Genomic DNA, 72,089 nt, shown 5'->3' with positions numbered 1-72,089 from the left:
GTTTGAACTTTGAATGATTATGAGTGAACTTTCTCTTTATACTTACACTATACTTCATATGATGCAATGTTATAGTATATGATTTCCGTATAACATAAACCAATATATTCTATTAAAATCCCTCTAAATTTTTTGTCACGCATGAATCTTGATAAAACCAATTATTTTGTCCCACAACTTATTCATTTAAGCAGATGATTTCTGTTTATAACTTCTCTCAACCGAAAAAAGTCAAAAGCACATAACTAACCCATGCGAGGCATAAACAATGGTCCACGTAATCAATGGTTCTCCTTGCTTGCAAATTTTATTTCTCATCATAGTGCTGCGTGTACCTTTTGGTACATGGTGATTAATTATATCGTGGGGACAAAAGTGTAAATTACGTGGAATAGAATTGTTAGCCAGCCGCAAGCACACAGGCGTGGGGCTTTGCCATCATGGGAGTCACCTTGTTTGCCCGATTGCATGGGAACACTATATATATTGGGCCAAAAGGTTTAATTTTTAAGGGCTCAAAACATTAAAATATTAGTTTTACTTACATGTTTGAATAATATTGGATTTAATATTTTAAAAATAATATACTAAACCTTTATTATATTATTTGAAGGGAAAACTTTTATTATATACTAGGACAACCTTTATAATATGTTTGAACTTTTTTTTTTTATAAACACATTGAACTTTTTTTAATAACTAATTTATAGGACAACTTTTTATGCTAAGTATAAGTTGTTTAAAATATCATACGACACAAAAAATTATTCAATAGTTTAAAAGTTTGTCATTTATTATTCTGTCATGTTTATTTTTCTGGTACCAATGTTTTGCAAATCAAACAGGTCATATGTATCCGAAAAGGAGAGTTTATTATATACTATATTTACTTTTATATATTTATGTAGATCAACTGAATGACTTAATAGAATATTGAGCAATATAAGTTAAAATATAAAATCTTGATGATTGGGTGAATGTTAATTTAGAGTAAAAACCTTTTTTTTGTATACAATGATGAAGTCACTGAGATTTGAATCTAAGAACTCTACCTATAGTGCCAAAGTTCCTTATATCATTGTACTATTTTATTTCTAATGGTTTTGTTTTTCATTAAACTTGATATAAATTCACAAAATTTCAAACAGAATGAAAACACCAAAAATTCAACATCAATTTAAAACAATCATTATTCAATCTCTTAAATATCATTCGGTCAAACTCTAATCTATAAACAACCTTTACATACCCTGAAATTAGATAGTTATACAGTGAATATATATTTTTTTGGCAAAATGTGAGGTATACATAGTTTGACTAAAATGAGTCATTTTAGTCGTATCCCTGAGCTTAATCAGTGGTTGAAAGGAATACTAAAAAAGTCTACGTAAATTCTGAATTTGTGAATATATCACATGTGCCATAGATGCATTCACATGTTACACATTATATTTCTATCCTTCATTTTGCTCATTTTAGTTAAGAGGTTGGTAAGTTTCAGTCTTTGACTGCCAGAACCTAATCTTAAGAAAAAGATAATAAGGAAGATATATTTGAGCAGAGATATGGCATCAATTGTGGCATGATTTGGTTTTGTATGAGAATTTGGACATTGTTATATTTGTTTTGTTTTATTCCTTAAAAAAAAAGCTTTATGTCACAATATTTAAACATGTTTGTAGTTAAATTAGTGTTTATTTGAAACCACGGCAGAGATGAGTCAAACACGTCAAATATTGCATTAATTTGACCGCAATTTAATAGAAGTACTATGGATTGAGACCCATTTTCTCTGTAGAGAGATCTCAATCGTTCATCTTGATTACCACTTGCGGTTAGTTACATTTTAGAAAGATTTAAATGAATTTACACCGAAATGAATCCAATTTAATTCAACGGGGAGGATCGCCTCTCCTCTAATCTCCAATTCTAAGCTTATGAGGCAACAATGTTTTTAAGTACTTCTATCAATTTATAAGTACTTCTATCACTTTTTTTTTCAGCTTAATTTGAGGTTCGCTTTATCGATCCTAGTGAACAATGAGATATTTTTTTTTGGGTACAAAGTGAACAATGAGATTTAATTCACCAAAACTTTACTTCTCATAATTTTATTGTATTATTAATAACATAAACGTAAACGTCTACATGGACCAACAGATTGAGCTATAAAAAAAATTAAGATGATGAATGGAAATCTAGCTGCAACGCAAAAAAATAATGGAAAACTTTTCAATCCCCTTTACATAAAAAATCGTCATTTGGAAAGTTATATCTTCAAGCCCCACATTAGTAGCACAATCTCTAAAGTTATTAATAAAATCCTACAACTGATTCTCCTCATAAAAGGGATCAAATCTCATGCTAGATATCATTAAATGTATATTAATAGAAAAGAACATTATTTCGATAAACTATATATCCTCTCAATTCAATTGAAATATATTGCTTAGGAATGCATTTTTACCACTTTCAACCGGTGATCCAATTGTTTGACCATTTACCCTGTGATCTTGTTAGGTCGATGATTAGAACGGTTTTTAAAATATTACTTTGAATATTACATAATGTAAACTTATAAGTTATGCTATGTTAAATTGACTCTTCAATTTTTATTTTGACTAATCTTAAAAAGAAAAATTATCACGTTGAAATTTCGGTATTTAATTGTACATTGTAACCATTCTCTAAGAACTAGGACATAACACGGAGAATGACCTTACTTGGACAGATCGGTTTTATAGGATCGTACTACCGTTTTGTTGATTTCTAAGGACATAACGTAGACAAAACAAAACAAGGATGAAGATATATAAATATGAAATAGAGTTTTTTTTTTTTTTACACAAATGTACTATTAATTAAAGATACACATATAAAAGCATGCACCATGCACAAAAGTTATTTTTCCCCCTAAAAATAGAAAACTGATCATGATCTTCTACTCTCTTCTTGTATTTACAACTACCCTAGCTTTGACATTAATAACCCCCCTAAAACAATTTTTCAATCTCACTAGAAACTTAAGACTTTCTATAAAGAGAAGTATTGTTAGTTCTAGAATCAATTTTAAACTTAAGTAACTATTCACAATATGAATTCATAAAACTTAAGTAACTATTTACAAGAAGCTAATCAAACACATGGAGACATGATAGTTTTTTCATTTTTGGGCCAGTTAAAATTCATGTTAGTTGAGTAGGTAACATAAAATTAAACAAGATGTAACTTTTGTTGGTAAGAGTTGAAATGATGAATAAAAAATAAAAACTAGTATAGTGGATGATGAAATTGAAAAGGAATAATAGTCTTCAAAACTCATTAAACTTAAAAAGAAAGTCACTGGCCGTGATTATCGCGCATCTATCTTGGACGTACGTTTCCGCGGAATCAATTTCAATAATAACCAATCAACCAAACAAAAACTATTTATTAATTCCATTTTTTCTTTTTCTTTTTCTTTCTTTTTTTATTCTTTTAATTATAAAAAATTGTTATTGGTTGTTGTCTTTATTCTTACGCGTTGTTTGTTCCTTAGCGTGAAATCAGCAGTAAACTGTGAAATTTGTGTTTTTTCTGTTTATCCAAATGAAGAGTGTTTACACAAAATTGCATGAGTGTTATCAATTGTTATTTGATCTAATAGTGAGTGGTACTGGACATGGTAGGGATGATTATGGTTCGATCCTTCGCAATTACGATCGATAGACAATAATCACTTGATGTCAGAATTGACTATCGAACTAGATTAGACGGTCCAGTGGAACGGATACCGATGGTGAAAACTAAAAAAAATGAAAAATAATTGTTGGTGTTATTTTTTGTTATTAATCCTCTGCTTTTTAGAGGTTCAATCATGAGTTTAGAAAACTGTCAAGAATTATTTTCCTTAGAAATCGTACTCAGGTTTTCTCGAACGATACGTTTTAGGGGAAGTTTATTAATCACTTGAGTCTAATATCTTGATTTTGCTTGAGTGTTTTTTGACTTAACCAATATATCTCTTAAATTTAATCTCGAATTTAAACATGCAACAACGTTAAACAATTTTTTTTTTTGGGAAAAAAAAACTTTTTTTTTAAACACTCTTAATTTACGCAAAAAAGGAAAAAATATTGTACGGTCCCAACTCCCGGGATCTCTTTAATCTGTCCACCATACCACCTCCTCCTCACGTGGTCCCCTTCTTTACACACCCACCACTTTAATACTATATCATCTATTATTATTCTCTTTTTTTTTTTGAGGTTAACATCTATTATTATTCTCTGTTGTGCTACATAGGATATATAATATTTGAGGTTAATCAATTGTTTTTGTTTTTATTTTTATCGTATTGCATGTGATTTCATTTTATTCCAATGACACACTTTTATTATGGTTTATTTTCCTGTAATCAATCATATGATGTGCTTCAACTATAGTTTTTGAGTAATGTGCTGTCGTTATATTATTTGTATTTATTGTATAAAATGGAATTTCTTGGTTTGATTTTGGATTTTCAGTCTTTATTATAGGCTTATTAACTATGTATTAATCTCGTAAGTATAACTTAATTGGTAAAACAATATCGTATTTAGTTTTTTAAAACATGCATAATATAAGAATGTTAATCAAGTCTTTGTGCCATTTTTTTCTAACTCTCTCCGTTGAGGTTTTTGACATGTTTTTACATGTCTTTCCTCTATTTTAATGTGTTTTTTTTTTCTAGTTTTTGTCTTTCTTCGACCACTTCTAAATCTCGCCGTTATGGTTGCAACCTTACATGCAGAATTAGCCTCCAAACGCCTCCCTGAAAACCACCACGACGTCTTTGTGTTTTTTGGTCACTCCATCATTGTCTGATTTGGGATCCAATGTCTCATGTGTTTTTACGTGTTTTCTTGTTATGTTTTTTGCTAGTGTTATGTTGTTATTTTTAGTTTGTTTTGACTTTGTATACTCTGTGTTTGTTGAAATTTCTGAGATGACTCCTTTTGTTGGTATCATATTTTGAGTAAAGAGGTTAATTGTGACTATCACCAAATTCAGTATCCTCTCAGTCTTATCACTTACAAATGATATATGTTGATATTTGATTAGATCGGTCATTTTAGACACCATCAATAGTCCACTTGAGAAAATTAAACACCAGCAAAAGTAAAGACTATGAGTCTTTTAATATTCTTGATCGTCGGTCATATGTAAAAGAAATTAGTTTAGTTCTTAGCATTAAGATTTTGGTTTGTTAATGTCCTTTTGACTTTTAAAAATTATGTGTGTCGCTAGTACTATAAAAATGATTAAATAGGGACTAACTAATTCAAATTTTAGAAACTCAAGATATCAACTTAAAACTTTTAAAGCATAAGAGACTAACTTGAACAAAATAAACATAAGAGACAAACTTAAAACTTAAATGATTTAATTGATGTGCACCAACGGTATAAAATAATTTTACACTTTCAACCAATATCAACCATGTTTTCCGCCACATCACCCCACTTCACTCTACTTTCTTGATATGACATGACAAAAAAGTGGTTGTTTATTGAACGATTGTGTAAAACTATTTTACACCGTCGGTGCATATCAATTAAACTCAAACTTAAAATAAACATAAAGGACAAAATGTACAATTAAGTCTAACTCAAAAGATAAAAAAAATTATAATTTAACATAGATTTTATCTAAAGTACACAAGTAAATAAGTCTCTACTTTTTTAACCAAAAAAATAAAATAAATAAGTCTCTACTATGTATAAATTTATTTTTGAAAATTAAATCAACATGTCTCATGATATTTCATTTGATTCGATAATAAAATTTATTAATCTAATAATTAGTGCAAAATTTGTTTCATTTATTGATCATAAACTTTAGTGTGATTTCGAATCATTACATAATTTTATCTATGCAAAGTAGACATTTTGTAATTTTCTACTTTAGTTAAGCAGACTTTGTGCTTAACTCTATTTTATCTATTTAAGCCAATTTTAATATGAACAAGTCCTTCAAATTGTGCATGGTGCACAAGTAACGATTTGTATTATAATGAATACTCCCTCCGGTCCTTTTTATAAGAAACAATTTGGAGAAAAAAAATTAGTCCTTTTTATAAGAAACAATCATTAAATTTATTCTTACAATTCCATTTTTACCCTTATTAAATTGTATCCATTCCAAAGTTATGCATTAATTAGAGTGATATATTCCCTAAGGATAAATTAATACACCAAGGTTAGTTTTGGAATAGATTGTAAAATTTTAGAATTTTTATTAAGAAAGATAAGGTTTCTTGGTATGTGTGTTTTTTTCAAATTGTTCCTTATAATAAGGACCGGAGGGAGTATTAATTTTATAAAATCTATCGTTGAATTGATAATTTATATCATATAGATCATTTATAAAAATTTTGAAATTTTTTGTATATCATTTGATATGTTATTGAGACTATCAAAATTAATGGTATTCAATAAAAACCCATAAACCGTTAATTTTGACGAGTCTCAATAACATAGCAAATGATTTTCAAAAAATTTCAAATTTTTTATAGATGATCTATATGATATAAACTTTCAATCTAATGGTGGATTTTGTAAAATTCGTATTTGTTATAATATAAATCTCTACTTGTGCATCATGCACAACTTGGAGGACTTGTTCATGTTAGACAAAGCCATCTATTTATATTATGTTGGCTTCTTTATAAATTTTTTTTATCACAAAATAGTCCTAAGTATCACAAGAGTCAGGATCCGTTGACACCAACTAGTTTGACACCAAATGTTACACTTCTCAATAATGTTTTAACCGATATAAATATTATAAGATCCACTGTTGGATTGAACGTTTATATCATATAGATCATTTATGTAAAATTTCAAATAAATCCAAAATCATTTGATATGTTATTGAGATCTATCAAAATTAACGGTTTTTCTTTTAAATGCCATTAATCTTTATATGTCGAAATAACATATCAAATGATTTTGGATTTGTCTGAAATTTTACACAAATGATCTATGTGATGTAAACATTCAATCAAATGGTAGATTTTATAAAACTTACATGGTTAAAATGTTATTGAGAGATGTGATATTTGATGTCAAACTAATTGGTCTCAATGGATCAATATGAACTTTAGTGTTTTTTAGTCCTAATTAATTAACTTTACTGTTTTTTTTTGTTTTGGAAATTTTAACTTTCTGTTAACATACCTAGGCTATATATCCATATCCATCCTTATACAGCTAGAGATGTGAATCGGGTCACTCGTCCAGCCCATTCCATTAGGCTAAATTACAAAAATAGGTCCGATACTTTACATTTGCTGTCACTACTAATTTTTTTAAAAAAAAATTAAAGACAAAATTTAGTAACGAAAAAAGTGAATTCTCTCACTAATTTTTCTCTCTACTAAATTTAAGTAGTGTATTTTTTAAACAACCAAAGTGACACATATATTAAATTAAAAGACATTTCCCATTAGTACAAGGTGTGTACAATGAAGAGGTCAGACAAAAGTCAAATTATAAAGAAAAAATCCAAAAAAAAAAAAGGAAGTGAGACAGTGCCTTAAGAGAAACACGTCATGTTGCCCCTAAACAAATTAAAGGTTCATATCTCACGTGTAAAAAAAACTTAAAAATCTTGTTAAAAATTGCTAATGTATGCACAAATGTCCCATTCATCCAATTTTGTTAAGAAAGTTGTGTTTGTTTTAAATATTAATATTTTTAATGTAAATCGGATATCCTCTGCATGCAACTGCAGAGACTAATATCTCGAATTTTGTGGGATCCAAATGGGTGGCAAACTCGCCCTAAGAGTTTTAAGACTACTGCAAACATGTTATGATAAAACCCGTGGAAATCACTAAAATAAAATTATGTTAGATATGTGTTGATCAAAAGTAATCTAGTTAGTTGCAAGGCTCATGAGCAAGCTTGCTAAGCCTGTGAGCAGGCCTGCTGCTAAGACACGCGCGCGCACCAGCTGTAGCTTAAGGCCCAAGTTAACCGTTTAGTGTTTGTTAAGTTTGTTGTAACTAACTTGTATCTTGTACATTGGCTATATAAGGCCTTGCTATGATCAATGAAAGACTAGAGGTTCCATTTGCCTTATCAATTGGTATCAGTTTACCTTCTAAAAGATCCAGTCTTTGAAATAACCGTAGTTAGTTACAAAGTCCCTTCATCGTGTTCTTGCTTGAAGCTTCCATGGCGGAATCAAGCAACTACCTGCAACCATCAATTCCCAAGTTTGATGGACACTATGATCACTGGTCAATGTTAATGGAGAATCTCTTGAGATCCAAAGAGTATTTGAGTCTCATCGAGGATGGAGTTATTGAGGCTCCTGCAGGAGCAACTCAAGATCAAATTCAAGCTGCAAGAGAGAGCAAGTTGAAAGATCTGAAAGCAAAGAACTATTTGTTTCAAGCAATATAAAGATCCATTCTTGAAACAATCCTCACTCGAGGCACTGCAAAAGAGATATGGGATTCAATGCTCCAGAAGTATTGCGGATCCACCAAGGTCAAGAGAGCTCAGCTACAAGCTCTGAGTAAAGAATTTGAGGTGCTGAACATGCGAATTGGTGAATCCATTGATGACTATTTTTCAAGAACACTGAGTATTGCAAACAAAATGACAAGTCATGGTGACACCATCACTCAGAACACAATAGTTGAAAAGATCTTGAGATCTTTAACCTCAAGATTCAACTATGTGGTGTGTTCAATTGAAGAGTCTAATGATACCACCACAATGACAGTGGATCAGCTGCAAAGTAGTTTGCTTGTTCAAGAACAAAGAATGAAGCATCAGAGAGATGAACAAGAGCAAATTCTGAAGGTTTCTAATGGTGGAAGAGGCTCAGGGGGTAGAGGAGATAACTCTAATGCAAGGGGTCGTGGTAGAGGCCGTGCTAGAGGTGGAAGAGGAGCAAAATTCAACAAAGAATTGGTTGAATGCTATAAATGTCATAAGTTAGGTCACTTTCAATCAGAGTGTCCTAATTGGGAGGAAGACAATGCAAACTATGCTGAGTATGCTGAGTTTGATGACAAGGGAGAGATCTTGCTAATGGTTCAAGAAACAAAACTTAATGAGATTCAAGATTCAACTATCTCTGATGCTAAGAATGAGCTGTGGTTCTTGGATTCTGGATGCAGCAATCATATGGTGGGAAATAAGAATTGGCTCTTTGAATATGATAGCACTTTCAAAGATTCAGTTAAGCTTAGTGATGATTCAAAGATGGCAGTTGAAGGAAAAGGTAACTTGAAATTGCATATTGAAGGTTTTACCCAAGTACTTACAAATGTTTACTATTTGCCTGGCCTGAAGAATAATTTGTTAAGCATAGGCCAATTACAGCAAAAGAACTTAACTGTTATCTTTAAGAATGATACTTGCAAAGTTTTTCATGAGGAAAAAGGGTTAATCATGGCCACACATATGACATTGAATAGAATGTTTGTTATTAAAGCACCAGTTATAGTCCCTCACTGCATGAACACATCAAGTAATAGCAATGACAATGCCAACTTGTGGCATCAGAGATATGGCCATCTCAGTTTCAAGGGTATGAATGTGCTGGCTCAGAAGGAAATGGTGATTGGTTTGCCAAAATTGAAACAGCCAAATGAGGAATGTTCCAATTGTATGAAGGGTAAACAACATAGGAAGAATGTGCCAAAGAAAAGTTCATGGAGAGCTAGTACCAAACTTGAACTTGTTCACTCAGATATATGTGGACCTATCAACCCTGAGTCAAATGGAAAGAAGAGGTATTTCATTACTTTCACAGATGATCTAAGCAGAAGAACATGGATCTACTTCATGAATGAAAAGTCAGAAGCTCTAGCAATGTTCAAAAAATTCAAAGTGATGGTTGAAAATGAAGCAAAAGAGTCCATTCAGTGCTTAAGAACAGACAGAGGTGGTGAATATACCTCAAATGAGTTCAGTGAATTCTGTGATCTTCATGGAATTAAGAGGCAACTCACAGCTGCTTATACTCCTCATCAAAATGGAGTATCTGAAAGGAAGAATAGAACCATAATGAATATGGTCAGGTGTATGCTTAGTGAAAGAAATGTACCAAAGACTTTTTGGCCTGAAGCAGTGAATTGGTCTGTGCATCTGCTTAACAGATCCCCTACCTTTGCAGTGAAAGATGTCACACCTGAAGAAGCTTGGAGTGGGATCAAGCCATCTGTAAGCCACTTCAAAAATTTTGGCTGCATTGCTTATGTGCATATACCAGACAATCTGAGGAAAAAGCTAGATGACAAAAGCATAATATGTGTTCACTTAGGTATAAGTGAAGAATCAAAAGCATACAAGCTGTTTGATCCTGTAAAGAAAAGAATTCTTGTTAGCAAAGATGTCAGATTTGATGAGAAAAAGCAGTGGAATTGGGAGAACAAAGTAACTGAGAAATCAAATTCAAGTTAGCAAGTGATTGACTGTGAAGTTGATGCAGAAACTTGTTCAACAAGTAGTCATCATGATCATTCAAATGATGCACAAGTTCATGCACCTGATGATGCTAGTAATGCCAGCAATGCCCTCAGTGAAGAAATGGATCTAACTGTATCTGATTCAGAAGAAGAGGGAAACAATGAGGTAAATGAACTAGGCAAAAGAGTTTCAAGGAAACCTGGTTATTTGAATGACTATGAGATTGGAGATTATGAAACAAGAGAAAGTAGTGACAGTCAAGCCTTTTTTAGCCCTAGTGAGGATCCAATGACATACAATGATGCAGCTAAACATGAAGTATGGAAAAAGGCTATGGACACAGAAATAGCAGCAATTGAAAGCAATGACACCTGGGAACTAACACATTTACCTGCTGGAGCAAAGAAAATTGGTGTTAAATGGGTGTATAAGACTAAGTACAATGAGGAAGGAAAGATTGAGAAACATAAGGCTAGATTAGTTGCAAAAGGGTATTCTCAGCAACATGGCATTGATTACAATGAGGTATTTGCACCTGTGGCCAGATGGGATACCATAAGGACAATACTAGCTATAGCTGCAACAAACCACTGGTATGTGTTTCAGCTTGATGTGAAAAGTGCCTTTTTACATGGTGAATTAGATGAAACTGTATATGTGGAGCAACCATTAGGCTATCGGAAGGAAGGAAAAGAGATGGTGTATAGACTGAAGAAGTCTCTCTATGGTTTGAAGCAGGCTCCAAGAGCTTGGTATAGCAAGATTGAAGCCTACTTCTGCAAAGAAGGTTTTGTCAAGTGTACTCATGAACACACATTGTTTGTAAAGAAAGAATCAGATGGGAGAATCATTATTGTGAGCTTGTATGTAGATGATCTCATCTTTACAGGCAATGATCAAACCCTATTTGATAAATTCAAAGCATCAATGGAAAGAAACTTTGCTATGACTGACTTGGGAAAGATGAGGTACTTCCTTGGGATTGAAGTAAAACAGACAAAAGGAGGTATCTTCATGTTTCAGCAGAAATATGCTTGTGAAATTCTGAAAAGGTTCAATATGGAAAACTGCAACAGTGTATGCAACCCTATTGTGCTTGGAAACAAATTGAAGAAGGATGAAGATGTAATAGCTTGTGATTCAACCAGCTATAAACAAATGGTAGGTTGTCTGATGTATCTGCTTGCCACTAGACCTGATTTAGCATTTTCAGTATGTTTGGTAGCTAGATTTATGGAGAGGCCTACAGAAATACATGTTGCAGCAGTGAAAAGAATACTTAGGTATGTGAAAGGGACTATGAGCTATGGACTGTGGTTTGAAAAGGGAAAGGATGATGAGTGGTTGGGTGGTCAGATTCAGATTATGCTGGAGACCTTGATGATAGAAAGAGTACATCAGGGTATGTGTTCATGATTGGTTCAAAAGCTGTATCCTGGTCCTCCAAAAAGCAGCCAATTGTGACCCTATCAACAACTGAAGCTGAATTCATAGCAGCAGCCAATTGTGCTTGTCAGGCCATTTGGTTGAGTAGAGTACTTGATCACATCAGCAGCAGGAAAAAGGATTACATTACCTTGTATTGTGACAACAGCTCCACAATCAAATTGTCAAAGAATCCAGTGATGCATGGAAGGAGTAAGCATATTGATGTTAGGTTTCATTTTCTCAGAGATTTGACCAAAGATGGAAAGATACAGCTGCTACATTGCTCATCCTTTGAGCAAACTGCAGATATTATGACCAAAGCCTTATCCCTTGAGAGTTTTTGCAAGTTCAGAGATATGCTTGGATTGTGTAAGCTTGAAGACATAAACTGAAGCCTTGACATGGTTCAGTTTAGGAGAGGCAATGTTAGATATGTGTTGATCAAAAGTAATCTAGTTAGTTGCAAGGCTCATGAGCAAGCTTGCCAAGCCTGTGAGCAGGCCTGCTGCTAAGACACGCGCACGCACCAACTGTAGCTTAAGGCCCACGTTAACTGTTTAGTGTTTGTTAAGTTTGTTGTAACTAACTTGTATCTTGTACATTGGCTATATAAGGCCTTGCTATGATCAATGAAAGACTAGAGGTTCCATTTGCCTTATCAAATTAATGACAAAGTTTAAATGGAAAAAATAACACAATAAAAAAAAAGCAATTTTTTTACAAACATTTATGACTCGTTTGGTTTAGTTTTTCAAAAGTTTATATAAACAGATTATACAAATTTTATATATTATTATTATTATAAGTGGTCAAACTAACCCTTATAATAAAGCCAAAATACGATCATCATAATGTAAAAAAGGAAACATTAAACAAACCTTTATTTACTAAAAACATCAACATTAAACCAACTTGTTAAACTCTAAAAACAAGGACAAGAAGCAAATGACTCAAAAAAGAAGTAAACTAAAATAACAAGAAACATTAAATTGCAATTTTATTATATGTTATATACACAATTAAGATGTGTACCCACAAATTAAAAACCGTTTTAGTTAGTTGGAGAAGGGCAATAACTAATGGATAAAGTAAAAAAAAAAGGTCAAAAAGTAAAAAAGAGAAAAAAGTTGTGTATATGGATGAACCATATCAGATCTAATCTTAGCAATAGTGGTAGTAACTAGACCCTGCTATGGCACGTGATTAGTCACTGAACCCACGTGCAAGGTAGAATGAAGAAACGGTTAATATATGCATGAGAAATTAAAAAGTGAAAGTTAAAAAGGTTAAATAAAATCCCCAAATTATCTCCACAACTAGTAAAAATATCAAAATTGATAAACCGAATGTCAGAGTTTAAACTTCGACTCTCTCATTTATGTGTGAATTTATAATTGTTTTGTCATTTCATGTATCTAAAAAAAACACAAATCATGATCTTGATCGGTAAAAATATAACTTGTTGTTGGAATTATAACTACATTCTTCATATTTTATTTGTTAGTAATTTTATAGATTATTGACCAACAAAGAACAAGTTCGGAAAGTAAATTGACTAGGCAAAAACATAATAAAGGATCAAAAGAACTAATAAATTAGACATTTATAAACACATTTGTAATTTTAAAATATTCAAAAAACTAATTTAACATCAAGTTATACAATTGATGACTAAAATGATAATTTATTTATCATGTTGTCTAGTGGTTAAAAACTTCACCTTAAGGTAAATACGCGAGATGTTAGAGTTCGAACATCAACCCCTACATATAAATATAACGTTGCTACCGGCTGAATTAAACTCACAGAAAAAATAAATTAATGGTATAATTTAATTTTTTTGGACAAAAAAATGATAGTATAATGGAGAAAGAAAAAATGGTAATTTAATCGTTAAAAAAAAAAGAAGTGGTTAAGATAAAAAAAAAAAAGTTAGTTAACGACGTTAAGTGAAGAAAAGAGAATCCAAACAAGAAAAACGATCAGTTAGTTAACGACGTGAATTGTTGGACGTTAATACTCCAAGGCTATATAATGGCCGTTATGTTGGAACCTGTTCTCTTGAATCCACTCACCAATTTATCTCTCTCTCTCTACCGACCCTTTTTCCCTTTCTTTCTCTTTCTTCATCTTCCACATTCTTTTCTTCTACAATACTATTGAAAACAAAGAGAGAGAAAATTTGAGTGAGATTTTCACAACAATGGTGGTTTCTACTAAATTCATTCTCAATGTTTGTTTCATGCTGTTGCTTTTTGTGTTGCTTGTTCAAGAACATACCATGGCTTCACCACAGATCTCTCAGCTTAGGTATTTCAGTATTTCTATGTTTTTGTTTTGTTTGTTTTGATTTTTTTTTCTTTTTTTTCCTCTGTTTTTTTGTTTGAAACAAAACCACTCTGTTTTTTTTAGTTGAGTTTGTTGTTATGAGCTACATTGTGTACTTTTTTTTTTTTGTTGCTGAAATTCCAAATTCCTTGAAACCCAGTTTTCCCCTTTTGAAGAAAATTCTTCACGAAAATTACTTTGAAGCGTTTAATGTTAGAATTAGAAAAGAAACAAATAACATGTTCTAACACATTTTCATAATTTTTTTTCTGTTATTATTGTAGCAATGTTGAAATTGAGACACACAGGTTACCAAGCTTTAACGATTCATCAATGGCGGCAAGGTTAGTGTTCTGTTTTTCATTTTCATTACTTTTTTTTCCCTCTTACAACGTTAAAACAAGCTTATTAATCTCCACCGTTGGATTATACTTTTATATCACAATCTTAAACCGTTAGATCTAGTATCAACAACTAACAATCACAACCGTTGAGAATTCGTTGTATCTTTCGATCTGGATCGTTTATTCTGTTATGTTCATTCTTTGGATTCCTTTGCATTTTGCCTCTGTTGTGTAACGTGTGTTGTCTCAGTGACATACGCGAAAAACCTTACTCACACTAGTAAACCGTCAACAAACTTTTTTACATTTCCAAAATTACCCTCCAAAATGTACTTGTACTTGTTAGTTGATAGTGGTATTTTGGTCTTTGCAATTAGTTAGATAAATTCCTTCTAACGGTTTTTGTATTTATTTTACCGTACCTTTGTAGTAGTAGTATTTATTTTTTGATGAGGTGTAATATAGTGTAGTATTTATTTATTATTTTATTTTATTTTATATTAAAAATATAAATAAATAGTACATAGTGCAGTTGCTCTTTCCTACCGACATGTGTCCTTTATTTAATTATTGTCTTTATTTACCATATAATAATTTTATAATTTTTTAGTCAAAAAGAAAACAATTTATAATTCCATGTAGATTTTTGTCTAATATTTCACATTTTTGTCCGGTTACATATTACATGATGTGTATTTTTTTTTTTTGGTGTACAACATGATGTGTATTTTTTGATTTATATAAATCTTAATGAACGTGTTGAATCAGAAGCTTGTTTATTAAATGATTATTTATTTTTACATTGTGGTTATTATGATTTTAATTTTGTTACTTGTTGTGTTACTTTAGGGAAAAAGAGGCTGAGAAATTGAATGAGCGTGCTGCCGTGGCTAATCCGCAAGAGGTGGTTTCTATGGTTGAGACGTGGGTCCCCCTCTCTAACTTTTTTACATTCTCATTATAAATTTAGATTCATGCAGCGCACAACAATGTCGTTCGATTTAAACACTAAAAAATTTTAGTATTTTAATTTAACAACTTTGTCGTCCGTTGCATCATGTTGTAACTTGAATTGGTTCGATCTTTTTTACCATAAACGATCTTATTCGATTGTCCATTTCGTGCGAAATCGGAAAAAGAAAAAAGAAATTAAATGTAACTATAATAATAATTTGACATACACATGCACGTGGTTTAGGCACTAGACATGAAATGTGGTAGGGTATAGTAGTGTGCTCACACAATAACTATCCTTTGTAAAATGAAACCTAACACCCTACCCCAACTCACCCATTTTTTTCTCTGCCACATCATTTTCCTAGTTTTGACATTGTTGAATAGATTTATATTTATGATTATTACTTACCCTTTTTTTGTTTTACCCTATTGGGATTTTAATTTCAAAACTTTAGGTTGTTAGTTGTTACATTCTTTGTTGGTTACTCTCCTTTTCATGTTTTCAATCACATGCACTTTCCTCATTTTTCCGTCTTTCACGCTTATAATTCTTTTACTATTTAATGTTTTTTAGCCTAATACATTGCATATAAGTTAAATGTTTCTCTACAAATGTTTTGTACATATGGTACAAATGTTTTTTTTGTACCATAGTTTATCATCATTAGCAACTTTGTACCTTGATAATTATTTTTTGTTTATGCTAAATATATGATTTATAAAGAAATTACCATGTGATTTATTCCTTACAACGTGATGCCAGTGACATAGTTGGGCCAAGATCTATGTAATAAATGACAAAAAAGCATATTCACTAATATCTTATGTTTCATATAAATCCAAAAATATATATATCCGTTACAACAATTGAGATAAATTATTGAGATAGTTTGCTTCCTGTGTAAAACTCAATGATTTATTAATAATGTAACAGCTTTATTTAATTTATGTATATGTTTCTGTAACTTTAGATAAGACTTTAATTTTTGGTGTTTTATTGTTTGTTTGTTAGTTCTACAAGCCAGTGCTTTTGATCTGTAACATTTGATAAACATGGTTCTTAAATAAGATTTATCATGTTACAATTGAATTTGAAGTAGTGTGATTTATATGCTGATGCAGCGCCGCGTCGCTGAAATCACATTTGTTGCGCGCGAGCATTTGTGTAAAATCTTCAACTTAACGAATCAAATCGATTTTTCCTGACATTATCCAAACACCTTAGTTTTCACCGTGAAACCAAATATACACTTGATTGCCGCAAATGTAAACTTTGAATAATTTGATTGAACTTGTATGCTGACTAATATATGGTTGATATCACAGGCACATTCAGAACAGCACTGAAAGAAGGAATCTCGGATTTTTCTCCTGTGGAACCGGTAACCCTATTGACGATTGCTGGCGTTGCGACGCCAATTGGCAACGCAACAGGAAGCGTCTAGCAGACTGTGGTATTGGTTTCGGTAGAAACGCCATTGGTGGTCGTGATGGAAAGTACTATGTTGTCACTGACTCAAGAGACGATGACCCTGTTAACCCAAGACCAGGAACTTTGCGTCACGCTGTCATCCAAGATAGGCCACTTTGGATTGTGTTCAAGAGAGACATGGTTATTCAGTTGAAACAAGAGCTTATTGTGAACAGTTTCAAGACAATTGATGGAAGAGGAACCAATGTTCATATTGCTAATGGAGGATGCATTACAATTCAGTATGTTACTAATGTTATCGTTCACGGTCTTCATATTCATGATTGTGTACCAACTGGTAATGCTATGGTGAGAAGCTCAGAAACACATTTTGGTTGGAGGACTATGGCTGATGGTGATGCTATTTCTATCTTCGGTTCAAGTCATATTTGGGTTGATCATAATTCTTTATCTCATTGTGCTGATGGTCTTGTTGATGCTGTCATGGGATCAACCGCTATAACAATTTCTAACAACCATTTCACTCACCACAATGAGGTACTTTCTTTTACCGCATTTTCCAACACTTCATATTAAAGTTGTATACTATCCGGTGTTTGATACTTGTCAATGTCGAACACCGGCATATGTTAGTGGTGTGTCTGTATCTGTGTCAGTGCTTAGTTCGTAGAGTTACATTGTGCGGCTCATTTTGCGATTTTTGTTATTTATTGACCTGTTTTTGCAAATTCAGGTGATACTGTTGGGCCACAGTGACTCCTACACAAGAGACAAGCAAATGCAAGTGACAATAGCTTATAACCATTTTGGAGAAGGACTTATTCAGAGAATGCCACGGTAATATTTAATGAAAACTTTAATTTTGAAACCCTTTTTTCCTCTCCCATTCTCTCTTTGCTATATGCTTTAAATGCTTTAAATGTTAAACCATAAGACAGGTTAGTTTGTTGTCTGCAACAACCTTTTTGTGGTGCATTAATTTAAAGTTTCTTCTAGCACAAAACAATCACAAACTTTGTACATATAATGTAAGAATTCAGAAAATGGGACCATATGTTTGTGTGTATTCTTTAAGCTGAAATTAAAAACTGAATATGACATTTTCATTAACTGAATATATTTTTTAAACTGAATTATTATTACAAACTAACATGATATTTTGATCATTAAAAATGCAGTTGTAGACATGGATATTTCCATGTGGTGAACAATGACTATACTCATTGGGAGATGTATGCTATTGGTGGAAGTGCTGACCCTACAATCAACAGCCAGGGTAACAGATACAATGCTCCTACTAACCCTTTTGCCAAAGAGGTACATTAATACTTCAATTAATCTATATTTAGTTAGTTAATTTAATTAGTACATGTTTGGTGTCAAGTTTAACAAAACCATCGCGACAGTTGTGAAGTTCCAAATCATAGCTTTTTTGGTCAAAAATCAAAATCATCTTGAGTTTAATGAAATCAATGTGACAGTTGTTGAACTTCCAAATCGTAGCTTTTTTGGTCAAAATCATCTTGAGTTTAACGAAATCAATGTGACAGTTGTTGAAGTTCCGCAGTATAGTTTTTGTCAAAATCACAGTTTAATGAAATCAGAGTGACACAGATTGAAGATACAAAATGTATAGTTTTTATCAAAATCAAAGTGGCACGCCGTGATTATGCTAAATTCACGACAAATCAAAACATGCACTAAATTGAGTTTCATATTTCATTTTACTAATTGATCGAGAAAAATTGGCAATTGGCAGGTAACTAAGAGAGTTGAAACACCAGAAGGCCAATGGAAAGGATGGAATTGGAGGTCAGAAGGAGATTTATATCTCAATGGTGCATACTTCACAGCATCAGGTGCTGGAGCTTCAGCTAGCTATGCAAGAGCCTCAAGTTTAGGAGCAAAATCTTCCGCTATGGTTGGAACCATTACATCAAATGCTGGCGCACTCGGTTGCAAAAGAGGTCGTCAGTGCTAACAAAAAACCATTTCAAGAAATCAAACAAGACAAGACAACCATTTTTCTGTGTCTGATTTTTAAGTATTTTTTTCTTTTTTTTACTATATGATAGTATATCATATATCATATCCATTGTTTTTTTTCTTGCATCATGTTGCATTCTTGACAAGTGTACATTAATTACACTATGTCACTATGTTATTATTGTGTGTCAAAAACTAAAACCAAAACCAAACCAAAACCTTATTAGCTGCTCAACTTGCTCCAGCTGAAAATGCAAAATTGTAGGAGCAGGTGCAGAAGCGCTTCTCTACTTTTCTACCTTTGGTACTTCACAACTCATTTCATCACCAACCTTACCCACCAATTTCATATGCATATTTTTCCACATGTCAAATCATGTCTCCCTTACAAACTTGTTCAGTCCTTTTCAGTTTTATTTTATAGGATTTGAATCTCAAGAAGCCAAGATATATATAAATATTTTTACTTTTTTACTACTCTTTGTTTTGTTTGAGTTAATTATACGAGAAAAAAAAAAGTATGATTGTCAAAGTTGAGTAATGGAAACACTTTATCTATTATGGTGATTATGGAATAGAAATAGTATTGGTGTTGTTGTTTTTCCCTTTTTAACTTTTTTGTTACTTTTCTTTAGCCTTTTTCTTCTTTCATTGTCAAAGGAAGGAAACCGATTTCCTGCTGTTACATCAAGACGTTGTAATCAATCTCAGCCGTCTGATATGAAATCAACAGTTGAGACTATTTTAATACAAAAGACACAGTTTTTAATATATCTGTTCGATCTGATATCAACGGTCTAGATAGAAAACTGCGTTGATATTTTACTGTAGGCAATCTAGGTCCGTCAATGGAAGTAATCTTTGCTTTTTGTAATGCAATTATGGTTGTATATCATTAAACATAGTATCTGTCAATGTTGTGTTTCTCTATCTATATGTTTGATTCTTTCATGTGCTGCACATGATGAATTGATACTCTCTTAATATCTTTCTAATTAACATGATGACCCTTGTTACCTACCTTTGTCCCCTCTCACCCTCCTAAATAAATAAATAACCTAATGCTAACTAACTATTAGATTTACCTGGCTTTTATTCCTCTCATCATGGATTAAAGTTAAGGACATGACACAATGATTTAAAGGGCATGCTTGGTTAACACTTAAAGCCTCAACTAAAAGACCTCCAAGAATTTAGTACACTTTTAGTTTTAGCAAGCTAAGGCTACCCTCTAAAAAATGAGTATGCAACAAGAGAAATGAGTGCACTTTTGACTTAAACAAGTAACTTTTAACTACAAATGTAAGAATTTGGATTGACCCAAGTGGGTGATCTCACGGATTCACGCACTCGACATATCAGTGGTCGTTAGATCGGTCTATATTTTAATGCCTATTTTTTGTTTAAAATTTTAAATCCTAGCTTAAAACTCAGACCGTCTGATTTTGATTCAACAATCACCGATGTACTGACTGCGTGAATGCGTGAGATTATCTACCGTAGATAATCTGAATTCCAAATACAAGAATGGTTTCTGAATGTTTAGCAAAAAATGAAAGTCATATCATGACTTAAACCAAATTAGGTTTTGTTAAAATGTCATTATCTTTCCTTAATTAACCCAAGCTAGATAATGTAGTGCACCCTCACAAGTCTTGTGAGAATGAGGCATATAGTAAATGCCTGCGGAGAAAGCAATGGACAGTGCTAAAAAGAGATAGTGATAAGTGTTCTCAATGCACATGGTTAGATTGTCATAAAGACTGCATTGGTTCTGCATGTGGGATAGGGCCCATATGGCATGTGGGAAGTTCTTTGGCCAATATTGTGTTGCAGATCATATGAGGTTTGATTGAGTTAGGAGACTTGTCCATTTCTTTGCAACACTTCACTTTCCCTTTGAAATCTCCCACATTACATGATATTGAGTTTTCGTTTACATAGACTTATTAGTGTGTTTGGATAAACAAATGAATTAAGTGCTTACCAGATAAGTCTTTATGTAAAATCATTATATTTAAGTGCTTACCAAATAAGTCTTTATGTAAAATCATTATATTTAAGTGCTTACCAATTATATTGCATCTACAGTTCTGGTTCCCAGATAAAGGTTCTGGAGTTCGGCCGCGAGATAAGTAAAGTCCGACTAATAATTATTTCCATCAGGAATCGAACTCGGGTTCTCCCGAACAATTCATTCTAAAGAGAGCTTATCAACCATTGAGTCAAATATCTTGATTTACATTTACCTCACTTTTAGTAAGATATAATGTATGTTTAGTTACACTTTTAGAAGAAACAAAATTAATTCAAGAGCTTAAAGTTAGCAAAAGTCCTCAAATAGTAAGCATAGATAATCTAATACCAATTTCATTCATATGGTTTTATTTTATGATGATACAAGTTAAAATTATGTCGGTGGTGCTAGTTGTGACTAGACTAAACTTTTAAATTTAAGTAACACTAAATAATTTAGGACCAATAGACAATAGGGACATGGATATTGGTACCTAGAAGCTAAGAAAGACTTTCTTAAAGATGTCACTCCAAAGCAGTTAACTTATTGGATTAAGCATTTAGGTCCCAACCAATCCATCATTTTCTTGATGGTTTCTCCAAGATTGCTACAAATAGTTTTCATTATACATTGGCATTAGTGTAGAAATAAAAGGAAGAAGAGGATGTTTCAAATTTTCAATATTGTAATTAATAAGATGATTTTGACATTCCAAAAAGTTATAAAAAAAATACTATCTAGATTGTCTTGATGATGTAAATCACAAATATACTTTTTTGGCAAAATTTGAGAACAGTGTTACAAAGCTTCTGTACAATAGTAATTGAAACAGAAGTCATAAAGAATATAATGAGAATTATAAGTGGTCAATATATTTATTTTTTGCACCGACAATGGTGTATAGGTATTATAGTGTGGACAGTGCTATTGGTCCCAAAGGTGAAAAAGGTTCAATCAACACAACACAAGGAGGAACCTTCAAAAGGTCATTAGTAACATACCTCATAATTACTATTGGTGGAGGGATTTTATTGAAGTAGAAAAGGGTAGGGTACTTTCAAGAAGAGCAAATGTTATGTTAGGCAACAAGAAGAGCCCATAATATAAAAGATAGAACTATAAGAGGAAAGTTGTAAACCAATAGTTGATTATGTTAGTTACTCATAAATATGTATTTTTTGGATATTACAATTACTAAATTATTCTTGGTGAAAAGATGTATTTGTAGTTGACTTTTCGAATTTCAATGTAAAATAGGGTTATGTTTGAAAAAGTAATAATGAATGTGTCTAGGGAATAAAAAAATCAGCTTATATTTAAGAACAAATTTTATCTTTGAAAGAGTGCTTATAATTAGGGACGGAGAGAGTATTAGTTAGTATAGTTGTTATAGAGTGGTTATTTTTTAATTTGGATATTCTATTTACTTATGTTTAGTCTTAGTTATTTAGCTGTTTTTCACGTCCCAAAGACTCATTTTGACGTGAAAAAATAAGAAGTTACAGCTAATAACTTGTCCTTGGGCGCGTCAAAAACGTTTTGGTCGTGGTTCCAAATACACAATTATAACTTAAAATAAGACTAACTTTGGCTAACGGTCAAAAAGACTAACTTTGGCTAGAGAGTTAGGAAGACTATTTTTTGAGTTGTGGATTAGAGAATGCTCTATGGTGGATGAAATAGCAGCTCATAAGTGTACCTAATCTTCGAATCAATAAGGGCGAAAAATCTCGTTTCTCTCATTCTCGAAGATTCACTACCCTTAGGATCCTAACAATTGGTCTGACCCGCCGGACCTTATCAATTGTCATGGAAAATTTGGTGGCTACACATATTCGAGCTTTTAGCAAAGGAAGGCATAGTCGAGATGACTTAAGTGCATACTATTGCATCTCAGCCTTATGAGTATGGAAGAAAACTTAGTTCATTGGTTTTAATTTTGGCATAAGAAAACCATGGATTCGTCGTGAGAGAAGTTTTGTAATCCACGTGCAGGTTTTCGCTATCCAGGTCATCACAATATTGTCTCGCACGCGATCATAGGAGGGAGTTCATGTAATTCTAAAGTTTCTCCGCATCAAACAAGAATTCTCATATGCGAGGGGGTGTGATTACTTTGTCTAAGGGAGCTAAACCAAGAGAGAATACTCTGTCATAAGTTTAAAAGTCCTCTTACTTAATTATATGTTACTCAACCAATTACCAATGTGGAGTTTAAGTATGATATATCTCAACATCCCTTAAGTGTCAAAAATTGAAGACAACACTTGTTAATTTATCAAAGAGGGGTGATTTCAGGTAAAATCTTGACCTAAAATCACCCCTCCAAATTGTTTTTTCTTTCTCGTTGTTAAATAAGTGTGATTTTTCACATATTTGTTTGATTTTGTGTTATTTGTTATCCCGTCCTTGTACGGTGTATTCTGTTGTGCCGTCTTTGTGCGGTGTATTTTGTTTTCCCGTCTTTGTGCGGTGTTCATTTGTTTCAGGTTGAAGGATTAGATCCGATCAAGTACAAATCTATCCAATGTCGACTTTTGTGTCATCAACGCTGCAGATCTGGGGGCATGGACATTCCAGACACTTCAATATAGTCATATATGTAGGCTTATGTAATTTGCCGTTTTATGCTATTAACATGGATGTTGTGAGTTTGTTTGCAGATTCATCCTTTTTGTTTTTAGCAAATTTGAATTTGTATTACATCGATGTACTCTATCAGTTTGAATGAATGAATATCCTTTATTTTTAGTAAAAAAAAAAAAAAAACACTTGTTAGGCCAAACATTTAAAATATACACAAAACCATAAGAACCTTAAAAGCTATATGACACAATCCATTCAAATTCATGAGCTACAAAAGTGGCTAACTAAACTTATGGGTACAACTATGTGATTGTTTACACGCATGGGAAAGAAAACGTGGTTGCAGATGCTTTTCCTACATTCCAACTGGTATTCTTGTAGTGATTCTCCATCATCTTAAAACTCCAATTTTTTTGTTCTAACTAACTTCACATGTCAAGAATAATTGATAACCATGTTTCAAAAGAGAATGCCAATATGCAATTAAAGTTCACATAGTGAGGTAGTCTCATTTACATCTACTAACACATATTCATTCCCAAAGAGACTGATCATGGTTTACAATTATTAGAGTAATTCCATTCATAACCATGTCTGTGTTAAGCTCGCTATGAATTATATACAACCCTTAATCAAGTTTGAGAGGAAATCTCTATAGACTTAGTACCAATCTTTTGGTCTCTTCAAATAAAACAATCATTTGCTATAAAAAGGAAAAATAAATTATTTTGGAACACTTGTTTGAGTTGTCCAACATATGTCGTATGGATGTTATAGGTGTCAGACACCAATCTAAGGAATGTCGTAGCATAGCAATTGTTTTAGGACACTTGTGTGAGTCTTCCAACACGTGATCGATACCACGACACGTCTAATCCTAGGGGTGCCAATTCATTTGCGTGGTTGTTGGTCTTGTTACCAATTTTTCTTACTTAATTTGTGACCCTTCCAACAATCATTTCGACATCCTCGTTGGCTATGTTATTCTTAAAATAGATCTATTTCCTCCATGGGGTGATTTAAACCCATCATTGGTGCCCGTTATTGACATGAAAATCAAAAATAAGGTTTTTGACAAAGGAGAATACGTCTATCCCAAATTTCGACTATATTGTTAGAATTGAAAGTTGTGTCAAAATTAACCCTACAACACCGGTTTGTAAAGTAAGCATTTTCTCTAATACTCTAGTTATTTAATGTTCAAACTGTCAAATAACCGATTATCCCAAAACCTTAAGGTGTTAGGATAGAGCCATATCAATGGTTTTATATTATTTCTAACACGCCCCCTCACGCAAGAGCTCACTTGGGCTTGAAGCGTGGATAATGCATAGGCCCACCTACCATATGCTTAAATTCCACTTTTTAATTAGAAAGTGGGGGGAGCGGGGATCGAACTCTAGACCACTTAGTCATAGAGGCTCTGATATCATGTCAAATAACCGATTATCCCAAAACCTTAAGGTGTTAGGATAGAGCCATATCAATGGTTTTATATTATTTCTAACACACCCCCTTCTTAGAAATGGATATTGGGCCTAACCCATCCTTACAAAACCGGCTTGTAAGGTGAGGATTGCCTCTAGTATATAAACACTTAGTCAAACCATCTCTCAACCGATGTGGGACTCTTAACACACTCCCTCACACCCAGCACTATTGGGCTTGGTGCGTGGATATAAATGGTAGGTGGCCCGATAGCGGAAACCTGATAACAGGTGGCCCAACGGATCGTGGAGAGGCTCTGATACCATCTTAGAAATGAGTATTAGACCTAACTCATCCTTACAAAACCGGCTTGTAAGGTGAGGATTGACTCTAGTATATAAACACTTAGTCAAACCATCTCTCAACCGATGTGAGACTCTTAACACAAACTATCTCACATCCGATGGAGGTCTCTTATCGACAACTTTCCCTTAAGAAATGAGTGTCTTAGAAGTTGACTAAACACTTCTATCGTCCTTTTTGTTTATTACACCACATCGACACTATATTTTTTGAGTTGAAATTACCCCAAGCATTCATCCTATTTTTCATGTATCACTCCAAGCGACAAGGCACAATGTAATCGGGCTTAGGGTCCTATGACATTAGTTGACATTATAAATACCACAAATTCTCATAATCCTTCCAAGGCTTTCACTATTTAGAATTGATTTTTAGTCTTAATTTTTTTGTTCAAACTCATTTTGTGGGCATAGCCCTCTTCAATTGTTTCAATTATATTGACTTACTAATCACTATTTTATACAACTTAACTGTGGCCAGTGAAAATTTTAGGCACTCTTTACTCTTAAGAGTATTATAATCATCCAAAAGAGACCTCACTTAACAAGAATATTTGATCATGTTTTTTGTGAAGAAACAACATTTGGCAAATGATAACTAATTATTATTGTTGGATCTAATGATGTGAAACATACAATTTATAAAGGGTTGGTCTAGCGGTCGTAAAAGAATGATTGTAACAATCTTATGCTTGTTATTTTGGTTATCAAGCAATGATTAATGAAGTAATATTCTTGTTTCAAATTATTTGATTTAATTTGATATATGCTTTACCCTCATGTCTCATGTAAAAGAGCGTAATTGTATGCACGTCTTAATCATATCATGGATTTGGATCCTCTAATCAGTAATTAGTTTACTAAATTCATATAATTAAATTATTTTAGTTCAATATTTCTTGACATAAGATAATTACAATTCCGACTTACAAACAATGATATGCTTTTTGTGGGTCTATAGTAATTTCATTTCATATCTAAGCAGCATCATATTTTCAATTCATAGATTTGATTTTTGCAAACTTTGAAACAAGTCAATATTTAACTTAGAGATAATGATAATGAAATAAAAATTCAAAAATTCACACAAAAATAAATTAAAAATGTATTAATATCAAACAATTTATTTTTGTTATTTGATAACCCCAAGGGTTTCCCTAGCTAGCTGTGTATATGGTTGAAACTGGAAAGTGTGCTTTCTTTATGTTTCAAATTCAAATCCTCCTTGCTTTAACTTCAACTGATCAGTCATGCGTTAGTAGATGGTGGAGTTGATCTCCTAAATTAGTCAATTCTTGAGTAAAATACCCAATTTTCTAAGCAGCAAGTAAATAATTTGTTTTTGATTAAAAAAAAGGTAAATAACTAGTTATTTGTCAAAGATAACACTTAAGCTAGTATAAAACAATAAAACAAACATAATTTCTACTTATGATACGAGTGTAAAATGATTTTTTTTTATTTTAAAAAAAACATCGTTCTCATGCTACATTGTGGACGGTGTTCACATGCCACAATGCAAATCTGTCGGCGGTAAATAACACAACCTCCCATGCACTCAAAATTGATTGCTATTTGGCCACGTGGGAGGCAGTGAATAGGGCTCAACCAATCAAAATTCATTGTGAATTCTATAAGGAGCTTTTGTGTGAAAAAAATTCGCACCACTACTCTTTCTCTCCCAATTTCACATTCTGTAACTTTTTTTTTAAATTTTTTTTGTTGTGTATTTTGTTTGTCATTTTATCTAAACGGCCGCATAATCCGTCGTTGGTTAATCATATCGCTTCTATCGGTGTTGTTTTTTCACCATGGATGGCAGCAATATGATAATCAATGACAAACTTCTTGTGGCCAAATTGGAAACGATATGACTAACTGAAACTGGTCATACCTTGCTTGAAGTTGGGTCGTGGAAATTTCTCATGGTGATTCATTGAAATATGGCAGTAGCCATGTTGCTGCCTGTAGAACCGAAGCCACAACCTGTTGACAATCATTGACAGGTCGAACATCCTCATCCTTTTGGTCGTTAATGTTAATTTTTTAAAATTAAAAACACTGGAGGAAGCTTGGGAAAAATTGACAAAAGGAACCTGCAACCCTTTTATCCCTTGGTGGGTCCTTCCCATTTGGTCTTTATTTAATTTTAATGTAATTTTTTGTCTAATAAAAATTATTTTGATGTAATTTTTTTTCTAATGGTTTACGTTGTAATCATCACCTTTTTTATGTGATAAAATTGTTTGTTGTTAAGTTTGCTACAATTATTCTTTGCCATTTTAGTCTCTGCATAATCTGTAGCTGTCATGGTTTACATTCCGCAAAGCAAACCACATACGTAGTTCGCTATTTAAACAATGAACGTTTCATTAATACGCTTCCTATGGCGTGAACGCCCTCGGAGTATATATTAAACATGTACTTTTGCATAACAAAACAACAAAGTTCATTGAAATTATCATAACATAAATAAATAAAAAACATTAAATAAAACATGAACGACATTATGGATCAGATAAATTAACCGATTCAACTGCATCCTCACCGGGTTCAACCATGGAAGCAGCGATCTCGTCGAAGGTCCTCAGACGGATCAAGTTTGAACATATAGCTTCGCCAGATCTAACTGACATGACTCTGGTTCCAAAAGCTACAACCTTAACACTTCAGGTTAATTTTTTAAATAATTTATGAAGAGTGATTTATTGTGGTGCATGTGTTGTTTTAATGATGATAAACTATTTCGGTTGCATTTGAATTATAAAAACTAAATAATCCCATTTTATGAGCTCAACATTATTATTTCAATTCCAAATATGCTATGATTTGGATATAGCATCACTTTCTTTGTGCAAACTGATATGGATAATACCAATATCTATGCCTACATTTCCCATTTTCTGTTGATTGATGTTGTAATAGTTGTTAATTGAGTACAATGTATTAAAATCTTATGCTTATAGTATTAAATTCTCCATGGTTAGGTCTTTCTATCATCATCAGTGTCTTAGGTTTGTGATATCTTCAATTGAATGTTCTTCAATTGAATGTTTGACAGAGTTAATTCCTTTTTTAGTATTGTCACTTTTTATTAAATCTAATATTTCTAACCGGGTTGATATACACAGTATTCGGAGGCGCGCGCTAGATTTGCTTTATGGCACGTGTGATGTTACAAATGCAAATGATGTTGGAAGGAAATGGAAAGAAATGAACTGACTATTTTATGTGAACCTGAAAATGATTACTTTCCGGTTCCAACTGTTTTGTAGTATCTTAGTGTTAGGAAACTACGCCGAATTTCCCTAAAGTCAGATTAATGAAAAGCGATAAATGCGGAATAATAAAACACAAAGATTGATAACGGAGTTCGGCCAAATATGCCTACGGGAAACTACAGTCCTTTCAATTGAAAAGGGAAATTTACACAAAGTGTTTACAAACACTCAATATCTCTCACTACCCAAAACCCAATTACACCTAAGAATTTCACTAACTAGAAATCTCTCTAATTCTCTTGAAACTCTATCAAGGTTGTAATGTTTTTCTCTCAATGTTAGAATTAATTTCAATCTTCAACACCACCTCCTATTTATAGGTGAGCTTGATCTTGATGCCCAAGTTAACTTCATGGCCAAGTAACTTTCTTCTTGCCCAAGTAAATTCCTTGTTGACCAAGTAGTCTTGCTAGGAAAGCAACATAACTTGGTGACCTATATTTATACTCATATATTAATATGAAAACTTTTTTCTTTTTTGATTTGCCCTCTTGCTCATTATGCATGTCATAAGATGTTATTCATGATTGTCATTTTCTTTGAAGTCTAGGATGTTCATTTTGCTCGCCACTTTGCACTCTTGAGATTCTTTGGAATTGCATCATGCTTGGTTTTGAATATTTCTTTGTGTCTAGAAGTTGAGTTTCATATGGACCGCAAAAGAATAAGTGTGGGGGAATTTGATCACTGCATTTCGGCACATATTTTCTGGTTTTATACATTAACATATTGAAAGCTTTTCCAATCTAATATTAGCATTTTAGAGGGTTTCAAAACATTGTGTCATAATTGTGCTCTAATATATTTCTTTGGATGTTTTGGAGACATTGGAAGGCATAAATGCTATCAAGGATAACAGGAAAATATCCAAGAATCATTGTACTGCAACTACGTTGTTAGGAATCAGGCTCAATCAGAATCTGACCTAGATGGAGGATTACTCAAGGGACCCCCCAGATGAAAGAATGAAGTCCAAACGCAAAGTGATGAAGCCCAAGTGGCTTAAGGAGTCCATTAGCCTTAGTTGATCTTATCATCATTTCATGTGTCTAGATCCTTCTGTAATAGAATGACTAACCTCTTCTAGTATTAGAGGGTACAACAATAAGTTGTCAATGAGATGTAATAGAGAACCCTATGATAAGACCGTTGCTTTTTGGCTATATGTAAGCAGCAAAGTGAATGAATAAATCATGATGAAATTAATGAAGTATTTTTTTTTGCTTTCACTACCAATTTAATCTGGTTCGGGGGTCAGTTCTGACATCAAGTGGTTCCAACCCCCTCCCGATCGTAGTTGTGGGATCGAACCGTGGTCCTCCCTACCAAGTTCAATGTCAATCACCACTGAATCTATTAACAATTAGTTAATGAAGTATTTTTAGTCTAGCATAGTTTTCAGTTTTATTCCTTTTGCCATTAAATTCTAATCTTCAGCAACCATAACATACGTAGTACAATTTACAAAAGACACCATTAATGTCGAGGTTATGAGTACTTAGTTATGCCTCTTCGAGTGACTAATGCATCTAAAGTATTTATGAATTATGTGAACATCATTTTCAGGCCATATTTAGAGCGTTTTGTAGTGGTCTTTATTGACAATATCCTAATTTGCTCCTCAAGAAAGGAGAAACATGAAGAACATATGAGGATTGTTTTGCAAGTATTGAAGGATATATATGAGAATGTATGCAAAGTTATCCAAAGTGTGAATTTTGGTTGGAGCCATTTTTGCATATAATTCCCTATCCTTCAATACTTGCAACACAATACTCCCAGTGTAGAATTTATAAGCTATAAAAATCTGCTAATAAATATGTCATAACCTATTTTTATAAATGAGATAAGAAACACTTACACAAGTAAATATCTCATGATAAACTTCAATAAACTATAAACAAACTCTTTCAATAAACTAAGGAAATGTTTGGTTCATTGTTTGAGCCAATTAGTCAAATCAAATTTGGCATCAAACTTAAATTGATATGGAAACAAAATCTCTACTAATTTGCCTTTTTGTCTGTGGCTGAGGAAAAAGTTTCACTTCGCTTATCATACATTTAAAAATGTTGGAGCGAACTAATTTTTAACTAAGCTTAAATTTGCAAAATGAGGTTTAATCAAACTTAGTTAACAAACTTCAATCCAACATTCTTTACATTTAACTGATTCCCAAATTTGACGAATGTCTACTATACCTCTTTTAGATCTGAAAGGTATATCCAGCTTCAGCAAAATGTGATTTCACCAGTGCAAGAGATTTGTAGCGGTGAGAAATTTTGTTCTTTTCTTCTTTGGACATCTCTGCATAACTACAATTGTTATAAATGAAATAAATTAGTTCATGCAAATAACTATAGAACACTTAAACAGAACATGACATGAAAGAAAGGATAGAAATACGTTTGATCATAGCCATCAGGTTGAAAAATGGGATCCCATCCAAAATCATTGGGTCCTCTTGGAGGAACAATCTTCCCCTACCATACAAGCACAAAATGAGTTAGTCATCATAACACATTAACGTATAAATTGATCAAAACTACTCAAATTTTTCAACTTTGAAAACTATAGATTATCAAAGCATGTCCTGCTGTTTTACGACATACCAACAATTTCATCGTTAACACAAAAGTTTGGTCAGGTTGAAGAATAACACGTTTTTACAAGGCAAACCTCTATTTTTTTTTATCAGCAATGCCATATGTCGTGAAGACATATTCACGCGAAATTTCCACGAACATTACTTTTTATACTTCATTCCTAAAGTATTCTAAAAAATAGAACCACCGTTACTAGGTCTTTCTTACACAAATAAAAAACCTCATTCCAAACACTTTGAACCAAGTATCACTACTGCCCAGTCTCATCTGCTAATATGTGAAGTAATATCATCTGAAGTTCTTTATAGGTTTTTGACCTTCCTCACCTCTGATTAATTGAACCTTGTGGCCTCTCTCTTTGAATGGTAGTTAATAAGAGACTCATGTTCTACTTTGGTTCACAATAAGATTGTGGTACGCTTGATGTTGGAGCTGAGGTGGAGCGGTTTGTGAGTTCACTTTTGCCATTAGTAATAGATCATAGATGCCATGGAAAGTGTGAAGCGGTGGTGTGCTTTCTTGATAATATTATTCGCTAAATCTAGCATTTTTCTTTTTTTTATAGACTCCATAATAAAATTTACTCATTTAATTTGACTCGCAATCTTAACATGCAAATCAAAGAAAATATATGCATACATAAATGTGTTTTTGGGAAGCAGCACACAGGGATTCAAAATGATACCAGTGTCTTTCCTGAAAAGGTGATAGGTTCACTGTTTGGACCGATTGCAAAAGAAAATACACATAATGCGTATGCTGATTTATCATCATATGCCATCAACAGATTGTTGAGACCTACAAAATGATGAGAGGAATGAGTAGATCAAATTCTGTGAGATATCCTGAAACCCAAGAACTAAAAAATTGAAAACTACTGCACAATTACAGAGTTATGTCACAACCTTCATGACCAATCTTCTGGAGAAACCATTTGCTGCATGATTTAACAAAGAAACAAGACAATGATCATTTATACAAAAAAAAAACATGTTGCATCTTAAAACAGATAATTGAATTTAAAAAGCTTACTAGCTGATGCTATAGAAGCAAGTATACTTTTTGACACCAACACACAGACACGCAGATAAAGGTCAAAGAAAATTCTGACTAATATGGTTTTATATTCAATATATTCATCAGCAATAAGCAACATTGATTAGAATACTACATATTCATACACGACAGGATGCATAAATTGGTTAGTCGCCAAATGACTATCCACAGTATGGAATAACTTAATATAATGAGCAAATATAACTAAACAAAAGCAAAATTACATACACCCTTTATTTTACCAAAAATGACATACTTATTTCTCTGAAATATCAAATATTTTTGGTATAGGAGAGGGGGATGTTATAACCAAAACTTAGTTGGATAAAGGATTTATTTCCATATTTATGTTCTAGACTCTAGTGTATATGCTTGCCTTCCAAAACTTACTAAAGCACAAATAACAAACAAGTGAAGCACCACTGAACCAACACTATCCAACATATGAGAAAGGCTATTTAGATTCGGAAGGAAGAAGGCAGTTAAAAGGCAACAGAGCTGAAAGGGGTAGCAGAATTAAAAGAAACCGGATGAGTCTAAGAACAAACATAAGCCTTGTTCTCCCGTTCAGCCACTTTTGTATTTTTCTTCAAACCATTTCATCAACAGTCACATAACTTATAGACTACAACATTTTAGGAGTGATAAATGGATACGAAGAAATGAAACTAGTATTTGTATTAAAAAAACACTCAATTTTGAGCATTAATTCATCTACACATTACTGCAAAAATGGTAAAGTAAACAGAAACAGCGATGAAATGGAGCACTGCTCTCTTACAGAAAATGGATAGATTACAGCACAATTTCATGTATTATAGTATTGAGCTTTCATAAACTACAAGGTAAAATAAACAACACTTTTATGAGGTCCTAAACTATCATGATAAAAGGAAGGGTAAAAGAACCTGAGTACAATGATCCTGGGGGATCGAGAACTTACATATAAGGCCCTGCAAAAGTTTCAAATGTTCAATTAAAACCAGTGCTATGAAGTACAGTGCCAGCTTTCAAAGCATGAACAACAATAAAATTATATCTACCTGGAAGACCCTTCAAGGCATTGTAACAGAGGCAAGTGTCTTCAACCAAAACAGGTCCGTTAACCTTGCCACAAATTAAAACAAAAGTTTATATAGAGAGGCATCCCACAAATTACAAAGTCCCACAGATTAACACAGTCCTACAAATTAAAGATAAGGCCTTACTACAAGAGTTTATAGAGAGAGGCATCCCTCACCTTACAAGCCGGTTTTATAAGGATGACTTAAGCCCAATATAAAAACCTATTACCAACCTATAATCAGGCCTGGCCCTGAGGCAGGGCAAGCAGGCCCATAGCCCAGGGCCTCAACATTTTTGGGGCTTCAAAAATTCTATATTTTATTAGGCCATCATTTATGCTATATGTTAAATATTATTACCGATGATAAAACACAAGGATTGATCAATGTCAGGGCCGGGTCGACACATGTTGAGGCCCGGGGCAAATTACATGAAGAGGCCTTTTAAAGGTAAAAAAATTAATAAATTTCAAATGTTTTATATTTAAAAAATACAATTTTTAAAAAGAGTCAATTTTATTTAAAATGTAAATAACATCAATAAAATAAAAAATAGTTATATTCTAATCAATGGTAACAAAATATACTTTCAAGTTAATATCATTAAAAATTGATAGTATTTGTTTTAATAAAAGTTGTAACTTAATTCTAGAAAATGTAGTTTTTTTTGTTTTTAATAAATAAAGTATAAATGTTATGATTAAAATTCAATCAATAAGTATAGATGTTATGATTAAAATTTGATCAATAATTGTCTCAATGTTCATTAATTGAGTTTATGTTTAGTTGTAATGGGTTCAGTGTCTCCTGATCAATGTCCTAGTGGTTGCAAGTTCGTTTTAAGAGGTTAGGGGCGCGAGTTCAACTCGTCCCCTTGACTGTTTTTTCAATTTTTTGACAGATTTTTGAAAAAAAATCTAAGAGATCAAAAGGTTGACAAAAAAATGGTGTTGAACCCATTACAACTAAACATACAAGCCTATAATCATACAAGCCTAGGTGTTATCTCAAGTAGGTAGCTCGGTGGGTGAGATAAGTGATACCCAAAGAGTTTTTAACAGGAGGTTAGGGTACTAATATTTGGGTATGAAAAAGAAGTACAAGCCTAGGTGTTTATGAGCGAAAATATTAACTTGAGTACCTGAACAGCAGCCAAACGAGCTTTCTCTTTGGAGATATCTTCAGGTTCTCCTTGCAATTCAGGCACTAAAAAAATAAAAAATATAAAACTGTAAGAAAAATGAGGCAAGCAGAAAAAATGACCGAACTAAGAGTAAGTAAAACCTAAGATAAGCAGGTTTTTAAAATAGGGGGAAACCAACACAAAATGAGGAAAGAAATATTGAAGGGAGAGACTGATATTACAGTCAAGTTTGAGGGATTGAAAAGGAATGGACTGTCCCAAGATGGCGCGAACTTCTTCAAGCTTTTTGGCATTTCCAGTAACAAAAGTAACTGGGCGTGGCAATACCAACCCAGAGGCAACAGATTTTATAGAAGCCATTTGCCGATTCTTCTTTGATATTCTGGGGTTACAAGAAGCAAACATAATGAATCATTAAAAATGTCAATACATTTTACTTCAATCCTATCACTAGACATCTAAATACAAACACAAAAAAATGAATATAGAGAACCATGTACTACCCATGGTGAAATCCAACAAGCGGGATGTAATCGAATCGGGTTGAGGAGAAATAAGAATACAAATTAATTAAAAGATACAATGGAGAAATTTCACCCGCCTCCAACATGATTTTGGAAATACACATTTAGTAAAAACACAATTTATTCAGAAGTATACTTTTGGAACGTGTAATTTTTTAGAAAACGTAGAGGGTATGAAAAGTAGCTCCCTATTATACAATGCACACCTACTTAATTTACTTTACAATTTAATATTTTCTAAAATACCCTTCGCTACTTCTTTTTTTTCATCCATATTTTACACCCTCACATTCTTCACTGTAAATTGAGATCTAAACATACCACCAGATAAATGTAAAAAAGGGAGAAGAGTAGACCTTTCGTCTCCAATCTAAAGATGAGTGTCCTACCATACCATGGGTGTTTTACAATTTAATCTAAACGGATGTAACCCGATCTCAACTCAATCTTGTTGCATAGATTGGTTATGAGCATATAAATACTTTAAAAAAATAGGTTTATGAAATTATTCACAACATACATACAAGTACAAAAATGCTACAAAGGTATGAAACCTATAAGAAAGATAAACAATATTGAAAGTAAAGTCTAAATTTTGATGCAACAAGAACAACAGCAACAAATAGTTAGATTAGATATTAATTTAAAAAATGACATATTCTGTGGCAATAGTGGTTTAGAATAGCAGCTATAGTGACTACTACATTCAAACAATGCAAAACAATTCTAAGTTCTAAGCATAAAAATCAGTCACATCTTATCTAGTAAAAACAAAACAAAACGAAACGCCAAACAAACTATGAAGAGTATCAAAACAAGACAGTGATTAGTACTCTATAATAATAATATTGATACCATGGGTCAGAACATTTATCAAACACTTTGTGTGCAACCGGCAACAAATTAAAAAATGAATTTTACAAGTACACAAGTATTTATTCATGTTTTGGATAAGAAAATGAACAAAAGAGTACCTTGTGTTGTGATTATGGAGAATTTTGAGGTAAAAGCGTCAACAACACCCAAGCGAATAGACACTGATACAGAGAAACTACCGTTTTGAAAGTTTTGAAAGTTTTCGTTTTGAAATTAATAAAAATATAACATTCAATTTTGATGATTTGACACATTATTTAAATGACATTGCACTTGATATGGAGTTGTTTATGTGGTTGCCACATCAAGATTTGACACATAATTTGGTTTGTATGATTTTTTTAAAGTGTTTCTTATAAAAATGACTGGAAAGAATATGAGGCAAACAAGCTGATAAATATATATTGAGCAAAGAAGCACCAATGTAATTCCAACTATTTTAATAAGAAATAAAGAAAAATCCTAACAAAAAAAACTATTTGATTGCCACTACTTGATTGATAAAATCAAACACTTCAACAAAAAAAAAAAAAAAAAATAAAGAAATAGTGAGACACTAGAACCAAACTCATCTTATAATTTGAATACCCCATATACTTTTATTAATACATTTTTCTAGTAAAAAAAGAAAACCATTTAAACATTTCAAAGCACTACGATAAGTTCATCACCCAAGCAACATTATAAGCTTTATAAGTAGCACTGTTGAGGCTCCTAGCCGGCCCTAATTTACAAAAAAATTCTTGTCTCCAAGCTCTCTTTGTTCATCATAGAGGGGTGATTTTGGGTCACTTTTGGCCTAGAATCACCCCCTCTACACCTTTTTTTCTTTTCTTTTAATTTAAATAAGTGATTTTCACATAGATTAAGTTTTTCTTTTGTGTTTTTTTGTGATTTCGTCGTCTAAGTGCGGCGTTGTGCTGATCGTCGTCTTGTGCGGCGTTATTTAATTTCCCGTTTTGTTGCGGTGTTCTTTGATTCTTCTCGAAAGATTATCTTCGGTCAATTACAGATTCAATCAATGATTTGGGCATCAACGTTGCAGATCCGGAAGCATGGATATTCCGGTGATTTTAATTTTATCATATTATTTGTTGTAGGCATTATGCCGTTGTATGCTATTAACTCGGATGCTGTGAGTTTGTTCGCAGATTCATCCTTTACGTTTTTAGCGAAGTTGAATATGTGGTTGTATTTGATGTATCTGTCGATTTGAATGAATGAATATCATTTTGTTTGTGTCAAAAAAAAAAAAAAGTTCATCACCCAAACTTTGGCACAGCAACAGAAGCTAGCATTAGGTACTTCAACGCATTGCCCTATATCATAGCCTATATTCTTGCAGTATCCATCACAATTAGGATAGTACTTGCATAATCCTGGACAGAAGTGTTTGCTACTCACACCTGCATTTTATGAGTACTTAACACTATTAATCAACATGTTCTATAACAATAGTATTGAAAAAACTGAATTAAAGAATACTTTTGCTAATTACTTTGTTACATACCTAGAAATAAAATAGCAATTAACATGGCTGCAAGAACACATTTCAGCATAGCCATTGAGACAAATGTACTAGCTAGTTAATTGTGTTTTTTTTAGGTACCTATGACTATGTATATTACACTGTTTATATATAGTGAATTACGTTGTCTTTTTTTTTTTTTTTTTTTATATGAATGAATTACATTGTCTATATATGGTAATATAGTAATGCATATCTTGACAAAAAAAAATTTTTAGTAATGCATATTGACTCATGCATATTTTTTTTTTATTTTTTTATATAATGATATATTGACTCATTTATTAATTGTGCATTATGCCGTTACAAAAAAAATAAATTAATGTGCATTCTTTTTTATATTAATATTAATTAATTAGTGTGTACTATAACTTTTAAATTAAAGATTTAACCTTTGTGGGGAAGTTGTGAGGCAAACAAGTAAATGTCAGCAAATGTATTATTTTTAATAAAAGTATAGGCATTTTTTCTACCATATCAGCTTTTTTCCTGCCAACTGGTTAAAAAATGCTGATGTCGATATCGTTATTTGACACGTGGAAATTGCCACATTAGCATTTTTCCTACCATTTGGTTAAAAAATGTTCATGTGAATGTTGTTCTTTGCCACGTGGATACAGTCACGTCATTGTTTCTCATGCTAGCAAGCTAAAAAATAGAATGGGGACCAAAACAGCCAAAAAAAAAATTAAAATAAGAGAGCAAAAATATTTTGATTTTAAAATAGGAAGACCAAAATCGTGAATATTGTAAAATATGGGGACCAATCTCATACAAGGCAAATTTGCTCAATGTATTTGGAGAAGACGTCAGGGGTGGTGCCGTGTATAATTAAGGGGGTGCAGGTGCATGGGATTTTAAAGTTTTCATCAATACACCTATATTTTTTGCATTTTGCACCCCCATTTTTTATTTTATTTTGCACCTGAAAAGTCTAAAACACTTTTTATTGCTCTCATTCTTTCCTTCAAACTTTTCTCTAAATTAAACCATCTCAAATAAAACACCAAACCAAATACATACAATAGTATAAATCCTCCAACAACAACGAAACAACACTAAGGTGATCAATAAAAAAATCTATGCTTTAGGGTTTTAAATTTTGGAATTTTTTTACAGTTTCTAACTATGTCATCCACAAATTTGTTTCAATTTTAGCCATGTAGAAATCAATATTTTCACGAAGTTTGGTTATTGGTCTGTATATACTCAAGTGATAGATAGAAAGAACTGACCAACATCAAGTAATGACAAAATTAACCTCTTGATTATGCTAATAAAACCAAACTCATCTTATAATTTGAATACCTCGTAACTTTTATTAATACATTTTGCTAATAAAAAAAAAAAAACTAGTTAAACATTTCAAAGCACTACGATAAGTTGATCACATCACTAACTTTGGCACAGCAACAGAAGACATTCTCAGGTGGAATGCATTGCCCTATCTGATACCCTATACTCTTGCAATAGGCATCACAATTAGGATAGTTCTTGCATAATCCTGGGCAAAATTGTTTGCTACTCACACCTGCATTTTATAGGTACTTCACATTATTAATCAACATATATTCTATAATAATAGTATTGAAAAAATTCAATTAAAGAATAGTTTTGTTCATTACTTTGTTACATACCTAGAAATAAAATACTAGCAATTAACATGGCGGCAAGGATACATTTCAGCAAAGCCATTGAGACAATTAATGTGCTAGCTAGTTAATTGTGTTTGGGTTTTTTTTTTTTTTGTGTACCTTTGATTCTTTATCTTATGTTGTTTATATATAGTGAATTACATTGTCTATATATGGTAATATAGTAATGCATATTGACTCTTGGTCAAAATAAAAGTAATGCATATTGACTCATTCATTAATCCTGCATTATGCCGTTAAAAAAATAATAATAATTTAGTCAAAAAAAAATTAATGTTCATTTATATGCGTTTTCTTTTTCGTACTTATTTTTTTAAAAAAAAAAACAAAAAGAAAATTTCAATAACTTTTAAATTAAAGATTCTCTCAAATAAAAAAAAATTTCGTCAATTTTTTTTTTTGTAAAGATTACTTTTTCTTTTTATAAGAAAAATAGAAAAAATATTACTTTTTTTTTTAACAAACAATAACTCATATCATTTCATCAATTAATCAATAAAGAAGAAATACAAAGTGGAACCAAATCAAAAGTATAACGACTAATCTAAGAAATGGTCGCCCTATCAACTGTATGAGCAATCATATTCATTTTTCGCTTAATAAACTTTACCACAAAGTTTGAATTTAGATTCAATACATTTTTAATGTTAAAAATCAACGAGCTAAATTCTGAGTTGCCAACACGGATTTTGTTAACAATTTCATGTAGTCTTGTAAGTCCTAACGAACACCCTCATGCTTAGGATTCTTTTAAGCATAAAACTCTATGTCACCTCAAGTAAAAAATACTTGCCCAATCATATGGTTCCAACTTCCAATAACAATGCCTTCACGGTCCTTCAGTTTGATGCCTAAGATTTATCATGGCATCATAGTTACTGATGTTAATTTGCCACCAAGTCTCACTTCCATATGGTTAAACTTATTTCTATGGTTCCATTTTAGATTTTCAATTTTCCAATTTTAATCGTCACTACAAACTTCACTTCTCGATCCTACGTAATCATGAAGTCTAATTCATGTTTCTGAACTACAGCTTAGTAATCTTGATTATTATTAGCCAATATCAGCTTGGTAATCTTTAGATTATTAAATCGTGTTCATCATTATTATTCATTTAAATCTCTATTTGATAATGTAAAAGTAACCGATGAGATTTTATATCGATTGTTTTGCAGCCACTTCTTTCGACGATTGATGCATATATTTAATCAAACTTTTCTTTTTTGTATTTTTTATAATAATGAGAGCCTAAGCCCCAAACTTATCTGTTATATGATTCAGTGACAGCAAAAAAAATAAAAAAATGCATAAATGAAAAATTACATTAATTGCTAAAATAATACATTTACTATTACTTGGATAACATTTAACCTTTGTGTTTAGGATAGTCACATCCATTTGAATTCAGAAGTAATGAATACAGAAAAGAATACAAGAACACTTTTTTTCTGTAACAAAATTAACTATATCTGCACAAAAGAATGCTACACTAATACAACAAAAGTGTTATGTATCCTATCATCTTATTTGCATTGTTTTCATCGACAATAGGTTATCCAGAACTGATTCCTTTCTTTTATCAGTAACAGGTGGTCCAAACAATTCCCAAAAGCGAATAGTCTCATCTCCTCCAGCCGAAGCCACTGTTAACCCATCTGGACTCTGCAAAACATAATAAGTGCATTAGCCTAACGTTTAAAAGTTCACATAATCAGAAAAATGTTAGTAAATTAGTAGTTATGCCAATTTCTAGGATAGAACAAGGAACTTCCTAATTAGAACTCGAAATGCGCGTCTCAATTTATGGCTATACTAGTGTTTAGGTTACGATGACCTGTAACATACCTGAGATAAATGAAGGACTCTCGAAAAATGAGGATCCAAGCCATGAGGTAAATTATGGAATCTCGAAGAATGAGGATCCATGCCTGCAACTTTAGTCATAGATGGATATTGCCACAAACACAATTGGTTGGATTCTGCACTTGTACTATAGCCATGGCCACTTAATAACTCCTTGTGATGTTTATTCCATTGTAATCCACAAACCTGCATAACGAAGTTCATTCGTTTCAGATAATCCAAAAACCTAATGGATATGCATCTTTCCAAAGGACTAAACAGTAAACAATTAAGACAACAGCTATTAGTATTTTTTGGTGTGTCTTACCTGAGCTTTGGTATTTATGCTGCAAATGTTGGTTCCCTTTTGTGCGTTCCACAACTTAATACATCGATCGTTTGTGCCACCTCCAGAAGCAAGTACAGCTGAATCATAAGGGCACCAAGCAAGAGCTTTGACTGAAGCTTTGTGGTCTTTAAAACAATGCAAGAAATTTGACGAGTTCATTCTACTCGAGTCCCATACATAAATACGATTGTCATTGCCACCACTTGCCAATAAGTTTCCCCTCTTTGACCATTTTAAACCGCAAACTTCTGATGTATGTGCTTTCACCCACAAAACCTCACTTTTTTTTGCTCTAACTGCACAAAAACAACGTAATACCACAATATGTTATGTTACAGCAATTTATCAAAAGCTTTATGTATTCATATTCATACATCCAAAAAATTTAAACAGGAAATCAAAATATAATTACCATCATGGTTGATTATCGAATTGTCACGACTTCCGGAGGTTAAAATACGATTATTCCATGTTACAGTCGCAATCCGTTTACTATGACCTTCAAGATTTCTTACTGGCTTAGAAGTCTCGGCATCAAAGAGATGAAGTTGAGAATCCGCAAATCCTGTTGCCAGATATTTAGAATCCTCTGACCATGAAAGACTTGTTGGATAATTATTTCCAGCGGCTTCACACCATCTCGATACACCAGAAGTAACTGAGTTCCAAACGTATATTTCTGTTCCCAAACCAACAGCTAGCATGTTGTTTTTCCCCCAATCAAATGTGCTTGTATAGTAATCATCTCTTATGTTTGGTGCATCCAGTACCTTTGATTCTTTCTGCAAACAGATTAGAAACGTTTATACGAATATTAGACATTTAATCGAGCATTTCTGATGCTATATACTATGGTGTTATCGATGAGTCTATTACACCCTAAATTCATCGAACAAATGTATTAAATGATTACTAGATTAACAATGAAACTATATAAAAGTACATTGAAATGAACAAAACCTTAGGATATCTTCGAGGGATGCATTGATTGCCACTGTTTCGAAGTGCTGCAGCATCTTCTTCTTGCAACTGATCAACATGACGAATTGATTTTTTACTTGATTTTGGACTTCCCCTGAAAACTAACATCCGAAACGGTTTCCCTTCTGAATCCAAATTCAGTTTCTCATATAGTTTCTGTCTATACGCATCCTGTCATCGGCACCACATTAATATATAAGATAAAGCTTCAAGAAATAAGACAAATATTCAAACAAAAAATACTCAAGAAATAGTTTTCTTGATGTAAAAGTATCAATTTCAAAATTCAAATAATAAATAAATAATGATTCAAACGAGAATTTCTTAAAACCAAGTGACAAAATATTTTAAAAAATTCAGTAAGAATTCGTTTCTATAAAATGGACGATTTCAAGATTCGAATAAATAAGAAAAGATTAAAACATTGAACTTTTTTAAAAAATATTTTAAAAATATTTTAAAAAATTCAGTAAGAATTCGTTTCTATAAAAAATTGAACTTTTTTGAAAATACACAACTATACAAAAGAGTGAAAAAGATGAGAAATTTAGAAACATACATTGAAATTTTGATTGTGACATTTTTTGGTCTTTTTAGTGTTAGTGAGAAAAGTTTTGGCTTGATCAAGATCCATCAAACTCCTATTAGGTATGAACCGATCACCCTGTAGAAAAAGTTAAATTAATTATTTAAGCATATGATTGAAAAATTCATCATAATCATAATATAAAAATGGACATAAGAAAGAAATTAGTAATATTACCGGAAAATCATAATAGGTTGGAGTGCTGAGGAGGCTTCTTGGAGAGTACCAATCTTGATCAAGATTCCACATTGTTGCAAGAAAAAGAAGAACAATGATGATGAAGATTGATTGATTGAAGAAGAAAGAAGAAAATTTGGTGAAAGAAAGAAAGAAATTAGGGTTTGGGAATTGGGAACGTTGTTTGTTCTGTCTTACCCGCCAAACAACAGTATATATAATGTATGTGTTTTTGACCGTTGCTATTTTTGGATTTTTTTTTTTATGATTAAATCAAATCTATTATGGATTTGGGCCAACAAAAGATAAAATCAAATCTTTTAATGCATTTATTACAATACTTAAATTTCCTAAATTTTAGGGTACCCTCTTCATAAATGATTTTGCGAATTTAATCAATAAATGTTGTTAGTTAGTCATTCTTTTTATTTTTTTTTATTTTTTTTCTTTCACCACTAGTTTAATTTAATCTAGTTCGGTGGTCAGTTCTGGCATCAAGTAGTTTCAATTTCCCCTCCCGATCACATTTGTAGGGAATCGAACTATGGTCCTCCTACCAAGTTCAACGTCAATCACGACTGAACCAACTAATGATTGGTTTGTTAGGTAGGAAGCAAACCAAATTTGGTCAGGTCACACATACTACACCAAAATGAGGAAATAAATTAGCTCCATAAACAACGCTTATACTCCTATGATCCCATCGTCCCTAATTATAGGAACTTTTTATAGAAAAAGTTTGTCCTTAAATATAAGACTCTTTACAAAATTTTAGATGCAATCATTACTCTTTTTCCAGATATATCTCTCATTAATAATACCACTAACTTGCATTGGAATATTAAAAAGAAACATTGAATATATTAAATACAAAGGGAAAATTAGGAAAAGTCTCACACAAGTCAAAGAAAATTATTACTTCAACAACTTTTCTTAACCCGTCTTTTTTTTTTTTTTGGTAAAGGTACTTATATTTAGGGACAGAAGGAGTAAAAAATTGCACATCCTGAGAGGGTTTGAGTGTTGACTAGCAAGAGAAGTTAATATATCTTTTTTGTGAAAATTTATTTGAGATATGGTGCAATCTTCGAGTAAGTTTTGGGTTGACATTCTCTTTAGCAAATATATCACTATGCCAAAATTCATCCTCACCAGCAACTCTTGTAGTGACTCTTCAACTTGGTCTTCTATTATTCAAGTAAAAGGCATCATCAAAGATGGTTTCTCTTGGCGTGCAGGTTCAAAATCATCTTCCTTTTGGTTCATCCCTTGGACCACTAATGGCCGTATTGGATCATTCGTTCCCTATGTTGATATACATGATTTGCAATTCTCAGTAAAAGGCGTGTTTCCCACAGGAAATCCTCATACTCAAAGTCTATACACTATGTATAAGTGTTCCGGTATTAATATTCACATCTAACTACCAGGCCGGCCCAGATACATGTACAACATGTGTTGTGGCATCGGACCTCCTAAAAATGAAGGCCTCAATATTTTTTAAGTATAGTAGTATTAGTAAATTAGGGGTGCAAAAATTAATATATTATACACCAAACTACAAAAGCCAAATTATTAGGCCTATAATCTCTTTTATGGAGTTGTAGTTTTAATAAATTAGAGAGTGTAAAATTTAATACATTACTTAATTGACAATTTTCCTTCAAAAAATGTTCCATAAATGACTCACTTTAAGTAGTTAGAAAATGTTTTATTATTGATTAGACTATGTCTCTTTACGTTAATTGCAGTGATGATTTTTTTTTATGCTATTTGTAATTTAAATCAAGAATAATTTTTTTTAAAAAAAAAAATTGCATTTTTATTTATTAAAGGGCCACTTTTTATATTTGCATATGGCCTCCAAAAACTCATGACTGGCCCTGCTAACCACTACGTACAAGTGTTCTGGTATGAATACCCATACCTAATACCCATACCTAAACACTTTGCATGAGTGTGACAGTATGAATATTCGTATCGGAACACTGTAGTGAAGAGGTTGTGCAGAGATTCCGAAAAAGTTGAATAGAATAAAATAAAAATAAAATAAAAAATAATATAGTAAAGAGTAAAATTTGAATAACATAAAAAATATAGGGGTGAAAGATTAATTGTAGGGGGTAGAAGATAAAATTTTCCGCTTGTGGAGCGTTGGATGTATTGGACTTATTTAGCATTATGGGCTTTTAGTCTAATAGAGACCCAATCTCAAACAACAAAAGTAAATAAATATTAGCATAGGAAAATAATTAATTTAATGTAAAATCTTGTAAGTAAAAGTTAATACTAAAAAAAAAATTATGCATACTTTTTCATTCCTCAAAAACATTTTGAATTAAAGAATATGATCTTGATGTGATGAGAGTCCGTCATAGTATAATTTCAGTAGTAATTTTATAATATAAAATTTTAGTAGTTTGTAGGTACAAAATTATCCTAGTTGCAATTAAAGTTGTAAAACTCTTATGATTCTCAAATATTGGAGATTAAGCCAATTTTGATCATTGTCGATTTTTATCTCAAACACTTGATGATTTAGAATTATGTCGCAATTTTGATCTTATAATTTTGCCAACAACAAAATTTTTTAATCACATTTTACTTATCTCGGGCCGAATTCTGAAAAATCAAACTCTCTATAAAACTAAAAAAAATAATTATCCTATTTTACTTTTATTTTATAAATAAATTTGTTGCCACATTTTTTATGCATTGTTTCGAAAACAATTTTTAAAACGATCATCTATATTATTATTCTTTTGAAAATATTCGCTTGTCTATCATTTTTTTTTTGAAGAAGCTAAATTAGTCCACTCAAATTGGTACCAGAGAAAATCGAACCTGAGCCTTAAGGGGGAGCACACTCTCAAGTCTCAAGCCAATATCACCGGACCAACCCAAGTGGGTTCAAAAGCTATAAATTAAAAAAAAAAATCTAAAATGCTCAGAAGAGAGTATCAAAAAAAATTAATTGAGATATTTATTTACTGTCAATTGAGTTTGCTCAAAAAGTTAAACATAACACATTAATCTATCTTAAAGACAATTAATAATAACTCCAATTTATTAATGGTTTCTTGAACTCCTAAGAGCTAAAAACTCTTTACCTGAAGTTAACCAAGCAACAAATTTATACTTGTTCAAACAAGTTTTTATTTATTAAATGCAAAAATATGGCTCAAATTTTTACTCTGTTAATTATTCTTTCTCTATTTCTTGTGGTAACCAATGGAAGTAAGTAATTCTACACATTGTTTACTTGTTTATGTTTTACTGAACATTTCATTTTTTTTTTTTTAATATTCCTTTATTTTCATTTGACTTCGCAGAAGTTGATTGTGAAACACACAATGATTGTCCAAAATCTATGTGTGTATATCCTTCGATTGTGAGGTGCATTAATTATGTTTGTGATTGCGAATATGGAATGCCCCCTGGTAGGGGAAAAGACACTACAAGAAATTGGACAAATGGGGTCTAGTGAATAAATTGGATTCGGGTTCTCCCGAACGACCTATCTTTTAATGAAGTTCATTAATCAGTTGAGTCCATGATTTGGTCTATATAAAATATAATTATATTGTACTAATAAGTGTATAATTTATTTGTAAGTAATAATTACTTGTACAAGTTGATATGTGTTGCTCTTACGTTTCAAATTCTTTGACAATAGGGATGTCAATGAGTAGAGTCCTATAGCGCAAATTCTTATACTCACAGTTTGAAAAAATATCCGCACTCATTCTCATACGTGGGTGACAATTTTTATACCCGCACTCATACCCTATGGGTACCTAACAGGGGCGGTCCCGGACCTGAATTTTAGTGTGGCTAAAAAATTTAGATATGATTGGAAAAAATCATTATTATCATTATCATTATTGATGTATGTTCATGTGTCAGTCGAGTAGATCGATAATGTGAATATTTGGCATTCATGCATCATTATTGAGTCAATAACATGTATTTGGTGGTGATTTGGCGGTGTGGATAAATTCAATAAGAAATCTCTGATATCCAAAATTGGTGGTAATAGGATGGTACCACATGCATTAGTATCGAGTCTAGGGAATCATTGCATACTAATTGCAATAGCAATAGTTGAATTGTTGTGTAGTTGTGTGATTTGGTGATTTTGCTCTTTTGTACACTCACACATTCATGCTAATGAGTAACCATGTAACATGTATTTATGACAATTCAATTATAAGTTGTGTAATTGATGAATGATGAACCGTCATATATTATTAATGTGTTATATGACTGATGAAATGATAAGTTGATTTATGCTGGTGTTATATGTCGTTGAAATATGTTGTTGAATATGATGTTGTATAATATGTTAGTCTTGCTTCATATAGAAAATTGAATCATGTAGAACTATATGTTGTTAATTGAAATGAAGTTTAATTAATGATAATTGTTTTTTTTTTTTTGACTATTTAGATCTGAGTTTGACGTAAACATCACAACATTGATGCTCCCTATTATTCCTCTGCTGGGGTTTCAGAGTAGCTCAACCCAACCACCGTTCCTTCCAACCGATCCCACTTTCCTCTCAATCCAAACTCGTCAGTCGCGATGCGATGTAGTCGTGGCCTTGTGGTGGTGCAATCGATTCCATAGAGTCGCGATGCCGCCATCCTTACGCCCCTCATGGGGTTGTTCACAGAAGACTACGTCGTTCTTCTTGTTCCAAGACGTGAAAAACGTGGTTTTCATGTTTGGACCGACAAAAAGATTTTATCAGAAGCAAACCATGATTTCATGATCTAATTTCATGTCTGCTTGCTTGTTTGTTTTCATTAGACCGACCCAAGAAATTGCTTTGTTGCAATTGTTTGTTTTCCTCAATATTCTAATTTTGTCCTTACAAAAAAATTCGGTTTGCAGAAACCGAATTTTTTCTAATGCAAATTCAGAGTAAATTTCGATTTTTAGAAATAAAACTCTATATCAACTCAAGTAAAAATACTTGCCCAATCATATGGTTCCAATAACAACGCCTTCACGGTCCTTCGGTTTGATGCCTAAGATTTATCATGGCATCATAGTTACTGATGTTAATTTGCCACCAAGTTTCACTTCCATATTGTTAAACTTATTTCTATGCAGGGATGGATCCAGGAGCTTAGTACACCGGAGATTGAAAAATAGTAAAATAATTAAAATTAATGTAGGTTTTTTGTTATACTGTCCATGTCATTTTTTTTTTATGTTATAGTATTATTTTTACGAAATTCTTGTTTAATAGTTACTGGTGACTAAACGTTTCCGGGGAATATGTGGGGCACAAAAAATGAGTTATTCCCCCTCAATCTAATTTTGTTCATGTGCAAGAGCCAAATATCAATCTTTTGATCACTTACTTAAAAGACCGAATACTCTTACCAATTGAAACAACTATTTTTTTTACACCATAAATACATATCAACTAAATTCTTATTTATATAATCTAAATGATAAATAATAGATATAATTACAAATTATAATATAATAATTATATATGATATATTATGTATATGTATGTATGTAATTAAGGAAGAGGGGGGTCTTGGTCACTACTTGCCCCCTCCAAGTCCGTCCCTGTTTCTATGGTTCCATTTTAGATTTTCAATTTGGACAAAACTTATATGCATTTCCTTAGATGCAGTTTTTCCTGTTCCTCTCACAAAAATGTAGTTATTTATATTTTTTAATTAAAAAAAATGTTTTTAAATAAAAATAACTTCCCATATATCTAACACGGTAAAAACTGTATATATGGAACTGTATATATAATATAAGTTGGTCCTTTCAATTTTCCAATTTTAATTGTCACTACAAACTTCACTTCTCGATCCTACGTAATCATAAAGTCTAATTCATGTTTCTGAACTATAGCTTAGTAATCTTGATTATTATTAGCCAATATCAGCTTAGTAATCTTTAGATTATTAAATCGTCTCTATTTGATAATGTAAAAGTACCCCATGAGATTTTATATCGATTGTTTTTGAAGCCACTCCTTACGACGATTGATGTATATATTTTAGTCACACTTTTCTTTTTTTAGTTTTTTTTTTCTTTAATGAGAGCCTATGCCCCAAACTTATTTGTTATAATTCAGTGACTGCAAAAAAAAAAATGCATAAATGAAAAATTACATTAATTGCTCATATGAAAAGTGTTCTCAACCGGAACACTATTTCTAAAGTGGGTAGAAAATGATATTTTTTTTTACGGTTTTAGAGCATATTCGTCCATTCAATTGTAAATGTTGGGGTAAAAGGATAAATGTAGGGATAGAAAAAAAATTCTTAAAAAGAACATGCCAATCATCCTCATTATAATGATCACAAAAATAAACAGCCAATCAATTTATCAAAAAAAAAAAAAAATTTACTATAAATTGGAGATAACATTTAACCTTTGTTTGGGGATAGTCACATCCATTTGAATTGAGAACTAAAATGAATGAAAAAAAAAAATACAAGAACACTAGGGGGACCAAAACTGTCGAATTTTAAAATAGGGCGACAAATTTTGCAAAATGGTGAAAATAGAAGGACCAAAACTGCAATTTAGCCTTTATTTTATTGTCAGAATTTAAAACCAAAGATTTAAAATAAAAATAAAAAATTATCCCATTTAAATTTTATTATATAAATAAATTTGTTGCCACATTTTTATGCACTATTTCTAAAACTATTTTTTTAAACGATCATCTATATTGTTAATCTTTTAAAAAATTTCCCTTGTCTATCATCAAAAGCTAATATAAAATAAAAGGCAAATGCTAAATAGTGTCTCCGGGACATTTTTTAAGTTATTAAATAATAAGTTTTTTATAGAATTTTTATCGGAATGCGTAAAGTCAATATATTGAAAATTGTAGTGTTTAACTTTTTGAATAAAAAGTTACTTTAAATGGAATGCTTAAAGAGTGTCCCGGGGACACTCGTTAGCAAGACCCAAAATAAAAAAATCTAAAAAAACTTTGAAGAGTATCAACGATTTTAATTGAGATATTTACTAAGGTTAATTGGTTAATCGAGTTGCTCAAAAAATAAAGTAATGATTAATATAGTGAGCTAAAAGTTAAACACAACCCATTAATCTATCTTAGAAACATTAATTAACTATAACTCCAATTTATTAATGGTTTCTTGAACTCCCTAAGAGCTAAAACTCTTTACTTGAAGTTAACCAAACAACAAATTTATACTTATAAATTGTTCAAACACGTTTTTATTTATTATACTCAAATTAGAAAAAAATGGCTCAAATTTTTGCTCTGTTAATTATTCTTTTTCTATTTGTTGTGGTAAACAACGAAAGTAAGTAATTTTGAACATTGTTTACATCTTTATATATATATTTTACATAACATTTTATTTTCTTTTGATAATATTTCTTTATTTTTATTTGACTTCGCAGAACTTCCTTGTAAAAGACATAATGATTGTCCAAGTACTATGTGTAACTGGCCTATGGTTGCGAGGTGCATTAATTATTTTTGTCAGTGTGGAATTAATAATTTTTAAGTATACATTTATTAGTAAAATATAATTATATAATTATATTGTACTAATAAATGCATACTTTATTTGTACATAATAATTTCTTGCACATTTTGATATATGTTTCTCTTACGGTTTCAATTATTTGACAAGCTTGAAAATGTATATCACTAGTGTAAGACCCGTGCGGATGCACGGGTTTAATTAAAATATTTAATTAATACATAATCTAACAATTATTTTCAACCATAAATAGTAAAAATTATAAAGGATAAATTTTTTATAAATAAATTAAAAATAAAATTTCCCAAAGGTAAGACCAGATTATTAAAACTAATTGATATTTATATTCAAAGTCCGTACTACAGACACATGTTGCATGAGCATAAATAAATAAACTTTCAAATCATTGAAGCTAATGATAAGTTATCAAACATAATGACAATAAATCAGGTTCAATAACTTTGTCGATAAAACACATCAGAGACATGAGATTTATCACAAACAAAGTATTTCATAATATATATTTATCTTGAATGGAGGTCTTGCACATGATCGTAGATATGATGACCAATATATTCTTAATCCTTTAGCTTCTTTTTGAATCACTTTAGCACATTTGAATATTTGATCACAAAGTAATGATACAATTATTATCTGCACAGACCAACCCAAATAGATAAATTTCAATTCTAACTATAAGTAAATTACAAACCAATTAATATTCATCATCAGGAATAAGGGCATTCCACGACTTAATAAAATTACATACCATATATTAAAGAAAAATACCAAGACCTAGAAAACCATCAACAATTAATCATTAATATCAATCAAACGATACCGCGTCTACGATAATCATCGCAATCTTCACAATCTGCCATATCTATTTCAACGACCTCAATATAAAAAACAATCTTAAATTCTTTCTCTCCAAATTGTTGTCCCATTGAAATGCAATTTTCAACAATATAGGGTTCAATATAATTAGCTAAATCCTTGCTAATGGGTAAATTGGCCAACCTTCGAGATAAAATGAAAGATAAAATAGAGAGATAGAAAAGAGGAATCTTGAAACTGTATTTATAGATAGGAGATACAATAAAATCACTTTCGGTTGGTATAGGTTGAAGTCCAGCCAAAGGCTGAACAAAAAGCTTATAGAATCCTTGTACATGAAGTTCTATTGTTATTGCTTTTTCATCGGAACTATTTGCAGACACTTTAGTAGTTTCTGCACTAATTGTGTGGTTATAGATTTTGCTAGGAATTTTAAGTTTCCATAGATCTAACATTTGGAGTGGAGTAAGGTTTGTGGGATTATTTGAGGAAGAAGACATTGAAATGGAGTAAGGTTTGTGGAGTAAGGTTTGCACACGTTACCTTGGTGTGAATAATCTCATCTATGAATATATGATTTTATAGAGTATAGATAGGAGAGTGTTAGAAGGTACTCCCTCCGGCCTCGTATCTAAGCAAAAGTATCATTTTTATGTTCATTGAAAAAATGATGTATTTAGTCTAAATTTTAGACTAAATTTTAGACTAAATACATCCATTTTTCAAATAATCTAAAAAAGTTATTTTTAATTACATATAAGGCCGAAAGGAATACGGTATGTTTATAGATTAAAATTAATATTTGCATTGGATCCTGCTCCCTCCAATCTTAAATATTAGTAAAAATTATAACGTATTTGATCAAGTATAGACTAAATACATTTTGATTATATTTAAGATCGAATGAATGAAGTATACGTATAAATATGGCTGTTCCTAGATTTAACCAAACAATGAGGTATGTCAGAATTTTTCTTCTCACTGGGAGCACATGTGGAGTAAAAGTATAATCTAAAGACTCAAAGGAATATAATTATTACCTATAGTGATGAACTGTATTGGTCAAAAAAAAAAAACTATGATGAATATCGGTAATTAATGAAATTACTGTGTACACAGAAAATATGGAAACAACAATCAAACCTGCAAACAGTATGGCAGGTAGAATATGTTGCGCGTGGACCGGGATTGTGGATTGTGTGAGTTCAAGCACAACCATCTTGATGACTTTGCCAGCACGAATATACTCCCTCTCATTTGATATACCAGAGATTAAACCAATGACATCTACACAATGACATAAGAAACAAATAACTTGATACACAATGACCATTAATCGATGAAAATTACAAAATTTGTAAGGTTCTTCAAATCAAAATTACCTATTAGGTAATCATAGTTAACAGAGTAGCTAGCCACTTCAGCAAGATCGGTGAAAGAAAATCCCAAAATAGGAATATCAGAACTCGCAAAATTCTGAACTTTGGTATTCGATCGAAAAATCAATTTGTAAGGATGCAGAGTTGTACGATAAAATCCAACGACTGGAACAACATCAAAGTTTGATAGCTTATAAACTTCCCCTTCCTTTAATTTATTCTGGAATAGGTAAACCAATTCTTTCCTTATCAAGGCATGAATCTTACCTCCCTGTGTATTATTCAAAGTTTCGTTATTTATAGATCAACCATCACCAAGAACACGAGAAACATATCAAAACAAAACCAAAAAAAAATAATCATACACAATAATCAATTCTATGAATTAGCAAACAAACCAAATATTACGAACAAACCTTCTCATCTATCAGCACCATTTCCATAGAGTTCAACTCATTAGGCTTCATAAAAGAAGAAATTGCCCACATACGGAGGACACAAACTTTGAACTTCCATGAATTATGCCCAGGAAGAACATCGCACAACATGTCAAATTGGGTTGCCATTTCGAAATCGAATTGGATGACTGATTCAGCCTCAAATGCAATGGAAGAAGAAAAGAAATTATGGATATTTATAAGTGAGAATCACAAACAATAACACACTGTTGAGAATAGTCTTATTCAAATGATTATAGAGAAAAGAAGAATCAGAATATATTCTTACCCAATTGCTAGAAACAAAGCCGCATAGTATTCCCATAATCAGAATCAATTTACGCGCGCAAAGCTTTTGAAAAACGAATCTAAAACACCCTATTAAGCTGGAACAATCGCACATGATAAGCTGGCAGTGTTTCTGTGAGCATGTTGGTGTGAAAGCTCCTGGAACGGCGAAGAGAACGGCTTTTTTGCCTTTTGTTAGGTCGGAAACTGTTATGGTTTGGACTTCGCCGGCGGGGTCGAGGTATGAGAAGGTGGATTCGGGAAGTTTGTCGCCAAAGGAGATGGTGGCGGAGATTTTGGATGAAGTGGAAAATCGGAGAGGTTTTGGGTTGAAACGGTTGAGTTTGAGGGGGAGGGTAAAATTGGAAGAGAGGGTTTTGGTTTTGGGAGATAAGAGTGATGTGGTGGTGGAAGAAGAGAGGAGTCTAGAGAAAGAGAGAGATGTATCCATTGATGAGAATTTTGAGGTACAATCTAATAGTAAAAACCCTATTTTTTCTAAACAAACAGTGGCCCAATCAAGGAGAGTTCAGTATTTTGAAAACTGGATGATTTTTGGCTGAAATAGTTCTCGACGAATGGGTTTGCATTGTTAATATATAGGATTACTATACAACTATTGTTGTTACCTCAAATCAATAATATAAGATACTCCTATATTTACTTATAAAAGAGGTCGGAGTACTACATAAAACAACAATGTCATAACATGATTTTTTATTTTTTTTTTATTTTTACAATGTCAATATATAATTAAAGAGTTTAAAGATAGTACATTAATAGTGTAAAACAACTTTACACGATCATCTAATCAAATTTGATAATTTTGCCACATCATTAATTATATATTTTAAAAATAATTTTATTAAACAAACTACAATTTTTAGTTTCCACTTCCCCTCTAGGGATCTCTACAAACTGATTGAAGACCATCTTCTACAACTTTCCATCTTTAACTCCCGTAATCCATCTTGAGTGATACAAACTGTGGCCATGGCAACATTTCTTATTAAAGAACGACAAATAAGATGAACCACACAACCCTTGCTCTAATACATACATGGGGCGTTCATTGAAAATCAAAGAGCGGATGTTATAATGGAAGGGAAACAACAAGACACCGGTTAGAAATCAAAAGGGGACCGGCGAGTGCATTGGGTTACTCGTTTATTGGTTGAACCACTGGGTCACCGGTTGAAACGCATGACAAACTGGATTAAACCGTTGGAATGAACCGGTCTCTATATAGTTATTGAACCGGTCTCTATATAGTTAAAAAAATTGAAAATTTCATAAACTCATAATATCACAAGTTCTTAAATTCAAATCCTAAACATTATCAACACACACATTAAAATAAATAGTAGATATTTTAATAAATATAGTAAACTTTATAAGTTAGGCCCATATATTTGTTAACAAAAAAAAAAGTTGAAAATTGCTTTTTTCGCCCCCCATGTTCCTCTTAAACCCCTCAAAAATCCCAAAATAACCTTGAATTTGGAGGGTTTAGGAAGCTATGGATCCTAGAATCCGAAATATATTATGTGCGGTTCGTGGGATCCGAAACAAGCCAATTATAGATGGGAACACGTTTGGGGGGGGGGGGGGGGGGGGGGGGCGAAAATTATGCTTATACGTTGGTTTGGAGTCTACAATCCAAAACCAATTATGTTCGGATTTTGCAAACCGAAATGGTCACGAAAATCACAGGTTTGGATCCTGCGAACCGAAATGGTCACGAAAATCACAGGTTTGGATCCTGCGAACCGAAATGGTCACTAAAATTACAGGTTTGGAGTGTATAGTCCAAAATCAAGTTTTCTGTAGAAATTTTTTATAGTTTTACAGGCCAACATTATGCATGTTCGAAATTTGCTCTTTTGCACTAAATTAAAAGTTAAAAATAACCATTGTCATTACATACGATAACTTCAAACATAATCAAATAAATCACAACTTCAAACTCTAAAACGTAAATTACAACTTCAAACTTAAAAACAATTCAAGCAAAATGAGTTCGTCTTCATTTGGCTCCATCTTCATTTGTCTCTCACAACTACAGGATCATCTTCATTTGTTTCCATCTTCATGTCACCTTTTTCATTCTTCATGAGTTCGTCAAACTCAACTATCCGGTCCATAAATGTATCCTCCCAAGTCTCAGCCTCTGGCGCCCTATGATTTTTCCATTCCTTACAAGTTGGAGGCAGTGGACACCCAACCTTCAATTTAACATACACAAAATGGTTTGGAACCATACCAACACACATAATGCGTGCAGATGGATCCAACGGTGGACGACCGCGCAGTGGAAAATAGGTTTCACAATAAAGTGCAACTTCTGAAATATAGGCTATATAGACTCTATTCGGATCCTACACACTGAATATGAGCGTTTCCGGTTGGTAGAATCCGAAATGATGCAAAATTTTAAAAATCAAAGCATTTCGGATTGTACAGTCCAAAATCAAGTTTTCCTGGGCAAATCATCAACGATGTACAAGTCAGGCATAGCCAGCCAATGGCTTGTTTAAACTGGTTTCGGATTGTATGGTCCATATCAAACAAGTTTCGGCTTCCATACTCCAAAACCGTTAAAAATAAGGACGTTCGGATTGTACAGTCCAAACCCAGGTTTTCCTAGGCAAAACATCACGTACAAGGCAGGCATAACCAACCAATTGCTTGTTTAAACTGATTTCGGATTGTATGGACCATAACAAACAAATTTCAGATTTTAGAGTCCAAACGCATTTATAGGGTCAAAATGATCACTTTGGAGGGCCTTGGAGGAAACAATGGGAAAAAAAAAGCAATTTTCAAAAAAGTTAAGCCCATATATACCAAACAATAAGCCTAACCCATTAAACCAAATTTAGCCACAACAACAATTCATGTGCGCAGCTTTTCTACTTCTTTCTCATCGCATCATTTTCCTTTTTATCTACTCAAATTGTACAGCCACAACAACAACCATGCTCCATCTTCTCTTATTTTCAAAATTCTTTCTTCCATCATCAATCTCAGGCTCATATATGTCATTTTTTTTTCTCTTCTTTTCAAAATTCATTCTTTCTCTTTGTCTTTATTGCTCAAATGAAACAACAGTTGATAGATATGCTCATGTATGTCTCTAATAAGTAATAATACAAGGGGTAAAGCAGAATAGTCACCAACCTCTTTTCTGTTCTCTGCTTCTGCCTGTTAACAACTCCTTGTTGGGAAAAACCGGCATAGAGAAAATAAAAGAACGCAATCAACAACACAAGAATATAACGTGGAAACTCCAAATCGGAGGAAAAAACCACGGCCGTTGTCAAAACCGACAACCAGAGAATAAACACTATGTGAAAATTGTTACAACATATAGACTTCACTCTCAATCACCCCATGCCCCAATACACCCACACTCTCCAAAGTAAATATTTGAACTACATCTCAAATACTCTTAAACAAGAGCATAAGAGAAAAGCAAAAAAGACACAAATATAAACTTAAAGTGTTTACAAGTGTTACTGCTTGGTGCAATTATAAACAAAGAACTTAGGTCCATTATATAGCTTTGATTTCCTCCTTGCTTCACAATTCTAAGCGATGTGGGACTTTCAATAGCTATTTTTTAACCTCCTTCTTTTTCTTCATTAGCAATGTGGGACTTACATTGCAATCAATCCCAACACTCCTCAGCCCCTGTTTCAAGTTTCTATTTTCTTCTTCTTCGGTGCGCGATCTGCATTGCATTATGTTTTTTTTTTTTTTAAATATTAATAATAACAAAACCACGTCGTTTTGACCTTTTGGACGAAAAAAAAGGGTGTTATCAAACCGCCGGTTCACCGGTTTTCCCGGTTTCCGCCAGTCCAACAGCTTACCCGATCCAACGTATGAAGCAGACCGGACACCCTCCAGTTTCCAGTTCGACCGGCAGGTCCGGTCCGGTTTTTAAAACACTGATGAAAATCATGGATGCAAAAAGGGGATTGGAAATAAATATTGCTCAATTTGAAATGGCATGACAACTACGAATGAATGCTTTATGCCCTTGCACAATTTCCGTCACAGGCGCGCTTGGAATATGATGAAACCCAACAAACAACATTGTGGGAGAGATTGAAAGAGAATGTGGCACTAAAAAAAGTGCTATTTAGCCACGGTCAAAACTGTAGCTAAAAGTGCATTTGACCAATGAAGTTTACCGGATTAATTTTGAGGGGTGGCCTATTGGGGCATTGCAAAATTTAGCCACGGTTAAATTTGGTATTTTACAATCACGGCAATAATATGGAGGGGTGGCCTATTGACCAATTTTTATATTTTGAGGACGGAAGGAGTATACCTTAATTATCACTAAAAAAATGTAAATATAGAGTAATATGCTTCACTATCAAGGAGATACTTTTGGCAAACAAACCATGCCTCTTTTTCAAACACAATCCTATTGAAGTAATTCCAGTTTGCCACTATAAGTTCGAGTTTGAAGTAATTCCAGTTTAAAGTAATTCCATATAATAATGACAAGTAATTATACATCCTAAACAAATGGAGAAATAATGACAAGTAATTCTACACCCTATACAAATAAATAAGAGTATACCTTGTGGGATTAAGGTCAAAGAGTTGAGTGATGGCGCTGAACTGCTGACAATGAGGGCAAACTTACGGACAAGGACATCCAACACAAACATCTCCCTCTTGATAGTAAAAAGTCAAACAAACCATAATAGAATTTCAGCTTTCTTGAAGGAAACTGATTATGCATAGTGAGAAGTCCCAATTCATATACCTGGTTTTGAGTCTTACACCAATTTAACACCAATTTGAGTCTTAGGTAACATTAACATTTGAACTAAAAAAATCAAATATAGACTAACAAACAAAAATAAGCAAATACAAGGAACACATAATAGTATACAATACCTTCAAAAGACACTAGCTTACCTCTGAAAGACTGAAAAAACCCCACTAGTGCAGGAAATTAAAGGATCCTAGAGCTATAATAAAACATATGGAAGAAGGGAGTGAAGTCAATTAATAATTACAATATAAAAAAATGCAGACTACAGTAGGTGGTATAGTTATGATAGATCAGATGTTGCCAATTTACCAATGAGTTTGGTATAGCTCAATTGGTGGTAGTGTGAATGGATTGAACATGTACTTTAACCTCATGGATGGTACATGGTTCGATTTTTACGGAAGACATAAACTCCACTAGAGAGGAGGGTTGAGAAGATCGTGATGTACAGTGACAGACCATTTACTATACGTGAGGTGTGAGGCCCGTGCCGTTACACTTTGTATTTGAACTGCTTCTTCAAATGGAACGCTGCATTAGTCGAAATCGAACTTAAGTCAAGAATAAATAGAAAAAATATTCTATGTCCATTCGATTAGTTCATAAACGAACTCGAGAAACATCATATTCAAAGGCAAACTTGATAAAATGAGAAATTCAAACAATGTCTTCTCTCTTGCCTTCTTAGCTATAATAAGAGGAATCTCCTCTCTTATCTTTTCAGCTGTACATTCATGAACACTCTTTCAAAGAGATATAATCAAAGATATAATTACTCTTGTGGATACTCTCCATTTAGATTAATAAATGTCTTTACTTAGGACTTTTCCATTGGTAATACATCTCATAATTTATTCTGTCTTAATAAATGTTATGTTAAATGTACCAACTTTTCAATAAATACAGTTTATCGAAACTTGAGATAACAACAGGGGTATACACAACCATCTACCCTTCCTTATTTTAAACGATCATCTATATTATTAATCTTTTAAAATATTTCTCTTGTCTATCATCAAAAACTATAAAATAAAAAATCTAAATTTTTTTTTGAAGAATATCAAAAAATTTAATTGAGATATTTACTAAGATTAATTGGTCAATTGAGTTAGCTCAAAAAATGAAGTGATCAATAGAGTGAGCTAAAAGTTAAACACAACAAATTAATCTATCTTAGAGACAATTAATAATAATTCCAATTTATTAATGGTTTCTTGAACTCCTAAGAGCTAAAAACTCTTTACCTGAAATTATCCAAGCAACAAATTTATACATTATAAATTGTGTAAACAAATTTTTATTCATGCGAAAATATGGCTCAAATTTTTAATCTGTTCATTATTCTTTCTCTTTTTCTAGTGGTAACCAACGGAAGTAAGTAATACTGGACATTGTTTACCTTTTTACCTCATAGCATTTATTTTTATTTTTGTATTATTCATTTATTTTTATTTGACTTTGCAGAAGTTGGTTGCGATAGACACGGTGATTGTCCAAGATCTATCTGTGTCTATCCTTGGGTTGTGAGGTGCTTTAATTGTGTTTGTGATTGCGAATATGGAAAGCCCCCTACAAGGGGAAATGGGGGAATTTGGTCAAGAAAATTTTCCACTAAAAAATTGAATTCGAGTTCTTGCGAACGATCTATCTTTTAGTGAAGCCCAAAAATGTATTATTATATTATACAATTATACCTTCATTCAATAATTAAAACAACAATGTCATAACATGAGTTTTTTTTTTTTTTTTTTTTTTTTACAATATCACTATATAATTAAAATTAGCTACTTTAATAAATAATGTCTGTATTTAATATGAAAGTTACTTATTTATTTTACTTATAAATTTAGCATATTAAAATAAATGTGGAAAACGAAGATACCTTATTTCAATGTTACAAGCCTTAATTAGCTTATCTAGAATTGCAGGGTAAAATATCTCACTAATATTACATTTCGAATGCCTAACTTTGTGCTTATATTTATTTTTATGGTGTGTCTTACAATGTATGATAAATTGATTAAGACCTGTTTAATTTGTTATCCACATCCAACTATCTATTTCACATCTTGGTTCCCAATCCATTTTGTTTGCAATTTCTTTAGAGCCATATACATGCTTCTATATAGTGCTCGTGGCCAAACAAATTTTCCAATTCCATACACTTATAAAGATGCTTAGAATCTGATATTATATATATTATAATCATAATAATTACATATAAACAAAAGGTAGACGGAAAATAAGTTGCACCGCTAAACCTTTTTGAATAGCAAAACCCAATCTTAGAATCTGATTTTATTTAGTGCAGTTTCAATTTTCGGAAGGTGATATTGTTGTGGTATGTACTTTGTTAGTTTGACATGTCTAGACCAATCATCTTAGTTCCAATCAAATTTTCTAGTTTTAGATTAGTCATATTTTTTACTGCAGTATGTAATAGCTGTTACTATGTGTCTCCAGCTCTTTGATAAGCATTGAGTTTTTTTCTCACTCTTTCTAAGTGAGTTGAGTTCATTTATGATAATTATATATCCCTCTAAAATGAACTTTGAAGTTTTAGCCATTATTTCCTTCCCAAATATTTTCATCAACTACTTGTGATTATTATTTCTATCCCATTGGTTTTGGTTGTTATTAATATTGCTCCACGCGCATCAAAGTATTGGTGTGATTATTACGAATGCACAATTTTCTTTTTGTAAAATAAATAAATATATAATTTTGTCTTTTGTATTGAATAAAACACATTTATTAGTTTTTGGTTTGCAAGCAAACGAATTCTTAACTGCATAACTAACTGTGTTCCACTGTCCGATAAAAAAATGATTGGCCTCAAATTATCTTCACATCAACTCCATCGATGATATTTGGCTTCTCTGTGATAGAAATTGGACTCAGCAATGTAAGATTGTCATTCAAATTCTCAGTACTCTTTGGTTTGTTAGGAATCAAGCTCGATTCAAGGACAAATTCATTAATTGACTAAGAAAACTTTTCATTCTTCTGTCGACTTCTGCATTCTTAAAAAGTTCAAGTGACTGTTCATCCACCAAAGGCTCCTAGAATTACAGAAGTGTTATGGCATCCTCCCTTAGTCAATTGGATTAAGTGCAACACAGATGGAGCTTCTACTATCTCAGCTTAATTCATCTTGTGGTGGTATTTTCAGAGACCACTGTGCTGAATTAGTTGGTTGTTTTGCTGAGCAGATTCCTCATCGCACAACTTTCTTTGCTGAGTTATTTGGTGTTTCTAAGAGCTATTGAGATTGCTAGCCATCATAATTGGAATAATCTTTGGCTAGAACCAGATTCTGCTTTAGTAGTGCTTGCCTTCAAATCAGATACCATGATTCCTTGGCCCCTAAGGAACAGATGGTTAAATGCTAAAGTGTTGATGAGAAACATGAATGTTATAGTGACTCATATTTATTGAGAAGGGAATGATTGTGCTGATAGTCTAGCTAATATGGGTTTAAACCTTTGACATTTTTATTTTTGGACTGTGCTCCCTTTAGCTCTTAGAAGTAGTTTTGTAAAGAACAAGCTAGAGATACCTAGTTTTAGATTCACTTCTTTTTTTAGGGTTTGGTTTGGTCCCCCCTCTCCTTTTGTATGCTCTCTTTTTGTTAATCTATCTTTTTAAGCTTGTTTTAATTTTTTTTTTTTATAATTTTTTTATTAGGAGAATTATCTTTAAAATTTAAAAGATAATGAATTTAAAATAAATTAGTTATTATCTTTTTAAAGTTTGTTTTTGTAAGCCTATTTAAAGGCGAACATATTTGAAATAATGGAAGTTATCGTGTATGATAAAATTTCGAGAGTTAGTTTCTCTTTCGGGTGGATTCCAAATTATTTTCTCTTTCTGGTGAATTCCAGAAATAGGAGGTCAATAAACAAAAGAGATGTTACTTAATCAAATATCCAACTGATCATCACGTCGGTATTGTAAACACTTATACTACATATATATATATATATTTAGTTACGCGTGCAAATGTAAAATGTAAGCACTAGCCTAGTGGCTCGTAGCATGCCATAACATACTCAGGTCGTGAGTTTGAATCCTGCAAAGCATTTTTCTTTAACATTTTGTTCTTTTTTCTTCCCTTTTCTTCAGTTTGTTCAATTTTCTTTTCCTTTTTCTTTTAAAAAAACAATTTTAATATCCATATGCATATATCAATACAAAAGAAGAATAATTTATATTTTTTTTCCAAAAAATATATAGATATATCAATATAAAAGAAGCACAATTATTTCTATATAAAAGAAGCACGATTTCTATCTTTTTTTCAAAAAATATATTATTTAGAGTTACACAATTAAATTTTTTAATGACCAAATTTGTGCTTATTATGACTTAATTTTTTGTATGAAATATAAATTTGTGCTTAGAGTTTAATGGGGACTAATGAGATGATTTGGCAGAATAAACGGGTACTATTAATGTAAAAATATTTTACATTATCAGTGTAAATTTTATTTTTTCTTTAATTTATACATTATAAATTTTTTCTCGGCCCACCCCAAATTTTATTCCCATTTCCGCCACTGATTGTAAATATGCCGTTACAAATAATCCAACCAGAGCTCTAGTGGATTCTAGAGCTTTTGTCTAAGAAAAATGATATCTAAACATATTTTTCCAAAAAAATATTAGACACATGTACTTTTATGTACATTTTCATTTATATTTTTTATTTTCTTTCTCACCGACTCACTCTCTCCCACCTCCGGTCATTCACGCCGGCCGACCAACTCCCTCTCTCCGACCACTCTCTCGCTACAACACCACACATCATCAGGCACCGTCTCCATCGTCAGCCACCACCATCGTCGTACTCCTCTAACAAAGATCCAACTGTTACTGGTGAGAATCCGGCGAGAACTTCCCTCACCGCCGCCGCATAACCGGTAAGATTTAGGTGGAAAAGGACGAGCTTGAGGGTTAAGGCACGTCGGAACGACATCCTTTAAAAGATTCAGAGATTGAAAAGGACGAGCTTGAGGTAGATGGTGTTGAAGTGGAAGAGACTAGGGAAGAAGGTGATGTTGTTGCAGGAAGGAAGAGAGTTTTATTTCAAATATGAATGGTTTTTTTGTCCAAAGTGAAAATGTGCATCTTGCTAATTTAGATCTTCATGTTTTTAGGTGGGTCTAAATTAGCAAACCCCATATATATATAAACCTTCCTACAATGAGTGAAAAATGAGCCGAATCGAAGGTAGAGTGCTGCGCAAGCAAAACAGGGGAAATTTGAATTTTGAGCTGCGCCATGGCGCAGGAGTATTGCGCCATTGCGCATGGCGCAATTGAGCAAAATTGGAGAGATCAAGCCTCTGTAAGCTGCGCCATGGCGCCACTGGACTGCGCATGGCGCATTTGGAAAGGAATTATCAAGGATCGTCTCCGTGTTCTGCGCCATGGCGCCACTGGAGCTGCGCATGGCGCAATTGAGATTGAAAAGGAAGAGTTTCTCTCTAGGTTCTGCGCCATGGCGCAGAGGAGCTACGCATGGCGCAATCAAAGCTAGAAAAGGAAGATTTGGGCTCTGTGAGCTGCGCCATGGCGCAGAGAAGCTGCGCATGGCGCAAGATGAATGTATGGGAAATGTTCTTGCCACTGGAAGTTGCGCCATGGCGCCAGAGGCCTGCGCCACTGCACAGGTGTAACCGCCTCTTGGCGCCAGGGCGCGCGAGCCTGCGCATGGCGCAGGTTAATGAAATTATAAAAGAAAACAGAGCTTCCAATGCACGGGTTCGATTTCTTAGAGCAAAAATTGATATTGAATGCTTGAGATCATGATTGGATCACTTCTACCTCGATTCTAAGCCATTGTTGGATATTTGTGTGCTGGCCTCATTTTGCTAAAACAAATATACAAGCAAGATGTTAGACCAAATGTTTCAACATGTTGGGTACAAAAGATGTTGGACCAAATGTTGTAACATGTTTGGGTACGACAGTCAGATTGCCCAAATCTCGCGCATTTATTACACGTATCTGCTATATATGGAAATCCACTCTACAAACGTGTATATCAAGATTTGATCTGATCAAGACGTTATTAGTGCAGATATCTTATTATCAAGACTTAATGGAATGATTCAACACATTGTTTATTTCCTAAAGAGGATCAACTATTTTAGGAAAGATTTTATTAAGGTCTGATTTGCTTAGCTGGACGTGACTCAAAGACCAGCTGTGTTCTGAAGCTTATCTTGGAAGATCAGGAGCGTGCTAGCTCTGTCTATATAAAGAAGACTCAAGACCAAGATTTTAATCAACCGAAACCATTGTTTCATCAAAGATGTAGTCTTTAGGGTTTCGTGTCTTTAAGCCACTCTCTAGGAGAGTTGGTGTAAGTGAACCACTCGGGTTGTGAGATGGTCACTATGTCCTCACTCAGAAACCTTTAGGTAATGAGTTGAGTATTGTAATATCTCTGAAGCTTTTAAGCAAGGAGATAATGTTTGTATTTTTAATTGTGATTCTTACTTGTGGATTCTATAACACGAGTTAAGAACTGAGTTTGTTATTGTAAGGTTACTCCTAAGCTTTGAAGTACGGAGTTTACCGTGTGTGATTCACTTGAAGCTTTTAAGCAAGAGTGAAGTAGTGTCTTGGTAAGTTGTTGCCACATCATTCCCAACATTTTATAAACAACACAGGTTGTGTTGAGTGAGTGGAAGTGAGATGGGATCTCATGTCTAGGAGTTCATAGGCAGAAGTTACATGAGTAGTGTCGAGGTCATAAGGCGTAAACCTAGGATTTGCTGGAGGTCTTAGTGTAAGACGTAAACCGAGGGTTTGCTGGAGGTCTTAGTGACTAGAGCTATTAGTGGATTTCCTTCCTGGATTGGTATCCCCAGAGTAGGCAGGTTGGCTGAACTGGGTTAACAATTTCCTGTGCAGTTTATTTACTTGTTGATTTTATTATGTTTCGTAAGATGTTCCAACATTAAGTATGACATTCTCTTTAAATTGAATGTTGGAACATCTGATAAAACATTATTTCTCAGTATCCGTTTTAATGTTATATGCCTTGCCGTGTTATTTTTGTCAGACCAGATGTCTCGACCTTCTATACAACATCTGGTTCTGCTATACCAGAATTTCAATTGGTATCAGAGCAGGCATCCTGTTCTGTTTTCTGGATGAGATCCTAGGGAAGATACTTTCTGGTTATGGGCAAGAAAGGAATACTGAAAATTTGTTTGAACTTGGAGAAGTTCACATTGATTGAATGGTCCCTAGAAGTGGAGGATGGACTATTCATGATAGGGTGTGTATTAGACCTATCTTTTGTTGTTCAGGCGTGTAGATCTTGTGATGAGTTGTTGTATGGTTTGATTTATTTTCAAACACGTGTTATTGTAGTGTGCCTGAAGTTTGTTGAGGAGTTTTGTGGTTTGAATTCCGCTGCATATATATCTGATGGAAAACTCCTGGTGGTTTTGTTTGTTGAGGATGCACCACTCTGTTCTATGATGTAAGCCCTGGTGTGGTGATGCTCGAGGAGAGTTTTTTTAATTAACTTGTTAGAGATGCCAAAGATACTTAGGGGTGATCTCAAGTCCACTCATAAAGGCACTCATGTATGAGTTTGTTGAAAAGGGGTCTGAAGGAAGTTATGAGCAATTTATTTTTGCTTTCAACTCAGAAAAGTCAACTTCCAGTGTCTTTGATAAAGGATTTCTTGGTGTGTTTCGTTAGAAGGGAATTGATGTCTTACCAGATGTTGGAACATCTGACGGAACATCTGACGAGCAGATTCTGCAGAATCTTGTTGGATGACAGTAGGGCATGGCAGATGCTTGGGTGCTAAACAAAGTGTGTGTTGGTTACATATGTTTGGAACCTTCTCCTGACCTGGAAGAGGAGGCATCTGTGTCTGAGATGGTTTCTACGCTAGAAACATATCTTAGATAAGTTTGTTGGGACACGATCAACATATGGTTGACCTCTTGGGTTAGTTCATGTCTGATCCAAGTAAGTGATAGTTGAAGTTGTGTGCAGTGTTGATGTGTTATCTGATGTTTTAACCATGCATGTTATATTCTTATGATGATATCTAGTTGTATGAATGCATGATTAAACAAGGAGGATTTATTATTTTTGGGACCAAAGAATTATGGTTCTCTTGTATTTTTGGTGAAGTTAATTCTTGACCTTGTGCGTTAAAGATATCTTTTGAATTAAGATTGACGAAGTTTTTACTTCCCTTCAAGATGTGTGTTTGCGTTAAAGAGAAAGGAAGTATATGTTGCATCCCTCTCTCCATTGTCTGGTGCGCGCTAATAAAGGGAAATCCATCTGATGTAGTTAATGCTTCCACTAAGGTCACAAGTGAGTTTGTTGATGAGTCTCTCAAAGGATCTGTCTCTGAATATGATGTTGTGTCGTATGTTGGCACATCTTTGGCACATAAGACTGATGTTGTGCTAAGTATTGTCACATCTGTGGTACCTGATATTGTGTTGGATCAAAACGTTCCAGATACCTGTTAGAGGGAATCTCCTCTATAGGTTCAGAAGAATGGCATCAAACATCTCAAAGTAAGATAAGAGGTTTGAACATTAGAAGAAGTTTTTGAGATGTATAATATGCACGTCCCTGCATGTGTGGATGATTTGATATTGAAGGTTGATCAACTACTGATGGTTGATTCTCCTGTGTCCCCTTGCAAGAGTTATGGAATACTATGGTATCTCCAGACCATAGTTCAAGATGAAACTGATGGGATTGAGATTGATGTCAGAATTAATGTTGAAACATCTTCTCCAACATCTGCTTCTTCAGCCAAGGAAGCTGGTTCTACTCAGGGTGGAGTACAGGGCCAAGCAACTGACCTAATCTGGAATGATTTTTTGTAGAATAACTGTCATGAGTGGATGTCATCTGTTGGTGCCATATATGTGCAGAAGAATGATGTCAGATCTAATGTTCTACCTTGTGTGAGAAGGTGTTTTGAAAAACCTGGATGATCTGCATTGATGGTACTCTATTGGGAGCTTATTGAAGGATGTCTATGCACAATGAGTCCTTTTGAATGATGATTTATGAACCAATGTAATTGGGTTCCAAAATCAGAAGCTGGTGTTTCAAATGATGTTGTAACAACATATTTACTGATGGCTGTTCTGTGGAAGGTGCTTGAGACTTTGCATGGGAGTGCTCAAGTTGTGTGGTCAGAAGACGTGTTTCTGACTATGTGAATCAGAATGTGGAGGTTCTGATCTTGTTTTAATAGTATGCTCTAGCAATGCATGACTATTTATTCCACTAGTATCAACAACTACTAGTGAATGTAAGGGCAGAAGAATATTGTCAAATACTGAGGTTTGATAATTGTCTTTGGTTTTCTTCTGTTGCAAGTCACTCTAGAAAATGGTTGATAATCAGGATCTTAGTCAAGCTTTTAAGCAAACTAAGATGTTTTGGATTTCGTGAGTGACTTTACACCTTGTATGCATGACATCCTGCCTATTCAAAAGGTCATGATACATAGTGTGATTCTGCTAGGACATTGACCAGATGTGTCCTTGTTAAGTGAAGAGGTCAGAATGCTTGGATGTATTCTCAATAAGTAAGAATATCTGACTCAGAATCAACTCTACTGAGGGAGTTAGTGTTGTCCTTCAACATGAAAGCATGAAGTCTTTCACATATTTTCATTTAGTGCTCGAGTCTTCATCTTCAGTTGGAGCCCTGATTATCTATGACAGATATTTTTGTGGGAGGACTTTCCAAGAGTCTTCATTATTGAGAGATGTCACAAATAGGATATTCAGATGTCTTGGTATGTGTCACTAAGTGAAAGGAGAACACTTCGAATCAAGTGGAAGACAGTATGTTTGAAGATGTGTTGATCAATGCAAGTAAAAGAAGACAATGTCTGACTGAATGTTAGAACATTATTCGAGACATGTTTCCTGTAAGATCAACAAGGAAGTGAAATGGACAGTGTGATCAACCACGTGTCAGAAGGGAATGCATAAAAGGTCTGTGAATACTTTGAATCCATCTGAATCTACTTCTATTTTGCTTGGTCAACAAAATGTGCATCATCTAGGAAACCTATTTCTAAATCCATTATCCAGGTTAATCTTATCTTTCAAAAGATCCTAGAAAAGTCTATCTATGTTTGTTGATGATGTTAATAAACCTACCAAACTCGTTTTGATAACCTCATTAATTCAGTTGTCACCTCTAAATGTTGAATCAAATTTTGTTACCTCTATTAAAGGTTTTTGTCAGTTCAAATGTTGTGGGTAGTGTTGAAACATCTGTGAGATCTGCCTCTGAAATTGTAAGACTAGATAAACCAAGATCTCTTAAAACCATAGGTCAGTCTAGTATGAATGTTGTGGTTGTTGATGACATTTTTTTTGAATTTTTTTTATGTGTCATCTTTCAAAGTTGTTGATTCTGTCACTTTGTTATCCCCCACTAAAGTTGTGGTTGTGTCCCCCAAAGAAACCTCACCTGAGTCTGATATCACATCAGATGTCGAAACATCTTGGACCAACCTGTTCGTGTTGTTGAAACCTGTTCTACAATTCCCCAAACTGATGCTAATATGGTTCTGAGAGTCTTAAACCTGATGGTGGTTTGGAGTATTGAAGTTTAGACTGTGGTGGAAGAAACTGATCTTGATGATCTTCCACGTGACCAAGCTATTGCTCAAAGTATGACTGAAAGAGAACTGGTCATGCTATGACTGTTTGTGTGGATGTGCATTATGCGGAGAAGTACTGTATGTGTTCAGATGTGTTGTGATCAGATGTGATAATGCTCAGATATGTGATACTTAGATGTGATTACTACTACTATGTGTGACAGTTTCAGATCTGCTTCTGAAACCTCTAGCTTTATGTTCTCATGAAATATGTTATGCTATGATGTCATCCATGATGTCTACACATCCTGATCTGATTTTTGAGAATTTATTTTTCTATGATGTGTGAGAATTCATTTTCCTCAGTATATGGGAGTTTATTTCTCCCTTTGTGCTTTAAAGGAGAAAGAAGCTATGAGAAGTATTACTAGCTCCTGACATTATTATCTCTGCTGGTGTGAATGTTGTTGATTCCACAAACACAATTATAGATGTTCTTGTTGCTGATGTATCTCAGACAAAAGATGCTATTGGTTCTATTGTTGATAAACCAAAACAAACTGTTCCTGAAAAGGATGTTGTGACAGACGTTGACACATCTGTGGACCAACCTAAGGCTGATGTTACTATTTTCCAGAAACCTGTTCAAGAAACTGCTGTGGTGAAAGATGTTGGGACATCTGTTGACCCATCTGACTCATCTGATGAAGAAACAGGGTCTGATGAAGAGAATTCTACTAAGGTTGAAGAAGGGTCTCTCAGTCTAAAGAAAGGCATCAAACTGTGCCACTTAATGAAGAAGTGGTTGAAGAACATGTATGAGGTTACTGTGCCTGCTAGTAAGAAGAGATAGAGTCTGAACATAAAGGAAGCACCTTCAAGTAACTCTGAGTATAATGTTGAGGAGGATGTACCAGACATCACACCCTCTACCTCAAAGAAAAATTATGGTGGGAAAAAGATCCCTCAGAATGTGCCTGTGTTTCCTTTCATCGTAATTCCTTTGCACAAAGATGGGATCATGTGTACAGGAGGAGTTTTTGCTAGATGGATGCTTCATGCCCTGATTGGAAGACCACATCCTTTGATACCATGCTGGATGCCCTGATTGGAAGACCACGTCCTTTGATACCATGCTGGAAGAACTTGTGCTAGAAGCTGTGCTACCATATGTTGCAACATCTTTGCTAACATGTGACGTATATTGTGATTGCTCCTATTCACTCTGATACCACGCTAGATAAATATGTTGAAACATCTTTTCTAACATATGCTATGTGTTGTGCTAACATGTGTTGAAACATCTTTGTTATCAATGCTCTGATATCATACCGGAGGAACCTGTGCTATCTGATGTGGTACTAGATGGTGAAACATCTTGGCCATCATGTTGAAAATTTTGTGCTGATGAAGTGTGATCTGTTTTAGGCTATTTGATGATGACTCCACTGCTGATTTATATCTGATGAGGTATGTATCCCATGGTGTTGTCTTCGTTTGTAGTAGCTCTGTGCACTATGTTCCTGGATATCTATACTATTGTACTCTTTGATTAATGCATGAAGACCCTATTTTGTCTAAACTTCTGACTAAAAAGGGAAGTAGTTTAGTAGTTGGTAGGCATGATATGTTTTGCTGCTAATGTCTGTTGTGCTACCTGATGTTAAAACATATGCATACTCTTTTAGTGGTTGGATGTGTTCTACTATATGATGTGGTGTCTGATGCTTAGACATCTGCTAATCTGAGTGGTGTAGTATTGAATCTGTGCTGCTGTATGCTTATGTGCTGATATGGATGATAAAATTGAGGGGGAGTAAGAATTATTTTCTGATGATCATTCTGATAAGTATGTGTCAATGTATTTGGAGGGAGTAAAATTAATTTTTGCTCTGATTCTGATTTTGAGGGGAAGTAGCATAATGCAGTAAGTAGTTACTATTCTGTTGTGCAAAGCTCTATTTCTTTGCTCTGGATGATGTCCTGCCATATGTTGGAACATCCTGGATGCATGAGAACTTATTTTTTCTCAGCTATGTGAGAATTTACTCTTCCCAACTGCTACTTTGTGGTTTGCTTAAGGAGTTGTGATCTGTGATGTGTTTTGTGTGCGGTAGCAGTGTGTGATGTATGGTATCTGATGATTATATGATGTGGAGCATAATGTTGAGGACATTTGTCTTTTCTGTTGGTACGTGATGTAATGTTTCTGCTATTTCAAGACCATGGATTGTTAGATACTAATATATGGATCTGTTATGCGCTCATATTCTGCACTGTGGATTTTTGTGATGTTCATTACTACTGCTCTTAATGCACGAAGTTTTTGTTTGGCATATTTTGTGGCTAAAAAGGGGGAGTAGTATGTTTGTGTTTGTCTGCTACTTTACAATGTTGTATCTGATGTTGTGACATGCATTCGGGGGGAGTAAGAACCATTTTTTTCAGATGGCCTGATGAGATGCATGAGCTGATGTATTCAGGGGGAGCAAAAGTATGTTTTTCTCTGATATGATATTAAGGGGGAGTAATGCAATATCAAGTTCTCTGTCTATGTGTGCTTAATGTATGGATGTTATGATGCGCTACAAAATGTTGAAACATCTTGATGCTGATGTGGGAATTTATTTTTCCCAAGTGTGCTTGTGAGAGTTTATTTCTCTCTACTGAAGGATGAAGCTAAGTATGTTCAGCAGCGGACCTAGGGGGGGGCTGTGGTGGGCCACGGCCCACCCCCAAAAAAAAAAAAAATTTCATACCATGGGAATTTACTATACTACCCCTGAAAAAAATTATATGAAAAGAAATACTATGTTTTCCTTCTTTCATTCGCGCTCTGTTCTTTAAGTTTAACACCGCCGTACCTGAAGCTTTGTTCTCTCGCTCTCGACGGCTTCGATCGTTTTTTCTCCGTCTCCGACAACCTCACTGAAACACGACTTCATCTCGCCTCTAACCCTCTGTGAAATACGACCATCTCCTCACTTAAAATCATTCATCGGTGTCGACGGTCGACGGCGAATCGTTCTCCCTCTTTGTGACACTTCTTCTCTGTTTTTAGAAAGGTAAGCACTTTTTTTCTCTATTCTTCACGTTTTTGATTGTTTAGTTTGAATGAATGATTTTGTTATTGGAAATTTTGTGAATTGTGAAGCAATTTTAAAACATGTGGTTTGATATTGAGAATGTTTTAACAAACTAAAATTGATTACAATCTTTGAA

General features: G+C 33.1%; 4 protein-coding genes and 2 long non-coding RNA genes across 8 annotated transcripts; 3 read left to right on the top strand and 3 right to left on the bottom strand.

Moving 5' to 3' along the window:
- Nucleotides 1-13,922: 13,922 nt before the first annotated feature.
- Nucleotides 13,923-19,530, top strand: LOC123902623 (probable pectate lyase 1). Its single transcript, XM_045952395.1, has 7 exons — nt 13,923-14,189; nt 14,492-14,551; nt 15,401-15,475; nt 16,835-17,477; nt 17,674-17,777; nt 18,119-18,257; nt 18,700-19,530. Exons 1-7 carry the CDS (start codon nt 14,083-14,085, stop codon nt 18,919-18,921), a joined length of 1,350 nt encoding a protein of 449 aa, XP_045808351.1. The 5' UTR covers nt 13,923-14,082; the 3' UTR covers nt 18,922-19,530.
- A 10,940-nt stretch (nt 19,531-30,470) lies between these two features.
- On the bottom strand, nt 30,471-36,062 carry LOC123915894 (inosine triphosphate pyrophosphatase). Of its 3 annotated transcripts, none has more exons than XM_045967558.1 (9): nt 35,969-36,062; nt 34,692-34,852; nt 34,468-34,532; nt 33,306-33,369; nt 33,206-33,215; nt 32,112-32,143; nt 31,892-32,004; nt 31,007-31,083; nt 30,471-30,915 (listed from the first exon to the last, which is right to left on the bottom strand). In XM_045967558.1, exons 2-9 carry the CDS (start codon nt 34,828-34,830, stop codon nt 30,807-30,809), a joined length of 609 nt encoding a protein of 202 aa, XP_045823514.1. In that variant the 5' UTR covers nt 34,831-34,852; nt 35,969-36,062; the 3' UTR covers nt 30,471-30,806. The 3 variants fall into 3 exon arrangements, with proteins under 3 accessions (XP_045823514.1, XP_045824210.1, XP_045824925.1); XM_045968254.1 differs by having other exon boundaries at nt 34,692-34,854; nt 35,976-36,056; XM_045968969.1 differs by lacking the exon at nt 35,969-36,062 and adding an exon at nt 35,850-35,919.
- A 4,443-nt stretch (nt 36,063-40,505) lies between these two features.
- Nucleotides 40,506-43,124, bottom strand: LOC123918656 (cell division cycle 20.2, cofactor of APC complex-like). Its single transcript, XM_045971091.1, has 7 exons — nt 42,992-43,124; nt 42,788-42,892; nt 42,208-42,399; nt 41,660-42,029; nt 41,227-41,543; nt 40,902-41,105; nt 40,506-40,718 (listed from the first exon to the last, which is right to left on the bottom strand). The coding sequence occupies exons 1-7, from the start codon at nt 43,061-43,063 to the stop codon at nt 40,575-40,577; spliced, it is 1,404 nt and encodes a 467-aa protein (XP_045827047.1). The 5' UTR covers nt 43,064-43,124; the 3' UTR covers nt 40,506-40,574.
- Nucleotides 43,125-50,082: 6,958 nt separating this feature from the next.
- On the top strand, nt 50,083-50,637 carry LOC123882540. The gene is made up of 2 exons (XR_006800025.1): nt 50,083-50,313; nt 50,414-50,637. It is a non-coding gene; the product is annotated as an uncharacterized LOC123882540 (long non-coding RNA).
- A 1,735-nt stretch (nt 50,638-52,372) lies between these two features.
- LOC123891817 (replication factor A protein 1-like) lies at nt 52,373-54,019 on the bottom strand. Its single transcript, XM_045941703.1, has 3 exons — nt 53,132-54,019; nt 52,719-52,986; nt 52,373-52,623 (listed from the first exon to the last, which is right to left on the bottom strand). Exons 1-3 carry the CDS (start codon nt 53,279-53,281, stop codon nt 52,373-52,375), a joined length of 669 nt encoding a protein of 222 aa, XP_045797659.1. The 5' UTR covers nt 53,282-54,019.
- Nucleotides 54,020-59,442: 5,423 nt separating this feature from the next.
- Nucleotides 59,443-59,979, top strand: LOC123884182. Its single transcript, XR_006800762.1, has 2 exons — nt 59,443-59,612; nt 59,703-59,979. It is a non-coding gene; the product is annotated as an uncharacterized LOC123884182 (long non-coding RNA).
- Nucleotides 59,980-72,089: the final 12,110 nt, after the last annotated feature.

The sequence above is a fragment of the Trifolium pratense genome, linkage group LG1 (assembly GCF_020283565.1).
Source record: "Trifolium pratense cultivar HEN17-A07 linkage group LG1, ARS_RC_1.1, whole genome shotgun sequence".
Taxonomy (NCBI): Eukaryota; Viridiplantae; Streptophyta; class Magnoliopsida; order Fabales; family Fabaceae; genus Trifolium; species Trifolium pratense.
Note: the sequence above shows the minus strand (reverse complement) of the source record. Positions and strands in the feature narration are given on the sequence as shown.

Bases quoted from the DNA above. Each gene is read 5' to 3' on its own strand.
- LOC123915894 (XM_045967558.1), bottom strand. From the start codon at position 34,830: ATGGCTTCTATAAAATCTGTTGCCTCTGGGTTGGTATTGCCACGCCCA. The intron at 34,533-34,691 runs GTAATATCAGTC...TTATTTTTTTAG, and splicing joins TCAATCCCTCAAACTTGACT to TGCCTGAATTGCAAGGAGAA. The intron at 33,370-34,467 runs GTACTCAAGTTA...ATTTGTGGCAAG, and splicing joins CTCGTTTGGCTGCTGTTCAG to GTTAACGGACCTGTTTTGGT.
- LOC123918656 (XM_045971091.1), bottom strand. From the start codon at position 43,063: ATGTGGAATCTTGATCAAGATTGGTACTCTCCAAGAAGCCTCCTCAGC. The intron at 41,106-41,226 runs GTAAGACACACC...TTCGTTATGCAG, and splicing joins GCATAAATACCAAAGCTCAG to GTTTGTGGATTACAATGGAA. The intron at 40,719-40,901 runs GTATGTTACAGG...TATGTTTTGCAG, and splicing joins GAGTCCTTCATTTATCTCAG to AGTCCAGATGGGTTAACAGT.
- LOC123891817 (XM_045941703.1), bottom strand. From the start codon at position 53,281: ATGGCAACCCAATTTGACATGTTGTGCGATGTTCTTCCTGGGCATAAT. The intron at 52,987-53,131 runs GTTTGTTCGTAA...AATAATACACAG, and splicing joins TGGTGCTGATAGATGAGAAG to GGAGGTAAGATTCATGCCTT. The intron at 52,624-52,718 runs GTAATTTTGATT...GTCATTGTGTAG, and splicing joins TAACTATGATTACCTAATAG to ATGTCATTGGTTTAATCTCT.
- LOC123902623 (XM_045952395.1), top strand. From the start codon at position 14,083: ATGGTGGTTTCTACTAAATTCATTCTCAATGTTTGTTTCATGCTGTTG. The intron at 17,478-17,673 runs GTACTTTCTTTT...TTGCAAATTCAG, and splicing joins ATTTCACTCACCACAATGAG to GTGATACTGTTGGGCCACAG. The intron at 17,778-18,118 runs GTAATATTTAAT...TTAAAAATGCAG, and splicing joins CTTATTCAGAGAATGCCACG to TTGTAGACATGGATATTTCC.